The sequence below is a fragment of the Saccopteryx leptura genome, chromosome 1, assembly GCF_036850995.1.
Source record: "Saccopteryx leptura isolate mSacLep1 chromosome 1, mSacLep1_pri_phased_curated, whole genome shotgun sequence".
NCBI lineage: Eukaryota > Metazoa > Chordata > Mammalia > Chiroptera > Emballonuridae > Saccopteryx > Saccopteryx leptura.
The window spans coordinates 129,014,661-129,086,749 of NC_089503.1; the positions used below are offsets into that span (position 1 = coordinate 129,014,661).

Sequence of the window (72,089 nt, forward strand, 5' to 3'; positions counted from 1 at the left end):
TTTGATTTTATTGTGTTCTTGGTGGAGCTTTTACTTGTGGTTTTGTTTTGTTCTTTGTATCTGGTTGGAAAACCCCGTTTAGTAATTCTTGGAGTGGGGATTTTCTGATGATAAATTCACTCATCTTTTCTGTATCTGTGAATGTTTTTATTTCTCCTTCATATTTGAAGGATAGCTTTGATGGGTATAGTATTCGTGGCTGAAAGTTCCTCTGTTTCAGAGCTTTAAATATTGGGGTCCACTCTCTTCTAGCTTGTAGAGTTTCTCTTGAGAAATCTGATGATAATCTAATGGGCCTTCCTTTGTATGTTGTATTCTTCTTTTCCCTGGCTGCCTTGAGAATTTTTTCTTTGTCGTTGGTTTGTGCCAATTTTATTATGATGTGCCTTGGAGTAGGTTTGTTGGGGTTAAGAAAACTCAGAGTTCTGTTTGCTTCTTGAATTTGAGGCTTTAGTTTTTTCCACAGGCTTGGGATTTTCTCATCTATTATTTGTTTGAATATGTTCTCCATTCCATTTTCTCTCTCTTCTTCCCCTGATATACCTATTATTCTTATGTTATTCTTTTTGATGGAATCAGACAGTTCCTGTAGGGCTTTCTCATTTTTTTAATTTTTGAGTCTCTTTCTTCTTCTCTCTGTTGTGCCTCAAGTTGCTTGTCTTCTATTTCACTAATCCTACCTTGTATCTGGCCTATTCTATTAGCTAAGCTTGTTACCTCGTTTTTCAGCTCATGAATTGAGTTTTTCATCTCTGTTTGATTTTGATTTTTTTATATAGTTTCAATTTCCTTGGTATTATATTCTTTGTGTTCATTGAGTTGTTTTCTGAGCTCCCTAAATTGCCTTTCTGTGTTTTCTTGTATATCTCGGAGTATTTTTAGGATTTCTATTTTAAATTCTCTGTCATTTAGTTTTAAGGTTTCCAATATATTAAATTTTTTCTCCATAGATTTTTCCTCACCTATCTGTGCTACCTCTCTGTCTTTTGAATCTATAATATTCGATTTTCTTTTTCTTAATGACATCTGAGAGCGGTTTTTTTGATAGTATTAATGAGAATTAATAAAGAATAAAAATTTAAAAAAATCAAAAATAATAATAATAAAAAAATTATTATTCCCCCCCTTTTTTTCCTCTCCTCTCCTCTCCCCTCCTTCTTGAGAAAATCTTGTGGTGAACTGTGAATTATATTTTGCTAAACAGAACAAAAACTACCTATAATGGAGGGCCTGAGTTGGGGAGAAGTGATAAAGGGGCAAAAAAAGGGGTATGAACCCACAAAATGCAAAAAAGGAATAAAATGATTTGCTTTTAGGTGATGGTTGACTAAGAGATATGATGAGAGGAATAAGAGGGAAACAAGAAAAAGGAGAAAAAAATTAAAAAATTACTATTGTATTTAGTGGAGCAAGAGCTAGATAAAATGGAGAGCCAGGGTTGGGAGCACTGCTAGTGAGTTAAAAAAGTGAAGTAAAAAACCCCCAAAGCGCCAATAAGAAAAATTTGAGTCCCAGATAAAATAATTTGTTCATGATTGAGGATTAAATGAGAGGAAAAGTCAAGGAGAAAAGAAGAAACTAATATAAAGGGAGAGAAAAAAAAAGAAAGAGGAGAACACAAAAAGAAGAAAAAAGAATGAAAGGAGATAGAGAGAGAGAGAATTAAGGGTTTTGGAGTGCAACCTTCATAGAGAGAAAGGAAGAAGAAAAGATAATTGGAGATGTAACACTTATGGGTAATGTTGTTCAAGGAGAGGAGAGAGTAAGACCGGCAGAGAATTAAACGACCGAATTGGAAGAGGAAGAAAATAATCAAGACAAAAAGATAAGAGAAACAAACGAACAAATATAATAAAATGGAATAGTTTATAAAGTCTGTGGATTATTCTTGATTTTGAGAGGTTTTCTTTTTGCTTTTTCTTTTCTATCCCTCTTCCTGGTCAGTGACTCTGTACCCCGGGTTCTGCCCCTGTGGCATGCTTAGGTAGAGGTTTGCAGTTGGTAAGTCTCTATGGCGATGTCATATATTGGGCTTCAGTGTCGTTGGCAGTCAAGGCTCATTAGCATTTGCAGGCTCCACCAATGAGAGAATCTGTGTTCCCGGAGCCTCTCTCTTAGTCTTTCCTTCCTGAATTAGTAGCCTGATGATCCAGCTATGGAGTTGCTGCTGCCTCTGCCTGAAGTTTAAGAGGCTCAAAGAGCTGGCAAATCCCCACTCTATTACCACTCAGCACAGGGCTCTGGGTAAGGCTCAATCAGTCAGAGCTGCTAGTATAATCAGGCGGGGCTTCTGCCCACACACAGACCTCTGACTCTGCCCCTCTGTCTGGGAACATGGGCGCCCACTCCCGGGGGAATCTCTTGCCCACTATCTGCGCTCACCAACCAGGATATCTGGCCAGCCGCCTCTCATTCCTGGTGAGGCGCCCGGCCTGCACGGAAAAGTTTGAGCGTAGGGAATTTCACTCTCGCTCCCTCCCCGCATGCTGCTTTTTGGGATGCGAGGCAACCCCAAGATTCTGGTTTCAGCCCACACAAAGGCCTCTGACTTTGCCCCTCTGTCCGGTAACACGGGCGCCCACTCCCGGGGCTCTAGGAGGAATCTCTCATCCACTATCTGTACACGCCGACCAGGAGATGGGGGCTGATGGCTGTCCCGAGTGCCTTTCTTTGTTTGGATTTGGCACGAGCGTTAGCTTGTGTTGACTGGGTTGCCACAAACACAGTTTTTCCTCGGCTTGGATGTCCATGCCACAGCCTGGTTTGGACGTTTGTGCCGCAGTCTGGTTCTATTCACACCCTATGCCTGCCTTAGTTCCTATATTCTCAGTTCCCAGTGAAAGCAGCCCTTATTCAGGTTAGTAAGGAAGGTGGAGTGTTTCTTCCTCCTTATTTCCTTTGGGGTTGATTATATATTTAGTCAATTTTTCGCTCAATCATACCTTCGCATTTAGTGTGGAACTTCTGGAGGCTCCAAGGATAGATTTTTCTGTCTCTGGTTGAAGATCTTGTTGAATTTTTGGGGAGATTTATCGGTATCACTCCTTATGGTGCCATTTCTCTGACATCACCGTAGGTGCACATTTAATAGTGAAATTGCTTGGTCATATGGTAATTTATAATAAACTTTAAAAATTTTTTAAACAGAAATATCTGTTCAAATCCTTTGCCCATATTTTAATTGGGCTATTTGTCTACTTTATTGTGGAGTTTTTAATGATCTCTATATATTTTAAATGCAAGAGCTATGTATGATACGTGATTTGCAAATATTTTCTCCCATTTAGACAGTCTTTTCACTTCTTTGGTAGTTTCCTTTGAAGCATAAAAGTTTTTAAGTTTGATGAAAACTTTGGTCAACTTTAATCAACAGGCTTAAGTCAGTGTTTCTAAACTTCTTTTCTTCTTTTTTTAAACATTTAAGAAAAGAATTTAATTCATTTTAGAAGAGAGAGAAAGAGAGAGTGAAAGAAAAAGGGAGGAGTAGGAAGCATCAACTCCCATATGTGCCTTGACCAGGCAAGCTGAGAGTTTTGAACCAGTGACTTCAGTGTTCCAAGTTGACACTTTATCCACTGCGCCACCACAGGTCAGGCTCTAAACTTATTTTCAATATCATTCCACAAAGAAGGAATTTCTTATTTAATTTGATAAAGTAAATTAAATATGGAGGAAAGGATTTTTGTCAAGGAGTATTGAAGGGCCACAAACCATTGTAATATATATGATTCACCCGCCCCCAATCAATTTTTTCTTCTGGGGAGCAATACTGCTTCCTTGATTTCACTGAGTAGGCAAACTTCAGATGAAAGTGATTGCTCTTCACCTAAGTGAGACTGAGGCTGTAGAGAGACCCTTGGAGGTCTGACCTGCTTTTGTGCTCAAGACTATCCTTGGGGTTCTTTTCTCAGTTAAACCTTCAGAAACCAAAAAGCAGGACACTGATGGTGTTATTCTTCCCACTCAGTTAGACCCCAGTGTCCTAGCAGTGTCTGTGATCTTTTCTGGCCAATTGTCTAATTTCCACAATTACTGCTTCACCAGATAGACTTACAGCTGGGTCTCTACCTGCAAGTGCTCACTTACTGGTATGTTCACCTAATGTGTGCTGTTTGCACTGCATACACACTTGGAATATTAATGTAAATTTTACTTCTTCCAATTTGACTTTAAGGTTCTATGCTGACAAAATGTCTTAAATACCTTTCGTAGTTGCAAAGTCTGGGCTTGGTGAGCACACAATGTGTGATTAATACTTACTGACTCCCATTGTTTGTGCTTTTCTTCACCAAAAAAAAATGATGCATGTTCTTTGTTAGAACAACTGCCTGGTGGTTCTATTTTGATGAGTATCCCTGGTCACATAGGGGTGACATTTTTGGAGTTTGGGCTACCCGCTGTCTTGAGCTAGGTTGACACAATAGTAACAAAGATGCCGGGTACCTGGGATAGGGGTGTAGGCCACTAGGCCAAATCAGGACAGAAAACATTCTCCCAAAGTGGTGGGGACCACCTTAATGTAGGTGTTATGTGACTTAAGGGAAAAAAGCAAAGGTCAAGACTAACCTGGCTGGATTCAGCATCAGACCCATGGATCCTTTGGATTGTGAGTATAGGAAGTCAGGAGCATGATGCTGAGCCATGGAGACCACCCTAAAGTAAAGAAACAGTATTAAGCATGTGAGAGTGAAATGGCCTTATAGAAAGCGGTGAACAGCCCAGCCCAGAAACTGTTTTCATTGGGAGGTGGCCCAGGGGCATCTGAAGGTGCAGCCCACTGCAGATGACTGACTAGTGCAATATAATGAGATATCAGGGGTTGGTGAGCAGCCCCGGAAGTGTGCTCCAGTCTTGTGCTATAAGCACTGACACCAGATTCACATTGAGATCCTGGAGGAGACAGAACTGGGCTTTAACTGTGTCTTTTTGGTATTCTTAGCAAAAAATTTTATATAGGAGAAAGGCCAATAAATACTTAAAAACTCCAGGCTGCATACTGTCTCTTTGTATGGGAATCCAAAGTGCCTTGTTTCTTTTTGTAAATTATTTTAATATTTTATTTTTTTTCTTCTTTTTCAAGTGAGAGGAGGGAAGATAGAGAGACAGACTCCCACATGTGCCCCAATTGGGATCCACCCAGCAACCCTATCTGGGGCTGATGCTCTGCCCATCTTGGGCCATGCTTGTAACTGAGCTATTTTTAGCACCTGAGACGGAGGCTCCATGGAGCCATCCTCAGAGCTCGGTGCCAATACACTTGAATCAATGAAGCCATGGCTGCAGGAAGGGATGATAGAGAGAGAGGGAGAGAGAAAGAGAGAAAGAGAGTGAAGGGTAAGGGAGAGGGGTGAAGAAGCAGATGGCCACCTCTCCTATGTGCCCTGCCTGGGAATTGGATCCAGACATCCACACGCTGGGCCGATGTTCTAACACTGAGCTAACCAGCCAGGGCCAAAGTACCTTGTTTCTATAATGACAAAACTTTGTGTTTCTTCTGAATTTGTATACGTTGTCTATGACTTTAAATCACATACAATTCTGTATACCTTGCCCTCTGATATTTGTCCTTATGAACTTGATGAAAGAGTTTGTGAGATTGGGGATTGTTTAAGGAACAGAACTTCCCAGATGGTTCTTATCATCTGCATATGCTTTTCTTTTCTCTCTCTCTCTCTCATAATTTCTACAGTCTCCAACACTGAGTGTCTCACTTGCTTTTTTCTGCAGGAAGAGAGTGGTTTAGAGCAGGGGTCAGGAACCTACTTGCGAGCCAGGTGTGGCTCTTTTGATGGCTGCATCTAGCTCGCAGACAAATCTTTAATAAAAAAAATAATGTTAAAAATACAAAACATTCTTATGTATTACAATCCATTTCCTACCGCTCATGTTCATAGTTGTGGGTGGCTGGAGCCAATCACAGCTGTCCTCCGGGACAACACCAAATTTTTATTGGATAATGCGTAATGTACATGGGTCATTGTATGGCTTTCACAGAATTACATTTTAAAATATGTGGCGTTTATGGCTCTCTCAGCCAAAAAGGTTCCCGACCCCTGGTTTAGAGGATTGGTAGGAGCAGAAGGAGTAGTTAGTCGTTCATGTACTTTGTAGCCTAGGATCACCAGGATGCTTTAGCAAAAGGCTAATGTAAAAGGAAACTGGAATAAGAAAGACCCAGAAGCCTCTATGACATGCCCGCCAAGGACAGAGCCTGGGATGGTCTGCATTCAGTGGGATCAGATCTGGTGCATCTCTTATTGCTCAACCAGTCACAGCCAGTCACGTCCAAGACCGGGACCACCAGGCTGCAGGACTATTCTGAGAAACTCCAGCACATCAGTGGGAGGATGTTTGCTTTCTCCCTGGAGACTCAAGAGCAGTGTCCCTGGGTGACTCTGGATTGCTGAAAAATGAGTGAACTTATGCAGCCTTCAGTGTACCTCCTGAGAGAAATCACGAGGAGCCCCTTCTACCACTGTGGGCACCAACTGAGTCAGGACTTTCCAGAAGCTGAAAGCCCATTTTTTACTTAGTGAACAGTGTCAAGTCGGTTTGGGGAAGGGGTGTAGGGTCTCCCTGGTGAAAAAACAGGAAATATGAACTGTCCTAGAAGAATCTTGAGGCATCTTAACTGTCTTCGGGCCTTTGGAGCCTCTGCTCTAGCGCTCAGAGGCCTCAGAAATGGCCGAGGTCCCTTTCCTGGTAGGAGGGTCTGAAGCTCCCACCTAACCCAGATGCATACTGACTTCTGGATATGAAGGTGGGCGCACATGGACCCCTCTTGTGGTAATAATCAAGAGGACATCAGACTTGTGAGAATCCTGATCTATAGCCTTGGTTTGCTCACTGGAAAATGAGTATCTTCTGCTGAACTGATTTGCAGGTCCCACAGTACAAAAATGAGGGTTGGTTTGGTGTTATTAGGTGAGACATGACCAAATCAGAACTAATCGCTGAAATGTGTTCTGGAAAATCTGTGACTTTCTGTTTGTTTATTATCTCCCCACCCTAATTTCTCAGGTAATTAAACACGGCCATCCCCGTAGCCTGCCATTGCAAAGCCTGTTCTGCCACAGGAAGCATTTTGTCTCCAAAGTAGAAAGACGGGAGGTAAAATTTGATGTAAGCTATAGTTAGACCCCACATTTCATGGCTTTTCCCCTTTCTCCTTCACCTGCTTTCTTCTCCTTTTCCTTCTTTTTCTTTTCTTTTTCTTCTTCCTCTGTTACTCTTAGTTGTACAATATTTTATTTCCTAATTTTAAAAGTAGTCATTATCTTCAGCCAAAGAATATTGAAAGATTAATGAACTCAAGAACCATTCTAAATCATACTTTCTTATTAGACTTCTCAGTCATTTCTTTGGCAACACTTATCTCAAATTTTGTCCTCTCTGTCCACATTGGGAGGAAGTTGAGTTTTCTTGAATAATTTTTTAAATTCTTTTTTATTTATTCATTTTTTTTAGACAGGAGAGAGTGAGAGTAAGAGAAAGAGAGAGAGAGAGAGAGAAGGGGGGAGGAGCAGGAAGCATCAACTTCCATAAACGCCTGACCAGAGAAGTGCAGGGATTCAAACCAGTGACCTCAATGTTTCAGGTCGACACTTTATCAACTGCGCCACCACAGGTAGGCTTGAATAATTTCTTGAAACCTTTAATTATCCAGAGGAAGACATATGCTCACCAATGAGGTGTGCATGCACATGTATATTCTCATGATGTGGAAATCCAGCATGAGGATGCTTTAAAACTGACATCCTTAATCATCTGTATGTGTGTCAATGTGATCCTCAAGGAACTAATACCATTTTATTTTTTTGAGAAACAGGTGCAGTTGAATCTTTAGAAAAATTTACCATTCTAGATTATGTGTAAACTTTATTTTTTTGTATCAGATGATAGTTAAAAGCATAGACTTTTCATTAAATAATTATTTATTGTCTATTGTGTGGGAAACACCTTGTTCAGTACCACTAAGACTACAGTGTAACGTGACCTCATGCTTCTGACTAGACAGCTCATTAGCTGGTGCATCAACTTTAAAACATACATAAGAAACTAACCAAATCACCATAAAACCAGCTTTGTAAGGAGAAATCTCATAGAGGAGCATTTCAGATGAGGGTAAACGTTAGCTTGGAGGATTCAAGTGCAGGTTAAATTTAAGTGAGGTTATAAAAAAATAAAAAGAAGTTAAGAAAGTAGAAATGAAGGAGAACACTTGGAGGGAGTATGTGAGAAGAGGTACAGAGGTAGGAAAAGGAAGGGGCAGAAACCAATAATGACTGATGACAATACAGAACCCACATGAGGGGTTAGGCGCAGCCAGACTCCCCACTGTTTCTCTGGGCAATGGCTGCCCTTGATTATTTTTGAATATTAAAATGATATACTCATGGGAGAAAAGGTCTGGTAATGGGTGAACTAGAGGCAAAGAGATGGTCAGGAGCACCTCATGGGAGTCTCGGACTGAGATGGTGAAGGCATGGCATTTCAGAGGATAAGGAGTAAAAACGAAAAGGATAGATAAAAAAATGCAAACTTAACCATACAAAAAACTTTAACCCTTTGAGTAGTATGACGTTCATATATGTCCTCATGCCTCCTGACCATCCAGAGTACAATCGTACAAAACATTTTATTTTAAAAGTGTGTAAGACAACATTAAAAGAAGATAAGTGTATGTTCTTCTTGTTTCTATAAATTGGTTATCAAACAAACATGATTTTAAGTTAATAAAACTGTAACTGTAACTAATTTCATTTTTTGAAAAAAAATTCACTCCCAGGGGTCAGTGAGCATAAAAAAAACTCACTACTCAAAAGGTTAACAGCTTGGTGATAATTGGCTATACAGGGAGTTGGGAAAGGAGAAAAAAAATTAAAAATGAGTTAAGAGTTTTATGTCTGCATGATTAAAAACATGATTGTAATTGAACTTTGGAGGAGGGTGTGGTTTCACAAGGTAGATTTTGCATATATTTACAAATGATGAGTTCTAAGAGCTAAAGATTCAAGAAGCAGACACAGGAAGTTAGTGGTGAGAAGTGGATTTAAGAGTCACCTTTCTTAAAGGTGTGGGTGCAGTGGATCAGATCATAGAGGTAAAGAATACAAAGAATAACAACTTAGGAAACACCTGTTCTCCAAAGGCAATGAGACTCCCATGCATGAACTCTTCCCATTGCAAGGGTTTAGGTCCCACCTGGACATCTTATTGGGCCTCCTACTCAATATGTTCAAGCCAAATCCATCAGTTTCCTCTTGTTCTCCTCTTCTTCATTATCCTCTGGTCCTTGTCTCTAATGTTGGTGTCTAGAACAACCAGCTAAGCCAGCAAGCAGAAAACCTGGAAAATACCTGGACACCTCTTTTCCTCTTTACCATGTCTTGTAATGAAACGTATGATTAGAACAAATTTTTTGTTGTTGTGTTAAGAAAATCTTCTCTACACCCAAATTATGAAGATGTCCTTCTATATAATTGCCTATGTGTTTTACCATTTTTAAAATGTTTATGACATTAATTCACTAGAAAATAAAATTTTGATATATGGTATGTAAACCAGGACTCTGATTTCATATATATTTTTTCATATAGATAACTATCTCAATAGCATTTATCCAAAGGGCACCTCCATTGGTCTTAAGTATCAACCTTGGCTTATGTTAAATACATTTTCTGATATAATCTGGTTTAAGTGCATACTATTGTTTGTGTCTATGAGTTTTTGTTTGTTTTTCTTATATGTTCACTTGTTGCTTTCCTACACATGAATAAAAGCATATGTCTCTTAACTTTTTCTGACTTATTTTCTTATCATGATATTTGCAAGATCCATCCATGTGATTGCAAATGGCATTTATTCACAAAGATATATGCACCTCTATGTTCATTGCAGCATAATTCACAGTGGCCAAGACATGGAAACAAGCAAAGTGTGCCTTAAAAGAAGATTGGATAAAGAAGATGTGGTACATATATGCAATGCAATACTACTCAGCCATAGGAAAGAGGAAATGCAATTTGATTATTTTTATCCTCTTTTAGAATAGTAGAAGAAACTTATAACACTTGAACGCTTTTATCTTCCCCAGCTTTATTTACTATAATTGTTCTTTTTTAAGGTTTTACTTTGCTTTATACCTCAAGAGACATTAAGTTTATATAGTAAATTTTATTTAAATGTATGCATATATTTCCACTTTATCTGCCCGTTTTGTCTTTTTGCATTTCAAACCTTTCATTGGGGATAATTTTCTCTCTACCTGAACTATATCCTAAAGAATTTCCTTTAGTCTGCTGTCTTTAGTGTTCTCACTTTTTATTGTTGTGCAAAGACTTTATTTACCTTTATTCTTGAAAGATGTGTTCAGTGAGTATAGTTTTACTTCTCCCCTACTCATTGAAGATGTCAGTTCCACATTGTCTGGCTTTCACAGTTGTTAGCAGGAAGTCCACTGTTATTCTCATTCTTTTGAAGAACTTTCTGTCTCCTTCTACACACACACACACACACACACACACCTGCATGCCAAACACTGTGTGTATATATATATACAGGGTTAGGCAAAAGTAGGTTTACAGTTGTTCATGTGGAAAATAATTTAAAAATTAATAAATAATATATAAGAATAAACTCTGTTTCTCCTACTCATAACTATAAATCTACTTTTGCCCAATCCTGTATATACATACATCCATATATATGTATATGTATATGTATACATATATGATTTTGTTCTGGTCTCCTTTAGGATTTGATGTTCCTCTGAGTTATTGAAGTTTCATTATGGTCCATCTTAGTGTGGGTTTATTTTTATTTTTCCTGCTTGAAATTAGCTGCATTTTTGAACTTGAATAGTTAAGAAAATGATGACAAAACAGCTTGGGAAACTAGGGAGAGTTATAGTAAATTCTATCAGAGAAGAGGAATAACCAGACTCAGAAGGTGTGGGAGGGAGAGGGAGAAAATGAGACTACTCTCAGGGCCAGATGCTTAGGAAATGAACAATGGTGTGTGAGTGTGTGTGTGTGTGTGTGTGTGTGTGTTTGCACATGCATGCACATGTGTGTGTGCAACATTCAGAGCTGATGATGGTCACACCTGAATGAAACTCAGAGGCTGTATGAAATGTGAGTAAATTACCTTTTTTCTTAACATCTCACTGAATTCTTAGGGCATTGTTTTAGAAAAAGAGAACCTTGCAGTTTGAGATTTCTAATATCACTTCATAAAGTCTGTAGCCATGGTGAGTACTCTGAAGAATATGCCTGACTGTGAGATCACAATTGTCATCTGAATTTTTCCTGAAATTAAAAAAAAAGTGCACATTTTTTGGTTTTATTATATAATTTGAGCACATTTAAAAAATTATTATAAATAATAAGAACATCAAATAAAGGAAATTAGGTTTTCTTATATTATATAAAATATAATGATCTTAAAACTCTACAACTCTGAAATACACTTGAGTCACTGTGTTTTTGTAAGAACACAAGAAATGAAAAGTAGATTTCATTTCGCTCGCTCAATGCCCTGATTAATCAATTATGCTTAAAGGCTTCCCAGTGAGTGAAGAATAGTGCCCATCGATTCTCAGGTTGTATATAAGGCAGTGAAAGCGTACCCATGGGGTGCAATTTTAATACATCAATCCATACAGACCCCTTTGTTGAAGCCAATCCATGTCTGGCTTTCTAGAATGTCAGCACTCTGACCTGTGCTCCATTCATCTGCACTCTGGCAATTGACTCTCTTCATATTTAATACAGAAGGAATGAGAGACTCACAAGCTTTAACAGTCTGTCACTGTGTTTGCATGTATTACATCTGACACAAATTTATGTATGCTGGTTTTTGTGGATGTACACATGTATGTGTACATATGTGTTTGCATGCATGCATGATGCATGTATATACACATGTCTGTATGTATTTGTCTGTCTGTCTGCTTTGCAGTCAGGCAGCTGATCTGCATGCAGTCAGCCTTGAATTTTCACTTGCTACTCTTTTAGATGACCAGAAACACTAGGCAGGGTTAGGTGTTCAATTTCCCACCCTGGAAAATAGAGACAGTGAGGCTCTATCTGGAGATCACAGAAGGCTTGAAGGATTCAGTGCTGCAATAAGGAGGAAAGAGCCTTGGACTACGCTTGGTCCTGGCTTTGCTGCTGACTGGTTGAATGATCCTGGCACAGTTGTTTTACTACATGCAAACTGGGGATAATTCTTGCTTTCAGAGTTGCTATGAGAACTAAATGAGATAATATGTGTCTAAGACTTATTTAGCATATGGTACAATAGACTGAATGTCTGTGTCTCCCCAGTATTTATATGTTGAACTCCTAATTCCATGTGATAATATCAGAAGGTAGGGCCTTTGGGAGTGTTTAGGTCATAGGGTGCAGCCCTCATTAATGGGATTAGTGCCCTTATAAGAAGAGTCCAGAGAACTAGCTTCCCTTTTCTCAGCCATGTGAAGACACAGTGAGAAGTTAGCCATCTCCAATCCAGAAGATATCTCATTAGAACTCAACCATGCTGGGACTCTGATTTCAGACTTCCAGCCCCTAGAATTGTGGGAAATGAATGTCTATTGTTTATAAAGCACCCAGTCTATAATCATGCATTATAGCAGCCCTTTAGAATCCCTAGAAAATAAATTTCTGCTATTTAGAGCAGCTCAGTTTGTGGTGTTTTGTTACTTCAGTACTGGAGATATACTTATCTTGTAGAATGCTTGTTGGCAATAAATAATGACTGTTGAGTGCCATGTTTAGTGCCTGAATATGCAAATGCTCAATTAATGTGAGCTATTCTTTTTTATCATTAATCTTACCATTATAGGTTATTCTTGTGGGTTGTGCTTGGCTTGCTCATGGTCTTTGATTTAGCTGTTGACAAGCCCAGTGGCAGGAGCACACTGGAGGGTTTTCAGTGGACCACTCCTTAACCATCAGTGAGCACAGGAACATCTTGACAGGGCCCTCCCAGCTCCTGACATGCCATGGGGTCAGCCAAGGCCACTGTGGCACTGACATTCTCAGTTTACTTTCTACATAGTCTTGTGTCCCTCACCACCTCACCCCTAAGTGTAGTCCCTCCAAAAGAAACCACTGTACACACACCCCTTTCTCAGAGTCTGTTTCCCTGATGCACCTGACCCTGCATTTAAATTTAAAAAGTTAAGTTAGCACAAGTACAAGGTCAATAGGGAAACAACTAATTCTACAGAAATTGCTATGATTTTACATAATTAATAGGTCATCTAATGGCTCAACATTGTTTGGCAATATAAACAAATTCCTGCATTTTTATCTGCTTGGCCTGACCTCAGAAGCATTATAGTTTCTATTTAAGAAACATTGTGGATTTTCAGGCTATAGTTCTTGACTGATTTAACTTTTATACAGTCTCACATCATTTAATGAAAAGATATAATCCAAGAAATTCATCATTAGGCAATTTGATCATTGTGAAAATATCATAGCGTGCACTTACACAAACCTAGAGGGCATAGCTCACTACACACTTAGGTTGTGTGGTATAGTCTATTATTGCTCCTAAGCTATAAGCTTGCGCAATATGTTGCTATATTGAATATTGTAGGCAACTGTAATGCAAATGATAAGAATTTGTGTATCAAAACATAAGAAAGGTACAATCAAAACAGAGTATAAAAGATAAAAAAATGGTACACCTGTATAGAACACTTACCATGAATGGGGCTTGTAGGACTGGAAGTTGTTCTAGGTGGGTCAGAGAGTGAGTGGTGAATGCATGTGAAAGCCTAGGACATTGCTGTATACTACTGGTGACCACACACAGTATTTGTTATCATTATAAAGTACACATACTATACACAGTTGTCTATGCTATACTTTCATACATCAGTCACACAGTAGGTTTGTTTACACCAGCATTACCACCAACGTGCTACAATATTTTGACAGCTACAATGTCACTAGGTAATCAGAATTTTCCAGCTCCATTATAACCTAATGGTACCATTGTCATTGTACATGTGGTCAGTTGTTGACTGGAATGTTGTTGTGTGGTATATGCTGTTTTCACAATCATAACCCTGTCTGGGGTAGTCTCTGCTAGAATGTATGTATATTCACCAATCTAAGACTTTTCAGTCCAAGAATATTCTGTGGCACAACTGGGCTAAATATTTTTTGCTCAAAATAAAGATGATATTCCATGTGTACATGTAATTCTTCTGTATATAGTAGAGGACAATAGATTCTAAGTGGCAAATAATTAAAATATCTATGACTTTGTTTTTTTGTTTTATTTTAAAGATGTATTTAAAGTAATATGATTTGAATAAAGGATTTCATCTTTAATAGAATGACTGCTTTCTTCTGCTCATCTTTGGGCTCATTGACATGGTAATTCACAGGTGCTATACTATTGGGACCAAGTTAATGCAGCAGTCGCTACCCTTCTGAAGAAATGTATGGTGTTCGCTAATTATCATGCAGCTGGGCTGGTAAACATCTACAAAGACATTCTTATTATTTAAAACTGAGAAAAGGAAGAAATCCTTGAATATTCTTGCTTTTTACCTAATTTTTTCTTGTTTCTTTCAGACTGGGAAGTAAAAGACTAATAAGTTAGGAGCATAGGGAAGACAATGGCCTCTGTTTTCAGTAGAACCCACTTTGTTATCATCCATGAGTTTGGGAGCAATTCATGAGCTAGTTGTTTTTTTAGTAAATACTGATTGAACAAATACATTACTATAAAAGATATTGAAATGATTTTGTAGTTTACTAATCAAAGTAGCATCTTATAGTTAAATATAGTATATGTGTGTATTAAAGAAAGTGTGTGTAAATGTGTGTGTATTTATTCAGCAGAGAAAATGTATAGTTGGTGCAGAAATGCTTACACATCCCAGGGTTCTGAGGCCCAAAGCTGGCAGAGAGGGAAGGAAGGAAGCCCCTGCACTGGGACCCACGCCAGATCTATCCCTACTCATGGGCTTGCCAGGCAACTTCAGAAAATTCTACCTTTCAGTTGTTACTTCTTCTTTCTCTGCATCAAAGTGATGGCTTGAAAAGAATTGTCCATTTTTGTATAAACTCCAGTGCAACTCTCCTAAGTTTTAGGTGTATGGCATTTTTCTAGAAGCTATTGTCCAATGCCAAAGCGCCATGTGACTGAACTGCTGACTGCCCTTGCCTCTGCCCCAGAATAACTAATGAGCACCCCAGCAGGGATCAGGAGCTCCTGTGAACATTCAATTAACAAAGGAAGCTTCTGTCCACGTGGCAGTAATGGCCAGTGCTGAGTCCCTAGGGGGGTCCTTAGCCCCCAATTCCTAGGCTTGGCTGGTGATCACTGATGAGGCTATTAATCATCCTTCAGCACCCGTTCATTTTTGACCTCCTCCAGGAAGACACGGTCTTGTGTCTTTTTCTCTGATTTCCTTTCTGCTTCATGTACACATTTGACTATCAAAATTGCATCTTGTTTGAGCTAGAATATTGGAAAGATTTCCTTGTTGTAGAAGAAGGTCAAGTGTTTCTGCTTTCTTTGATTAGTGGCTTGTGGCAGCAGCAATGGTGGCAAGACGAAGGTTATATTTCTAACCCAAGGTTTTAATTTAGTCTTGGTACTGTCTGGACCTCACATTCGGGATAAAACATTCTTACTGGGTTCATAGTCTTACTGATGAAGTGTTTCCTAGAACTTACCTCCTTAAACCTTGATTAAATCTATATAAAGTATAGTTTATAAATTTTTCCAATTACATATTTTCTTTCAAACAAACTCTATTTTTATTATTTATTTATTTATGTATGTATGTATGTATGTATGTATGTATGTATGTATGTATTTTAGTGAGAGAGAGAGGGGGGCAGACACGAAGGGAGAGAGATGAGAAGCATCAATTCTTCGTTGTGGCAATCTAGTTGTTTATTGATTGGTTTATTATGTGTGCCTTGACTGGGGGGCTTCAGCAGAGTGAGTGACCCCTTGTTCAAGCCAGCAACCTTGGACTCAAGCCAGCGACCTGCGCTCAAGCTGGTTAGCCTATGCTCAAACCGGAAACCTTGGGTTTTGAACCTGGGTTCTCTGCAACCCAGTCTGATGCTTTATCTACTGTGCTATCACCTTGTCAGGCTAAACAAACTATTTTTTTTACTAAAATTCTTTATACTGGTATAATTTTATTCCATGAAAATTTTATAGTGAAAGTTAGGTCCATCAAAACTTACTGTACATATGAATTTTACCCAATTATCCTTCTGTCATCAAAAGTTATTGTTTATGGTCATTATTTTATCAGGTTTAATTTTAAAGGCCTAACTTTTGTAAAAAATAGTTTTGCTATCTTTTCAAGTTATTTACTAATGAATTAGAAGGCATACAGTTCTTAGCCTTTGTCATTTTTTCAAAAATAGTAATAACAATAGCAATAATGATAACCATAATAATTATACATTGGATGAAATAAATTTTCTGGAGTGTCTTTTTTCAATACAAAATACAATTATTAGCAATTCCTCAGAGCTATGCTTGTCTGATCACAATGTTGTATACCTGAAACTAACACAAAATAATATAGAATGTCAACTGTAATCAAAAAATAAAATTAAGTGACTTGTGGTGGATAAAGCATTGACTTGGACCGCTGAGGTTGCTGATTTGAAACCCTGGGTTTGCCTGGTCAAGGCACCTATGGAAATTGATGCTTCCTGCTCCTTCCCCCTTCTCTCTCTCTCTCTTCTCTTCCTAAAATGAATAAAAACAAATCTTAAAAAGAATTAAAAAAGTAATGAGGGGGTATGATCACACAAAAACAAAAATTAAACCAAAACGAGGGGATTTGGGGAACTTATGGGCAGATAAACACATGGAGATTTAGGGAGAAGGTGGTACATCTGGAGAGGCCATGGACACTCTCTATTCCCGCCTCCATACCTTTTCTTATGTGTCTCTTCTATTTGTCTGTTCTTGAGTTAAAGTCTTTTATAATGAAATGGTGATCTAGCAAGTACATTGACCAAGTGTGCGATATTTTGTTATTATTTCAACTCTTTATATTCTTCTACTTACATCTAGGAAATAAAATACACAATACCTTTCAAAATATCATAGAAAGACATAAAATACTTAAGGGTAAGTTTAATAAAATATGTGTAGGAACTATATACAAAAACCTCCAAAACACTTGCTAGAAGTAATTAAAGTTGACCAAAGTCAAAGGAGACGTAAACTTTCTTTATGAAAGAGAAAACGATATATTATTAGGATTTTTTATCTTCAAACTGATCTGTAAATTTATACAATACCAATCAAAATATCAGCAGGATAAATTAATAATGTATATAATTATTTTATTTTAATTGGAATTACATAAAATTCTTAAGATTATTTTTTCAGAGAGTTGACTATATTGTCTTTTATAAAGCAGGTATAGCCTACTATTAAGTTATTTTTTGTTGTTAATTTTTAAATAGTTTTTTATTATTTTTTTATTTATTTATATATTTTTATTTTTGTATTTTTCTGAAGCTAGAAACAGGGAGAGACAGTCAGACAGACTCCCGCATGCGCCAGACCAGGATCCACCGGGCACGCCCACCAGGGGGCGATGCTCTGCCCCTCCAGGGCGTCGCTCTGCCGCGACCAGAGCCACTCCAGCACCTGGGGCAGAGGCCAAGGAGCCATTCCCAGCGCCTAGGCCATCTTTGCTCCAATGGAGCCTCGGCTGCGGGAGGGGAAGAGAGAGACAGAGAGGAAGGAGAGGGGGAGGGGTGGAGAAGCAGATGGGCGCCTCTCCTGTGTGCCCTGGCCGGGAATCGAACCTGGGACTTCTGCACACCAGGCCGACGCTCTACCACTGAGCCAACCAGCCAGGGCTTTAAATAGTTTTTTATGTAAAGGTTTAAGTTTTGATATTTTTGAAACTATTGTAAATAACATATTTTCAATGTTTAATTTTCAGTTATCTGTTTTTGGCATAGTAACCAGCAAACTTACTAAATTTGTTTACTAATTTCAAAACATTTTTTGTCTATTTTTAAAAATTTTGTATTTAAAAAAGCATGTAATCTTTGAATAATAAAAAACATTTTATTTCTTCCCATTCAAACTTAGTTTATTCTTTTATTCTTCATTTAACTAGATAGGACTATAATAAAATATTTAATAAACATAGCTGGTAGGTATCACTATCTTGTTTCTGATCTAAAGGATAAATCTTTAATATTTTACCATAAGGAATGGGTATTTGCTGTATGTAGACTTATTATAGAAAAACCTTATCAGGTTTAGGAAATGTTCATCTATTTTCAGAATGCTAATAGTTTTATCTGGAACATATGTTAAATTTTTAACAGATACTTTCTGCAACCACTGAGGTAATAATATGTTTTTTCCCCATTCTGTTAATTTTGTGAAGTTTGTTGAATACATTTTGTGAGGTTAAATTAACTCAGCATTCCTAGAATAAAACAACTTTGTTGTGATGTATTAAAATTTTAATACATGGGATGTATTTATTTGTTGGTGTTTTACTTAGGGGTTTTGCATTTATGTTCAAGAAGAATTGACCTATAATTTTACTTTTGGCAACAAGATTTAACAGCAATGTCATAACGAACTTCCTAAAAAACTAGCTTTGCTTTCTATTTTTTTCTGAAAAGATTTGTGTAAGATTGCTCACATTTTCTTCTCAAATGTTTAGAAGAATTAACTGATAAAGTTATGTAAATCTAGAGGTTCTTTAATATATATGTAACTATTAAGATTTTTCATCTTTTGATAATATGTTTAAAAATAATTATTTAATTTTATCTAATTTTTTATTTCTTCTTTTAATGACTTTTTTTTTAATTAAGAGGCAGAAAGTCAGACATACAGACTCTAGCATGCTCTGGACCAGGGCCAACTTGCTCGAAGCCATTGCTGTGGGAGGGCAAGATATCTATATCTATATATCTATATCTATATCTATATCTATATATCTATATCTATATCTATATCTATATCTATATAATCTATATCATCTATATCTATTTCTATATCTGTATTATCTATATCTATATCTATAAATATAGAGAGAGAGATGGGAGAGGGGCAGAGAAGCAGATGGTTGCATCTTTTATCTACCCTGACAGGGAATCGAACCTGGGATTTCTGCACGCTGGGTTAATGCTTTACCACTGTGCCAACGAGCCAGGACTAAATTTTTTATTTCAAACCATTTTAAATTTATAAATTTGTTAAAGTAGCTTTATCATTTTAATGTAGTATCTGTATGGCCATCACCTTTATTCTCCCTGATACTAATATTTATATAGTCTCTATATTTTTCTTAATGTTCTCACCAGAAATTTGATTTACTATTTCGCTAAAAAGAATCAACTTTTCTTTTATGCTTATATTATATTAATTTATGCTTTTAACTTTATTATTTTATTTTTTAAAAGTTTAATTTATTGTTTATTTTCTAACATTTTGAGATGAGTAATTAAATTACCAACCTTCAGCTTATTTTGTTTTTCAAAATATGTAATTTCAGCTCATGAATATTCCTCTAAGTACAGCTTTTTATATATCTTTCAAATTTTGATACATGGTATGTTTAAAATCATTTTCTTAAAAATATTTTTAATTTCCATTTGGCTTTTGTTTTTTGGCTTGTGGATTATATCAAAGTGCATAGTCCCAACCACAGACACTAGAAATTTTCTGGTAATACTCTTGTTGTTAGAGTTCAGTTTTATTCCCAAATCATCAGCAAACATGTTCTGGATGTCTCCCTTGAAATTTAGTGGTAATTTCCCTGTGATTAATATATGCTCAATTTTGGTAAATGTTCCAGGTAGGCTTGAAAATTAGCATGCTTATTTTATTTGCATGTGTGTGCATGTGTGTATGTATGTGTGTTTGTGTTGTAATTGCTTGTAGTACTTGAGGAAAAAAGTGTCAAGGGCTGATCTCAGCAAGGCCATCTTCAGGAAGTACAACCACCATGTACTAGATAACATGGTGCTGTAGACTAGACTGGAGAGAGCAGCGACAGACCCATGTGTGGAGAAACTCTTGCTTTCTGGCGAAGGTGATCATGAAATAAAGTGAGGGAATAATTGTTTTTTTTCTTTTTTCCAAATTTTATTTTAAAGGATAATTTATTTTATCTCCTTAGGAAATAATTGTTTTTAATAAATGATGTATCCATTGGATATCTATATGGGAAGAAATGAAACCTGACCCTGTAAGTTAAACTTTATTAAAAAAAATTACACATGGATCCATGGATCAAAGACTTAAATGTGAAAGATAAATAATAAATCTTTAGAAAATAATACAAAGAAAATCTTCATGTCTTTAGGGCAGGCAAAGTTTCTTGAACAGGATTTGACCAGTACTAACACTTACATAAAAGATCAATAAATTGTTAAGATGAAGAAATTTTGTTTACCAAAAGACAGTAATGAGAGGGTAGAAAAAAAAAGCCACAGAGAGGAAGGATATAGTAGTGAGAGTTGTAGCCAGAATATATAAAGGAATCTTATAAATTAATGAACCAAAGTCTTTTTTTAAAATTGATTTATTGTTCAGAGGAGAGAGAAAGAGAGAGAAATATCAATTTGTTGTTCTACTTATTAATGCACTCATTGGTTGATTATTGTATGTGCGCTGACTGGGGACTAAATCCACAACTTGAGCCAATCAGTACGATGTTCTAACCAACTGAATTACCTGATCAGGGCTAATAAGTCAAAGTCTTAAACAGACACTTTATAAGGGGTAGGTGGTGATATCAAAATGAATGTTAACTGACAGAAAGGTCATTAGGAAAATGGAACGTAAATCCACAATATAATATACTACCCCTGAAATGGCTAAAATTAGCAGTAAATCAGTAAGACAATACTTTGTTGACAAGTGTGTGAATGAACTACAGAATTCCTCAGAAACAGGTGGTGGGAGTGGAAATCATTACAAGAACCTTGACACCACCTTTGAAATGCAGGGCATCTTCCAGCACATACCTATGACCCCAAAACATCTGAACCATAGAGATAAATCCACCCAGCAGAAATGAGACTATATGTGCACAAAAGACATAAAGGAATGCTCATAACAGCAATATTTATACTAGCTAAAAACTGGAAACAACTCATAAGTCCGTCAACAGTAGGTTGGATCAATTAGGCTCTATTCACATGATTTAATTTGACACAGCAAAGTGAACAAAAAAAGCACTGCTCCAGGCACAAACATAAAATTGGATGACAAAAATTAGTAGCAACATAAACAAACAAACAAACAAAAACCAGGCAAAGCCAATCTATGAGCTTGAAGACAGGGCAACATTTATATTTAAGGAGGTTAAGGCATGACCTGGTGCTGGCTGTGTTGAAAACCTTAGCTTGGGTGTTGGTCACATGGGGAAGGGCACTGGGTAAAAGTTCATCTAGCTGTACACCTGTGATCTGCTCATTTCTCGCCTTGTACTTCATAGCCCATAAAATCTTTATAAAACAAAAGAATTGGCATATAAATATAATCAAATGGAACATGCCAGGAGCATTCACTTGCTGAAAGACCTCCAGGAGGTATTAACCTGTGTTCCCTCCACAGAGCCTCTCTAACCCCTTTCAGACTTCCCCAGTGCAAGCGGGCGAGCAGTCCCTACATCTGGAATTGTCTTCCCTCTTACTGTTTGCCTTCTTGATGCCTACTAATCTAAACCTCAGCTTAACTATAATATCTTCCAAGAAGAATTTAATGTCTTCTTGCTTTTTCTCTTTTAGATTCAAATGTTTTCATTTCCTACTTGTACTAATTATGTTTTTAGCTTTTTTTATGATGTTTTTTCATGTTTTTCAGCCTTGTTGGCTGGAGAGAGACTGCCCTTGCAGGGTGAGCTAATTCTTAGAAAAGACTCCCCTGTGGGCACACTTTTTAAATGAAAACTACCCAATCCAGATTCCGGACTCCTAACTCTCGTCTTAATTTGGATTTTATACCCTAGGAGGCAATATTCCACGGCTTAATCAGCCCACAGTTTGGTAGCAGACTACTAGGAATAGCCCTATCCCTGGAACCCCTGAAATAATTCAAAGTAAAGGTCCCCTGCACCCCCCATACCTCACCCAGTTTTTCTTGAGAAAGCCAAGATAAAGGTTTTTACATGTGCTTACCTCACTTCCTCCTCCCTACCACTGACTCTGGTGCTTCTCTGTGTGGCCCCGTGGCCCCAGTCTTTCTAGGGACCTGTGAGTACAAAATCTTCTTTTGTGACACTCATTTGTATACTAATGAATCTTACCACACTTGATTATAACAAATCCTGGGGATATTTTAAGATAAGAGTATCAAAGAAAATAAATTAAATGAGCCAAATAGACCTTAGAAGTTTTATGCAGCTGATGCACAGGAGAGGCTCATGAAGCCCAGGAGTCCCTCTGAGTGGGAGCTGGGAGCAGGAAGGTAGGGGGTAAATATACTTACAGTTTGGTCCAGGCAGGGGCTTTCCTCTTACCTGCACTTGGGTATTATTCTGGCTTCCCTGCCTCCTGCTAGGGGTCATCAGCAGATCTCATTCTGATAACTGTCAGAGAACATCTTTGAGAACCACTCCTGCCAGACTGGGGATTTGTCAATCAAAGTTCAGGGCAGGGCAGGGCAGGGCAGGGGGTGGAAAAACGGCAAAGGAGGCAAGAGAGAAGAGGAGGAAAGAAAGGAGGTAGCATTTTAAATGAATTCTAAATATATAAACATAAGTATACACACATACATGTAATACATAATCTACACACAAATGTGTAATATATATAAGGTCTACTGGAAAGTTCTGTCCGTTTCTATCACAAGTTTCGACACGTAAGCACATGTTTATTTGGCGCATGTGTGCCTCTCTATTTTTATCACTTAATGTATACATACTGACGTAGCAAAACAAAGTTGATTCACGTTAGTCTTATGTGTGAAGCCGTAGTGTACCCATAGCTACTGATAAAGTTCATTTACGCCACTGTAATTTTTACGAATTTCAACAAGGAAGAAATGCTACAGAAGCATGTCTGTCTCATCCACCATATTCCCCGGACTTAGCACCCTCCGACTATCGAAATTTTTTGAAGGGCAAAAACTTCAAAAATGAAAAAGATATCAAATAAGCACTGGTTCAGTTTTTTTGCATCAAAAGATAAAACATCTTTCAAAAATGGGATATACAAATTGCCCTCACGCTGGCAAGAAATCATTAATAATAATGGCAATTATATTATTTAATAAAGTTTATTGACGGTAAGAAAAATTTGTATTTTGTTTTATTCCAAAAGCAGACAGAACTTTCTGGTAGAACTTATACATATCACATATATGTACAGTCTATATAGTATATGGCATTTATACATGTATATGAAGAGGAAGAGAGATTGAGTTAAGTCCATTGTAAACAAGTGCAAAACAATCCTATTCTTTATTTTTACATTTTACATTCACATTTGCTCACATGTTAGCAACACCTAGACACACACATACACACACACACCTGTTTTGAATTCAAGTTTCAAACCTCAAAAACGTTATATGAATCCTGACCGAGGGTGCCAGGCCACCCACAGTGTTGCCCTGCCCGCGGAGAGCCCCGGGGTTAGTGTCCCCATTCCAGAGCGATGAGGTCGCATCAGATGTTAGCTGTTCCACATACACTTACCCAATCCTAATGAAAGTGGACTTGCTTTCTCTTCCATCTCTTGGGACACTTCACATACTGGCTATCTTCCAGGTGGGCAAGGTTGCACTTCCCTTTGTTGGATTAACCTTCAAATCATTGTATTAACAAAAGTATTCAGCAGTTCTCACAGGGGTGTCATCTTCTTATACAAAACTGTGCTAGAACATTCTCTTAGCCCCAAGATGCATGAGTTTATTAAGTCTCATTTTATCTTTCTGAAAAGAGGAATACTAGTGTAATTATTGTTCACTTTTCTCTGATTCTGTCATTCAATTGACAGTGTGTTTGTAAATAATGGCAGCTTTCAATCAAAGAATTCTATCCTATACCAAAAATTGCTTTTGTAAAGAGGAACAGCTGATGAAAAACGGGGTCATTTTCTCCAATAGGCATGACGTGGGAGAAAGGTAGCCCTTTGCTCTAAGATTCTCACTCATCAGGTATTGTGGGATTCTGAGCAGTTGCTCATTGAAAAGGGGCTGTTAGGATAATGAAGTCTTGGGTGCTCCATTGTTGTATGAGTTCTCTTAGCTTTTCTGTGAAATGGTATCATGGTCACGCATTTGCTTCACTGAAGGAATTTTGAACAAAGAAGTGATATTGGAGAGAGCTCTGCTAGTTAGATTGACTGGATAATAAATCGGAACTATTTACCAGCTGTGTGAATTTAGGGAAATAACTCTCCCTCTCTGAGTCTCTGGGGTGACGGCAAAGATCCCATTATTTCAGGAACCTGATACTTTATGTATCGATGCCTAGTGCAGGCTTGTTCCTCCCTGTGAGGGCACATAGGAAGCCCTGTTGTTGATACTGGCCACAGTGGAGTTTACTGTAAAAGCTCAGTAAGCTGGTATTTAGATATAAGGAGACCTGTCATCAGAAGGGGTACCCGAAAGACACTAGTCAGAGGAACTTTCAGCTTCCAGAGCTGACAGAAGGTGACTGAGCCAGTGATTCAGAAGAAACCCCCTACGAGAGACACAATTTATTCTTCCGTCTTGGAAAGTGCATCGAGAGGTGAAAGAGAGTAATGGGAGGCAGCGGTGATGAATGAGGGGATTCAGATTTCTCAAGTGAAGGCCTCTTAATAGGTAGAAGAGAAATAGTACCCGCTTATGTTTATTGATCACCCTGGATTTGTCCTGCACGATGTTACTGTAATGAGAACCAGAGGAATGAAAGTGATTTACAGGCAATTATGGGAAGGGGCTCACTAATCTTCTCATCTTTAATTTGAGCTAGTCAGGGCCAGTGGCTACCGCTTGCACATTTTTGATGGGGGGTTGCTCTGCACATTGAGAGAGGTCAGCATTTCAGGGGGAGGTGGGCAGAGCAGGCTGCCTGCCAACATCCATCTATTATTCTAAGCCACCCTTTGCCCAGAAAGTGCTCCTGAGGAGCATAAACCAGCTCACACAGGAAAGGGATTTGAGGGGTGTTGGTCTGCAAAACCCAGTGGTTGGCTGTGAGTCACGTGCGTTCCCCAGAGTGACCATCTGGAATCTCTGCTGGGAAACTGCTGCCTGTATGTGATCTCAGACATCACTTGGCCTCTTAACTCTAGTGACTTTGGCCTTTGAATATAACTACCAGGCACAGAGGTCTCTGTTTATGAGGCAGACTTCAAGTGCAACAAACACAAGGGTTTTGCTCACACCAAGCACATAATTCACATGCAAGCATTTTTCTCATTTGGTGGCAAGTCACATTCTGGTTTCATTTTGGGCAAATATACATGCACACAATATAATGGTAATCACTTTTACATGCAAATTAAGGGCAGGACTATTTGGGTAGAGTGGAATGGGCCCATTGGTAGACAGAAGGCTGGTTCCAGATACCTGTGACCCCTTGCATAACCTTGACTGAGCTACTTGCTCTCTCTCAGTGTCAACGTCTTGCCTTATATAATGAATATGATCATTCTCAAAGCACAGCATGACAAGGGTGTCTAGGTATTTGGTGTTTGGTACAGTGTAGGACTATACAAATAATATTAATTGATGTGTGTGTGTAAGAATATGTACGCAAGTGTGCATGTGAGAGTGAGTGGAAATATTTGTTACTGGTGTGTGTACGTGTGAGTGTGTGTACTGTGTGAATGTTGAGAATATGTGTGTGAGTGACTGTAAATATGTATGGTTATGCATGTATAACCTATGACTGAGTGTAAATATATGAGTTTGTGTATGAATTGTGTATATGAATATATTGTGTGCATCCACAATATATTGTGTGTATATAGTGTTGTTTTCATGCTTAGACATATTTCCTCACTAGTTCTCATAGCTGGAAAACCCACCTAATAGATGCATCCTCCAAATTTTAAAGGTATCTGAGTTTTGTTCGGAAAATAATAAATATTAGATGTAATGTGAGAAGGAAGTTGATGAGGACTTGTCACTGACCTCAAAGAACACATGGCCCTCACCCCTCAGGGCCTTCTCACTGACCACATCCCCCTCAGGACTCACTATTACAGTTTCTTAGACTCTTTTTGTAAAGAGACACACCTCCCACCCAGCCCCCTCCCGCAGTCCATAAATGGTCTTCACTTTCTTAGGAAGAATGCGTGCTGAGGCCCGTTCACCAGCTGTTCCACACCCCAGGCTCCCTTCACATTACCTCCAAAGTCTTCTCCTGACTCCCATCCTTCCATTTAGAACCCTCCATTTTTCTCCAGGTTCCTAATATAATCAGTGCAAGTCCCCAGATGGATTGGAGTTATACTTCTTTCTTCACCAGAGTGGATTAAATCTTTAGGTAGAGCTGAACAGAGTCCACAGGATGGAGCATGTCCTAGAATTATCCTCGGATGTGATATACCTCAACAGCTTAGCCAGCTCACTGTTATTGCCCTCAGGGCCATGGGTGGTGCGTCAGAGGACACCATCACTGAGCACAGCCGAGGACACATTTTGTTCTCTTTCTTTGAGAGCTGGGAAGCAGAATCACAGAACTACACAACAGAAAGTGTTCCAGAAGAGAAAGAGAGGTGAGGGCAGGCCACACTTCTCCCCTCAGGCATGCGGAAGGTCAGGGTTGGGGTTTGAAACTAGAGCCCTGCCCATACCCAATGAAATGTGTATTTTTGAAGAACCAGGTCAAAAAATGCAGATAATCTCTGAGGGAAGAAGTGACTCTCAGTGTGTTTTGTGTGTTGATGAAGCAGTCTGTAAGTAATATTTATTTCAAGTAGGAGTATCTCCAGTTAGCAGAAAAATATTGCTGTATTACTTATATTTAAAATATGTTAAGGCAAGACATAAAGCAAGACCTATGAACAGACTTTGGCTTTAGTTTACAACAGAGTGTCTATTTTTTTGCTTGATTTTGCTTAATGTCATAAACTTAGTGTTAAATGTTCCTTGATAATCTCAAAGGATTTATATAATAGGAAAGCTCTATGTGTGTTTGAGTATGGTTGAAGCCTAAATCTAGACTCCTTTTGTCTTCAGACTGTAGTTCATTTTTATAAAAAAAAAAGATGTGAATTTCCCTTCAGAGCCTAGTATATGTCATCACGTAAGATGGTTGTAAACTAAATATCAGTGTTAACTTTTTCTTGAAAAGAATAGAATTTCAACCAGACCAGTGAAGGATCTAGGCAGGAGCTCTGCTGCATATCCCCTTGAGAATTCAGAGACTTTTCTCCAAATTAAAGCAAATGCACTGAAAACAAAGCACTTTAGGTTGCATTCTATGTTACTCAACTGTCCATCTTACCACAAACATCCCCATGTTTGAGTATCATGGCAGTAACACAATGTTGATCTCTTTATTTTACTCTCTCAAGCATCTTATAAACTGTGTAAGCAATAACAAAAATTATGTAATTTATAAATGCTATACACATTGGTTTCCTTGAATGTAACTTATTGCTTTTGGGTTATTAAAACCTAGATAGTGTGTTAAAGCAAATTTGATGAACTAAATTTCAGAAGAAACAAACTGTCCTATGAGGGCTAAAAGCAGCCTAGATGCAAGTCTCATCTTATTACAGAAAGCAGACTTTTCTTTTCTTTCTGTAAGTTCAGCACCAAACAGTTTAATACTCAGTAGAAGCACAGCATCACATCAGGTTCAGCATGTGGGGAAATTCCATCTTTTATATTTGAAATGAGTAAGTGGTTTTGAGTGCCTTGGAAGAAACCACATACGGTGTGCGTGACGTCAAGTGAAGCTTTATCTCCAGTGCACTCAGAGTGCATCCTGAATGACTCTAGAGCTGTCTCTTCTGTCCTCTGGGTCAGACATGAGGCTCTTAAAGGTGTTTTGAAACCTAAATATGGAAAGCCTCCTGGAAGGCTTGCAGGGAAACCAGTCTGCTCTGAATTTTAAGAGTGAGAACACACCTCCATAAATTAATTTTATCTTTTCATTGCAGGGTATGTTTAGGGTGCTAATGTGCAAAGAAACTCATTTTACAACTTAATGAGTCTGTGAAGAGGCCAGATTCCCTGTGTCTCTAAAGTGTCAGTGTTAATGTACTTGATTCTTCTGCAAATCATAGTCATTCGATTAAAAAAGAATACTTTATTCTTGCTTGTTAAATTTGGGACATTAAAAAGTAACCTCAAGATAATATATTTAAAACCCATTTCATTTCCAGAAGAGCATAACGTAATTACAGCATTGCATTTCTCTCCTGGAAGAGCAGAATAGAGCCTGAGGGGGTTGACCAGTTCTTTCACTTCCTTTAGGTCACAGCAGCATATTTCACTGCTTGTTAGTGCTGGGCAGGGCTCCACTCCACAAAGGCACCCTTTTGGTGTCAGCTGTCTTGAGTCCCTTGGGAAAGAGGTACATTTTTGGGCTGTTGCATTCCTCTTACTTTCTAGATAAGTTTTATCAGGACACCTGATCATAGAATTACTCCCATCCCAACAGCATTCAATTCAGAACAAAGTCCAACATTCTTGAAACTTCCCTATTATCATCTAACAAAAGCTCAAATCCTATCAGTTCTTGTAACCTCCCTCTTTCTGAAAAACAGCATGGTTTCTCAAAGTGCACTTTTTTCTCCCTTGTTGCCACAAGTTAATAAACCCAACTTATTCTTGGTAAATATTGGTGTGAGGGCACTCACAATTATTTTAACAGATATTCACATGGCATCTATTGCATGCCACATGTGTGTTTGTTATATCATTTGATCAGACACAGTCTTGTCATCATGAGCTCACAGGCTACTGCAAGGTATCAACAAAATGGAAAGTGGAGGAATAGAAGAGCCAGCGGCAATGATGGGAAGCAACCTGGGCTGTGAGAGCTCAGAGGAAGTGATATCATTTCTGAGATGTAAATATGGGTAGATGCTGGCTAGAAAAATATGTGGGGCAATGGTTGCTCAACGGGAAGACCTTGAGCATAGACTATACGTGGCTCTTTGAAGGTTGTACAATAAAAATATACCGCTGGAGGTTGAAGGTGAACGTGAAGCTCATCATGCACGTACTGGCACATGTAGCCATTGTCTTCACCAGGCACTTCACCAGCCTTTGTCAGTGATTCAGTGATTCATACCCAAAGATCCAGTTGTTTCTCTGAAGCAGATTCTTCTCAATGTTGAGGTCTTGTGATAATCAGTCATCTGTAATTGATCACTGTCAGTTGTTGATGTGCTAGTTCATTAACATTGCATAAGATTTTCTGAGGAAATTTAGAATAAATCCATACCCCCAGTGGGTATCAGCATTTATTATTTTTGAAAACATACTGTACTTAAAAAAAATAGAAACTTACCCAAATGTCTTGCTATTCTTCCTTCGTTTTTAAGAACAGCAAATATGAATGGCACTCAAGTTCACACAACATTGCAAAGCAGGGACTTGTACTAGCTCCAGAGGTCTTGCTTTTAACACTACTAATGTCATTTGGGTACACACTGAACACATAAAAAAGTTCAAGGATGTTTAGATAACATTTTGGATTATGACTCCATAACTCTGTCACAACTCAAACCTGAGACCTCTGGAAACCTCCATCCTTCCAGTGGGCCTTTAGAGAGCAACTTGACAACCAGTAAAGTAAAGTTTGTTTCATTGTAAACAATACCATGTTGTGCTTGACTGATGAAGCCTTCTTCTTTATCTTCAACTTTAGGGTCAGTATGGAAACAAGACCTTGAGTTCTGCTTTGAGATAGGCTGTTTCTCCCCACCCACCTCCACCTACACATAGAATAAGGGTGGTGAACTAATCTACCTCACCCTCATTTTCCATTATATCAAAAACCTAATAGGGAGAGGTTCTGTTGAGTCAAAATGTTGAAGTACCAACGTTTTCTTTGTAGCAAATTAGAGACAAGTTGTTTTTGAATTTCCCTCCTGATACTGATTATGTTTGGTCTGAAGGATGAACCTTAAATCCATTAGTAAGTCAGCTTTCACTCAAGTCACTCTTATAAAATTTGGTTTTAAAAGTACATGGTATATGATTAAAGATGAAATAAAAGGAATGACTGAAATCATGCATACCTGTTATAAAAATATTTATAAATGTAATAGAAGGAATTGATTAATTTAGGAGAATAAGACACTATGTCACCAAATGGAATCATTGAACCACTGGAGACACCAATCAGCTCTTCATATCATGCCTTGAGAACCAATCCCAGCTCTGAACTTGCTATATTATATTCACAAAGGAAGCTTATCTCATGTTGTGTAGAACTACAGGAAGCTAACTTACAAAGTTTACACAGGGTTAAATGAATTATGTTGGAACTTTATAAATGTAAGGTGTGTGCATAAGTAAGCTTGTGGTGGGTTTGACATTTATTTATTATTTTATTTGACATTATTTTATTATTTCAAAAGAGAATAGGAGATTCCAAGATGGCAGTGGAGTAGGCAGACGCACAGACTGCCAGCTCCCTTGACCAAACTGGATTACAAATTAAGAATAATGATTGTGACAAACAAACTTTGGACTAAAAGAACAGAACTCGAAAACCAAGGAGCACAGAAGAATCTACACCAATCCTGGTAAGGAGTATGGGGGTGCAGTGGGGGCTCCCTCACTCTCAGGAGCATGGGAAGGCTGAGGCTGAGGGTCCAAAAGGACTCCCATTGCAAGGAGAGAAACCCTGAGAATGGTAGTCCTCAATCCTAGGGCTGGAGCCCCAGCCTAGAAACCCAGGGACTGGAGGAGACAGCTTGACAGCATTGAGTGGGGAGAAAAGCAAGAGTTCTATTTGTAAAAAGTGGCTGGTGAAAGACAGTGCAGTCTTAAAGGGCCAGCACAGAAAATATTGCTCACAGCCACTTGCCTGGGGCTCCAGAGGTGAGGAGAGCTGAGAGAACTGGTCTTGTATGAGAAGAGTGGGGAGATCAAGACACAGGGACACAAATGGTGATGGGGAGAGGAGAGCCTGAACTGACCTGAGTATTTCTCCAGTGCTGAGGCAGCCATAGCTGGGGGAGGGGTTGCTCTCTCCACCCTGCACAAGTCAAGCATGGAACCAGTTGACCTACTTCCAAAAAGCTCTCCAGCTCCAATCAGCATGAAAGGTTGTTCAGAAAGAAGGAAATAAAGGGGAGGGGCAGTGACTCAGGTTTCCAGGGAGACCTGAGCTACACTTCTCCCTTCATACTGAGAACACACCCTGCCCCTGGAGAGGGACTGGGCAGAACACACCTGCAGAATCTCAGAGGTCATACCCACTGCATTCTTGAATACGGTTTCAACTAAAAAACAAACAAACAAAACAAGATATGCCCACTTCCCCCTCCTGAATAAAGAAGCCCCCTCCTGAGATCAGCAAACACAGAAGCTCCCTGCTGGGATCAGCAAACAAACAGCAGAGAAATTAAGACCTTTAAGTGGCTCTACTAGTTAAGGAGAATTAAAATCCAAGCAATAAGGAGAGGCTGAAGAATAAAGTCCTGGAGAAGCCACATTTCATAACTCAACCTCAGACCTACAACTCTAACAAACCACACACAGAATGAATGGGAAGACAGAGGAATGTAAACCATATGAATCAACAAAAAAAAATCCCCAGAAAAAAAACTGAATTTTTTGGTTTATTGAGGTTTATTGAAAGCACTTTAGGATAATAAAAAGCATATCAAATTATTGGATACAACATTTGCTATTACCTGTCTTGTTAATAATAGCTCATCTAACAGGTGTGAGGTGGTATCTCATTGCAGTTTTGATTTGCATTTCTCTAATAACTAAAGAAGATGAGCATCTTTTCATATATCTGTTGGCCATTTGTATTTCTTCCTGGGAGAAGTGTCTGTTCATATCCTCTTCCCATTTTTTAATTGGATTGTTTGTTTGTTTATTGTTGAGTTTTAGGAGTTCTTTGTATATTTTGGATATTAGGCCCTTATCTGAGCAGGTGTTTAAAAATATCATTTCCCAATTAGTTGGCTGTCTGTTTATTTTGTTATCAGTTTCTCTTGCTGAGCAAAAACTTCTTAATCTGATGTAGTCCCATTCATTAATTTTTGCCTTCACTTCTCTTGCCTTTGGAGGCAAATTCATAAAATGCTCTTTAAAGCCCAGGTCCATGAGTTTAGTACCTATGTCTTCTTCTATGTATTTTATTGTTTCAGGTCTTATGTTTAGATCTTTGATCCATTTTGAGTTAATTTTAGTACAGGGGGACAAACTGTAGTCCAGTTTCATTCTTTTGCATGTGGCTTTCCAGTTTTCCCAGCACCATTTGTTGAAGAGGCTTTCTTTTCTCCATTGTGTGTTATTGGCCCCTTTATCAAAAATTATTTGACTATATATATGTGGTTTTATTTCTGGGCTTTCTATTCTGTTCCATTGGTCTGAGTGTCTATTTTTCTGTCAATACCATGCTGTTTTGATTGTCGTGGCCCTATAATATAGTTTGAAGTCAGGTATTGTAATGCCCCCAGCTTCATTCTTTTTCTTTAGGATTGCTTTGGCTATTCGGGGTTTTTTATAGTTCCATATAAATCTGATGATTTTTTGCTCCATTTCTTTAAAAAATGTCATTGCAAATGTTGGAGAGGTTGTGGAGAAAAAGGAACCCTCATTCACTGTGGGTGGGAATGTAAAGTAGTACAACCATTATGGAAGAAAGTATGGTGGTTCCTCAAAAAACTGAAAATAGAACTACCTTATGACCCAGCAATCCCTCTACTGGGTATATACCCCCAAAACTCAGAAACATTGATATGTAAAGACACATGCAGCCCCATGTTCATTGCAGCATTGTTCACAGTGGCCAGGACATGGAAACAACCAAAAAGCCTGTCAATAGATGACTGGATAAAGAAGATGTGGCACATATACACTATGGAATACTACTCAGCCATAAGAAATGATGACATCGCATCATTTACAGCAAAATGGTGGGATCTTGATAACATTATATAAAGTGAAATAAGTAAATCAGAAAAAACCAGGAACTGCATTATTCCATACGTAGATGGGACATAAAAGTGAGACCAAGAGACATTGATAAGAGTGTGGTGTATACAGGGGGGGGGGAGGAAATGGGGAGAGGGAGGGTCACAAAGAAAACTAGATAGAAGGTGACGGAGGACAATCTGTTTTTGGGTGATGGGTATGCAACATAATTGAATGACAAGATAACCTGGACATGTTATCTTTGAATATATGTATCCTGATTTACTGATGTTGCCCATTAAAAAATAAATAAATATAATTTAATCAAAAAATTATTAGATACAGAATTTAAAATAATGATTGTTAGGATGCTTAAGGATCTCAAAGATACAATGGATGGACTGAATGAGCACCTAAATAAAAAATTGTAAGCATCAGAAAAGATACTGAAATTATAAAAAAGAATCAATCAGAAATGGCAATTACAATATCAGAAATGAAGACTACACTAGAAAGAATCAAAACAGGCTGGATGTAGCAGAGGATCAAATCAGCAAATTAGAAGACAAGATAAAAACACAGAAACAGAGCAGCAAAAAGAAAAGAGGCTCAAAAATTCTGAGGAAACTATAAGAGAACTCTATGACAATATGAAGAGAAATAACATCCACATCATAGGGCAAAGGTTGGGAACCTATGGTTTGCAAGCCAGATGTGCTTCTTTTGATGGTTGCATCTGGCTCACAGACAAATCTTTAATAAAAAAAATAATAACGTTAAAAATATAAAGCATTCTTATGTATTACAATCCATTTATTTCCTACTGTTCATGTTCATGGTTGTAGGTGGCTGGAGCCAATCACAGCTTTCCTCCAGGACAACACCCAATTTTTTTTTTTTTAATATTTTTTATTTATTGATTTTTTAGAGAGAGAGGAGTGAGAGAGAGAGACAGAGAGAGAGAGAGAAGGGGGAGGAGCTGGAAGCATCAACTCCCATATGTGCCTTGACCAGGCAAGCCCAAGGTTTCGAACCAGCGACCTCAGTGTTCCAGGTCAATGCTTTATCCCACTGCGCCATCACAGGTCAGGCAACACCCAATTTTTATTGGATAATGCTTAACGTACACAGGTTGTTGTATGGCTCTCATGGAATTACATTTTAAAATATGTGGCATTCATGGCTCTCTCAGCCAAAAAGGTTCCTGACCCCTCTCATAGGGGTTCCTGAAGAAGAAGAGAAAGAACAAGGGATAGAGAACTTGTTTGAAGAAATCCTAGCTGAAAACTTTTCTAAATTGATGAAGGAAAAAGTTACACAAGTTCAAAAGGCACAGAGAGTCCCAATAAAGAAACCCAATGAGGCCTACATCAAGACACATCATAATTAAAATACCAAAGTTAAGAGATTAAAAAAAAATACTAAAAGCAGCAAAAGAAAAGAAGTCAGTTACATATAGAGAAGCCTCCATAAGGATAACATCCGACTTTTCAACAGAAACATTTGAGGCCAGGAGGGAATGGCAAGAAAATTTTAAAGTAATGCAAAACAAGAATTACAACCAAGAGTTCTTTATTCAGCAAGATTACCTTTTAAAAATGAAGGAGAAATGAAAAGCTTCCCAGACAAAAACAACAACAACAACAACAAAAAACACAACAAAAAAACTCAAGGAATTCATTATAGCCAAACCAGTACTGCAGGAAATGTTAAGAGGCTTGCTCAAGAAAAAGCAAAGGAAAAAAGAAATTGAGAAAAAGAGTATTGTAGATCTAAAGAATAAAATGGCAATAAACAACTACATATCAATAATAACCTTAAATGTAAATGGATTAAATGCTCCAATCAAAAGACATAGGGTAGCTGCATGGATAAGAACACAGGACCTGTACATATGCTGCCTACAAGAGATACACCTCAGAACAAAAGATACACATAGACTGAGAGTAAAGGGATAGAAAAACATATTTCTCACAAACAAAAAGAAAAAAAAAGCTGGGGTAGCAATACTAATATCTGACAAAATAAACTTTAAAACAAAGACTATAGTAAGAGGTAAAGAGATCACTACATAATGATAAAAGGAGCATTACAACAGGAAGATATAACTATTATAAATATATATGCACCTAATATAGGAGTACCTAAATATATAAAACAAGATGTTGATGGACAAAAGGGGTGAGTTAACAGCAATACTATTTATATAATAGTAGGGGATTTTAATACCCCACTAACATCAATGGATAGATCCTCCAGACAGAAATTAATAAAGAAATAGCAGCCTTAAATGACACACTAGATAAACTGGATTTAATAGATATCTTCAGGACCTTTCACACCAAAGCAGCAAAATATACATTCTTTTCAAGTGCTCATGGTACATTCTCTAGGATAGACCACATGTTAGAACATAAAACAAGTCTTAATAAATTTAAGAAGATTGAAATCATATCAAGCACCTCCTCTGACTACAACGTCATGAAACCAGAAACCAACTACAATAGAAAAACATTCAAACACTTGGAGACTAAATAGGATACTATTAAATAATGAATGGGTTAACAATGAGATCAAGGGAGAAATAAAAAAATTCCTTGAAACAAATCAAAATGAACAGAAACAACTCAAAATATATGGGACACAGCAAAAGCAGTCCTGAGAGGGAAGTTCATCGCATTACAGGCATACCTTAAGAAGCATGAAAAAGCTCAAATAAACAACTTAACCATGTATCTGAAAGAACTAGAGAAAGAACAGCAAGTAAAGCCTAGAGGAAACAGAAAGAAGGAAATAATAAAGATCAGAGCTGAAATAAATGACATAGAGTAAAAAAAAAATACAGAGGATCAATGAAACCAAGAGCTGGTTCTTTGAAAAGGTAAACAAAATAGATGAACCTTTAACCAGACTCACCAAGAAAAAAAGAGAGAGGACTCAAATAAATAAAATTAGAAATGAGAGAGGAGAAGTAAAAACTGACACAGCAGAAATTCAAGGATTGTGAGAAGATACTGTGAAGAACTGTATGCCCAAAAATGGGCAACCTCAATGAAATGGATAAATTCCTTGAAACATATCAATATGGAAGAATCAGAAAGTCTAAACAGACCAATTACACCAAAAGAGATTGAAACAGTTATCAAAAAACTCCCAACAAACAAAAGTCCTGGGCCTGATGGCTTCACAGGCAAATTTTACCAAATATTCAAAGAAGTAACTCTTATTCTTCTCTTCTCAAGCTATTTCAAAAAATTTAAGAGGAGGAAAAATTTCCAAACTCCTTTTATGAGGCAAACATAATCTTCATTCCAAAACCAGGCAAAGACACTACAAAAAAAGAAAACTATAGGCCAATATCCCTGATGAATTTAGATGCTAAAATTCTCAACAAAATATTAGCAAACTGGATCCAGCAATACATGAAAAAAATCATACATCATGATCAAGTGGAAATTATTCTGGGGTGGCAAGGCTGGTACAATATTTGCAAATCAATCAACATGATTAATCACATAAACAACAGAAAGGATAAAAACCAGATAATAATATCAATAGATGCAGAAAAAGCATTTGATAAAATCCAGTTCCCATTTATGATCAAAACTCTCAGCAAAGTGGGAATACAGGGAACATACCTCAACATGATAAAGGCCATCTATGACAAACCCACAGCCAGCATCATACTCAATGGGCAAAAACTAAAAGCAATCCCCTTAAGATCAGGAACAAGGCAGGGGTGCCCCTTTTTACCACTCTTATTCAACATAGTTCTGGAAGGTCTAGCCATAGCAATTAGACAAGAAGAAGAAATAAAAGGCATCCAAATTGGAAAAGAAGAAGTCAAACTTTCATTATTTGCTGATGTCTTGATTCTGTACATAGAAAACCCTAAAGTCTCAGTAAAAAAACTACTGAAACTAAGAAATGAATTCAGTACAGTGGCAGGATATAAAATCAATATTCAGAAATCAGTGGCATTTATATACACCAACAATGAACTATCTGAAAGAGAAATTAAGGAAACAATCTCCTTCACTATTGCAATAAAAAAAATGAAGTACTTAGGAGTAAACTTAACCAAGCAAGTAAATACTTGTACTCAGACAATTATAAAATATTAATAAAAAATATCAAAGAAGATACAAACAAGTGGAAGCATATATCGTTTTCATAGATAGGAAGACTAAACAGCATTAAAATGTCTACACTACCCAAAGCAATCTATAAATTCAATGCAATTTCTATTAAAATACCAACCTCATACTTCAAAGATATAGAAGAAATATTCCACAAATTTATATGGAATTAACAAAGAACATGAATAGCCTCAGCAATCTTCAAAAAGAAAAATAAAGCAGGGGGTATCACACTTCCTGATATCAAATTATACTACAAGGCCATTGTACTCAAAACAGCTTGGTACTGGCATAAGAACAGGCATATAATCAATTGAATTGAATAGAAAATCCAGAAAAAACTCACACCTTTATGGTCAACTGATATTCAACAAAGGAGGTAAGAGCATACAATGGAGTAAAGACAGTCCCTTTTGCAAATGATGCTGGAAAAATTGGACAGTTAACTGCAAAAAATGAAACTAGACCACCAACTTACACCATTCACAAAAATAAATTCAAAATGGATTAAAGACTTGAATGTAAATAGCGAAATCAGGATCATTTTGGAAGAAAACATAGACAGTAAGCTCTCTGACATCTCTCGCAGCAATATATTTGTTGATTTAACTCCACGGGCAAATGAAATAAAGGACAGGATGAACAAATGGGACTATATCAAATTGAAAAGTTTTTTTCACAGAAAAAGACAACATGAACAAAATAAAAAGACAACCCACACAATGGGAGAACATATTTGCCAACATGTCCGATAAGGGGTTAATAACGAAAATCTACAAAGAACTTGTAAAACTCAACATCAGGTAGATAAACAATTCAATAAAATATTGGGCAAAAGAACTGAATAGACACTTCTCCAAAGAGGACATACAGAAGGCCAATGGGCATATGAAAGAATGTTAACATCACTAGTCATTAGAGAAATGCAAATTAAAACCACCATGAGATACCACCTCACACCTGTCAGAATGCCACTTATTAACAAAACAACACATTACAAGTGCTGGCGAGGTTGTGGAGAAAAAGGAACCCTCTTGCACTGCTGGTGGGAATGCAGACTGGTGCTGCCACTGTGAAAAACAATATGGAGATTTCTCAAAAAATTAAAAATAGAACTGCCTTTTGACCCAGCTATCCCACTTCTAGGAATATATCCTAAGAATAACACATCACTGATTCAAAAGAAGAAATGCACCCCCATTTTTATTACAGCATTGTTTACAATAGCCAAGATCTGGAAACAGCCCCAGTGCCCATCAGTAGACGAGTGGATTAAAAAGCAGTGGTATATATACACAATGGAATACTACGTGGCCATGAAAAAGAAGAAAATCTTACCTTTTGCAGCAACATGGATGGACCTGGAGTCTAAGTGAAATAAGCTAGGTAGAGAAAGAAAAATATCATATGATTTCACTCATATGAGGAATCCAATGAACAATGAGAACTGTGGAATGGAAGAGAGGCAGAGAAAAGGTCAAAGAGTCCAGAGGGAAAGGGGGTGAGAGAAGGGGATCAAAGAAAGAAAAAAACATTAGTGAAATATAAACAGTATAAACAGTAACACAGAGAAGTAGAGGGCAGGATAGTAAATTATGGAGGTAAAGGGGGAAGGCGGTGGGGGAGAGGTAAAGGAGGTATCAAGGAGAAAAAAGGGGGAGGGAAGGAGATATATTTGGGGGTACAGTTGTAACTATGTTAATACAACAAATTAAAATCAATAAAAAAAGAGAATAAGCATGTCAGTGTGAATGGTCCATGCTAAGATTTCATATATATATGAAATATATATAGAAATATATATTTTATTCTAACTACCCCCAAGGGTTGATTTTGATATAGCAATCTGATAGCAAAATTTTTGGTTGAACTCTGAGCAGCATTAAGGGGAAAAAAAAAAAAGGAATCTAAGTATACAAGATTTCATTAATTTCAGTGGTTTCCTTAGGGAATACAGGTTTACATCTTGAACCAAGAGTGTGCCGAGTGCAAAATCTGTTTTTGCATGGCAACAAGGTGGGGAGGCCTGTTTCAACAGGCCGCAGAGTGTCAGAATTGTTCCGCTGCTCTCAAACAACATATATCCCTGATTCATCCTGAGCTGGTAGGTAGGTGCCTTGGGTCTCCCAATTTCCTTTTCATTTCTCAAAAATGTTTTTTTTATAAATCATGTTCAACATTATGAAACATGAAACTGAAACCTATTTGTATATTCCTCTCTTTTCCCCAAAATTAAGGTGAGCAGCATGGCCAGCAGTTCCTTATTCTGAACGTAGGTGGGTGGTCTATCATTTCTTCCCTGTTTATAGGCAAGAAGATGACAAGTTTCTGGACTCTTTCTTCCGAGGCCTCTGGTTCATGTGCCTCTTACAGTGAAGTTACATCCAAGATAAAATCCAAACTCCTCCATAAAGCACACAGTATCCTTCCTGATCCGCTTCCACTAGCCTCTGGAACTGTCCCCCCATCCCTTCTCCTGTCTCTTTTAGAAGCTTCATCTCAGGTACGCTCAGCTCAGTGGTGCTCCATGACCAGACCCAGCTCCAGGGTTATTCTGTCCTCTATCAGGAGTGACCTTTTTACAATCTGCTTTGTTCTCTTCTCCTTGTTCTTCAAAACACAACTCGGCTACCACCTCTTCCAAGTGCCGTCCCTGACCCAACCGTCTGGCCTGCTGTCTTGTGTGGGTCCCTCTGGTGTCTGAGCTTGCCTTCGGTAGGGTGCCTTCCCTCTGTGATGTCATTGTTGGATTCTCCTCGGCTGAGCTTCCTAGACCTGGAGGTTTTGAGGAGCACAGTCTGCTTTGTTTCTGCAAGTCTCTCCCTGACCCTGAGCTTACCACCCAGTGGGCTATCAGCCAGCGTAGGAACGTGATAGTGGAATAGATCAGGAAGGGGCTGGTGACAAAAGAGAAAACATGGCTGTGCGTTTATGTGCCTTCAAAGACAGAGGTTGGACTCCTTGCAGAGAAATGCTAGTGGGAGCTGGGAAGAGTGTTACTTGTTACTGCTTTTTGTCAGCCTGCTTTTCACTGCCTGCCCCAGACTGGAGCAGACTCTCCATGTGCACGCACTCCCTCTTCCTGCCCCTGTCTTCACCTTTCTCTTTCATCCCCTGCCCTTTTCTTTCTCTCTTCCTGAGGGTCAAAGTATTGAGGGAGGCTGGCCAGGAATGTGGGGGGGGGGGGAGCTTAGAAAAACCAAGACTGATGAAGGAGGAGGCGTGTGAGCACACCGAGGCACAGGCGGGCGCCGGAAGACCTGTAGGCAGTGGCCGTAGTGTGTGAATGGATCTCATCCAGGTAGAGTCCACCCCAGCTGTCAGTCCTAAAGGGCCAGCAGAGCTGCGGAACTAAGCAGCAAAGCCTCTGGATCAGGGACCTGGCTAGAACGAAGATTTGGAAGAAAGAGATCTCAACTGTCCAGACACATGGAATACTGTGTGTCTATGGTTCCAGGTTTGGAGAGGAACTTAATTTATTGAGGGAATATTTACATGAGTCTTCTATGCTCCGTATTCTAGTGTTTGGGAAACATTAATGAATGAATCAGACAATGGTCGCTGCCTCCTGGAGTCTTGTACTCCAGCAAAGGAACATGCACAATGTAAAAAGACATAATAAATGAAAGAATTAACCAACATTTCAGAGGATGACTAGTTTTACGGGGAAAAAAGTACAATAGAATAAAAGGGAGGCTGATTTTTGGTACATAGGCACTCAATAAATACTCACTGATGAACGAGTGAATGAATGAATGCACACAGGCTCTAAAGTTGCTTGACATTAATTCACTATCTTCACACCCTCCCCTTATCTGCCGCTGCTCTTTGTGTTTCCAATGCTCAGCACAAAAGGGATTCAGTAAATGTCAGATGAATGGACTGACTTTTTGTTATTGGCCCTGAATGAGGATTGTTTCATATGCTCAAGGGGACGATGAAGTCTAGATTCATCAGGAATGTGACGAGTCCCCCAGGGTCTGTCCTGATCAGTCCAGGAGCCCTGCTGCCCCTCAGCAGCTTGATGATAAAATGCATTGCCCAGCCAGCATCGGGTACTTTCACTCACTCTGTTATTAATCAGTCCTTCCTGTGAATATTTATTATCTCCTGTGGGATTTCAGGCTAACTCAGGCCTCAGTCTGCATTTGTTTTGTCCTTGAAAAAGAAAATGAAAAGGGTTTTCCAACTGTCTCTAGTGAGCATGGGGTACAGATGGAGGATGTGGAGATCAACCCACCTGATCCCACCCAGGGGACAATCCCATAACAGGATTAAAAAGAGGACATCATAGATGTCCTTTGAAAATTGAGGTCTAGATAAGTGGGTGATGACTATCTCTGACTCCTTGCCGTACCCCCGGGATGTGTTCCCCCAGGATGTGTCCCCAGAACTGCCCCAGCCTGCTTACCTCTTGGCCATTAGCAGCTGCCTCAGGAGGCGGAGGGCTTGGCGGTACACAGCTTCTGTGTTCAGCTTTGGGATGTAGGGTGGTGGCTCAGAGAGGTCCTCTGGCCTGCCTGAGGCCTCCAGCCACACAGTGAAAAGCCAGGCTTGGACCTCGCATTGCTGAGGGTGAATAGGACACCCAGGAATGTCCCACTGGAAACTGGAGGACAGGCAGAAGGAATGGGCTTGGGGTGCAAGGAGAAGGAAGAAAGGACCGGACCCGGGCCGGCTGTCAGGGACTCAGGGTCCTGCACAAAGGATACAGTTGGGAACCTGCTGTAGGGTACGGGGTCGGGCCCCAGTGAGGCTGACAACCCCTCCCTAAGCCTTTGTCTGGGGACCCAGCTGCTCTGCAGGCAGCTAAACACTGGTGCTGACCATTCCCCGACTTCCCCAAGGTTCCCAGAAACAAGTCTCTTCACCCGTGCGCCCTTTACAGAAGTGAGAGAGGGCTGCCTCCAACATCTCCTCACTGTCACATTAAGACCAATTTAAAAATCTAAATAGAGCTTCCTGGGATTAGGTGCTGCCCCATAACTCACTTCTAGTGGTGCGGCCATGGGAGTGTGCAAAGCTTTTATTCTTTCCTTTAAACAGTGGTGCCACATATGAAATGGTATATAAAATACACATGCAGGTATGTGTTTATATATGTGCCTGCACACACATACATGCATAATTTGCAAATTCTGTCTTCTTATAAAAAAACACACACACACCTAATCCTACAATAAGCTATACAGTTAAAACTCTTCAGACCCAGAGAAAAACCTCCCTAACACCAGTGTGGGTCCTCAGAGATCTTTCTCGGAACAACTTCGGTAATTGACATTTCTCTCAATAGAAACTTAAGTGCCCAATAAATGGTAGATCAGGCCCTGGCCGGTTGGCTCAGTGGTAGAGCGTCGGCCTGGTGTGCGGAAGTCCCGGGTTCGATTCCCGGCCAGGGCACACAGGAGAAGCGCCCATCTGCTTCTCCACCCCTCCCCCTCTCCTTCCTCTCTGTCTCTCTCTTCCCCTCCCACAGCCGAGGCTCCTTTGGAGCAAAGATGGCCCAGGCGCTGGGAATGGCTCCTTGGCCTCTGCCCCAGGCGCTAGAGTGGCTCTGGTCGCAACAGAGCGACACCTCAGAGGGGCAGAGCATCGCCCCCTGGTGGGCAGAGCCTCGCCCCCTGGTGGGCGTGCCAGGGTGGATCCCGGTCAGGCGCATGCGGGAGTCTGTCTGACTGTCTCTCCCCATTTCCAGCTTCAGAAAAATACAAAAAAAAAAAAAAAAAAATGGCAGATCACAACATGCTGTAAGGACACTGGCTGAGTCAGTGATGGGTATGTAGTGGGAAATCTGCAAAGTGTAGTTGTTAACAGCCTGGGCTTGGGAGCCACGGGGCAGACAGGCACGTAGAGGGTCCCTGAAATGGGTCTTCCCAACTAATCACCTTGGGATGACAGATGGGAAAGGAGAACCAGGACTCGGGAGCTTGTCTAAGGCCCCAAAGTGGGTCAGCGACAGAACCAGAGCAGGCCCACCTCTCTTACGCCTGCTGTCCCTGACACCTTTTAGTCACAGGGATAAGCCTTGGAAAGGTGGTTGTACAGAAGTGAGAAGAAGAAATAGTCTAAATCTATCACATTTTCACAAGGTGGAAAAAGTTTGGGGACATTCTGGTGGCTGTAGCTCTCTCTACGCCTACTGCCGATGCTTTGTTCCAGAGGGTTCCTTATACACAGGGGCATGTGCATGGGAATGACTCAGGGGCGTGCTTAATGCCCAGCTGGGAGTGGACCCTGGCCCTGGAAAGGTTTGCTTTGACCTAATGAGATGAGAGACGAACATAAAAGCTCCTCCCTCCTGAAGCAACAGTGCGCTCCTGCTACAACACAGGGAGAATTCAGCAACAACCAGGAAGAATGTCTGACAGTTGCTACCCCTTCAACCTTGAAATTGCTCACAACCAAAGGGCATGAACTGCGGAGATAAAGCTGTCTTGAAACAGACAGGCTTCCATGGATGTCTGCCGATTTAACCTCTTTTCAATTTTTAATTCTTTTCTTTTAGGTATGTGTTTTTTTATAGCTAAGTGATTTGGACGGGCTCCAAACACAGCTTGGGGAGCAGAAAAAGCTGTGAACTAAATGCCAGCTTTTTGCACAGGGCTGCCTGTGATTGGCTGTGATGTGCTGTGTGGCTGCTGGGTGATCATAAAATGAGTCCTGACAATGGGTGAACCAAGCCAGGCCTTGGCAATCAGGTTCTCAAATGGCCCAGCACTGAGCAAGATGTTGGGAAATTTTATGGGTGGGCATCATCTTTACACAATACCAGGGTGGGCAGAACTGCGATGAAACGGTTCTTGCAGAGTTGAATGATGATATGAATCATGCCAGTGACCTGAGTTGCCGCCACACTCTTCAGGTTGATCTTGGAAATTGGCGACCCAGTCCTCATCAGAATGGATATCCTCAAATCTGAGAGGTCTGCCCAACCCCTGAGGTTATGAACCGTCACACACTTCCTCCTTCTGGTCCCTCATGGCTTTGCTTTCTTTTCATTGCCCTCATCCTGATATATTATTTACAGCCTCTCACCCATTAGCCTGCAGACTCCCTGAGGGAGGTGCCATGTTGGTTGTGGGGCAAACAGAGTTTCATTTTACTCCTCTGTGTATTTTGTATTTCCCAAGTGTTTTCTCTGTAGCTGACAGTTGATGCTTCATGCATATGGGGTCTCTTAAGCTGAGAGGTTAAGAGACGGTGTCGTGTCATCTCCCTGGTACCAGGTGGATCTCGTGTTTCTCTTGGTCCACTTGTGGAGCATGACTTCAAGCTCTGCCTAAGGTTGAGCAGGATTGCTCATGGGATGAGAGAATGAAGAGACCCAAAGTCACTTTAGTCAGGGTTTCTCTGTCTTGGCACTATTGCCATTTCGGGCTGGATAGATCTCAGCTGCAGGGACCACTCAGTGCATTGTAGTCTGTTTAGCGGCATCCCTGGCCTCCACTGGTGCATGGTGCTAACAGTCTCCACCAAAGCAAATGACAACCAAAAATGTCTCCAGATATTGCCTAATGTTCTCTGGAGGAGAAACAATGACCAGTTGTAAACCAGCACTTTAATTACATTGCATAGGTTAATGTTAATGATGGGGGTGGCATTGGGAAACACCCCCCTGAGAGCCTCTATATTCATGGGGTCCAGCTGAGGCTTTTCTCTAGAGCCCTCCTGCCAATGGGATGTTAAGAGCAATACTTAGATTCACCTTTGATGATTCTAAAATATATAACATATTATTACGTTTCATATAGCAGAGCATTTTGTGTTTCTAAACTTTTTTCGAAGTTGCCGAAGCAAAATTTCTACCCCAGCTTGTGTCCGAGATGGTTACCATAAAGTTGTCCAAAACATAAATGGTAAACCAGGTTCTGAAAGGGTCAAGAGATGATGCCCAGGCTGAGATGGCCCTGCCACACAGATCTGGAGCCCAAGCTCCATGAAACCAACAGATTACTTTGTTTTCCTTTAACACCTCCCTCACATCTCGGTGATTTTACTGGAATCATCAGCTAATGATATTATTTCTTTGTTGCTTCTACAGATTGGCTACTTAATAGCTTGTGTTTGGGGAATTCTGCTCCTGAAATGGGTGCTTCGAATCCAGTCATACTGCAGGATCTGGGGGTGTGTTTTTATCCCAAAAAACAAATGATTGGTTTTGACGCATCCAAATCTCAGAATCAGCCTTTGTAAAGAAAAGGTACTATTTGAGGGAGGACTGCAGGTGCAAATGAGGACTTGAGCAGGTGAAGGTGAACTGGCTGGGTGATGAAACAGCTAAAGAAAGTCATTATGGAGACAGCGTGAGCTGTCCCAGCTGTGCAGGTTTGCAGACTCACAGCCAGCAATGGGCTGGGATATTTGGGGTCTGTCACGGGGTTCTTCTGGAGGGTGATGACACCCTGTTCAACTTGTGGCTCTACCTGCATCTGTTTGATGGGATGCATGGGGGATGAAGTTGTCAAGAGAAAAAAACAACCACCAGTAATCTGGGCTGAAAACCTAATAAAATGCCTCCCATAAGAGAGGGTGATGGCTTGACAAGGGAGCCATAGGATTAATGAGTTGGGGTGATTGATAGTACATTAACATGCACAGTAAACTCAAATTAAAGTCATTGTTCCTGAGCCTGCAGAGGCATTGTTCTGACTGCCTGATCGTGGTTCTCACAAAAAGCCCCTCCCCTTTCCAACCACAGCTGGTACTTCTGCCTCCAATTGTGCCAATGACCTTGTGGAGTGAAAGGCATCTCAAGACCTTTAATTAACAAATGCAGGAGGGCCTGCTGCAGTGCTTGGTCATTTTTCAGGGATTGCAACTATTATAATGTACAGTAGTCCTCACTTATATGCTGCTTTGCCTTTCATAGTTTCAGTTACCTGCCATAAACCGTGGTCCAAAAATGTTTTAAAATTCCAGATATTTTGAAAGAGAGTGTCGTGCTAAACTATTTAGTTGGTTATAATTAAGTTAAAGCTGGGTCCGTTAGGTAGTTCATGACTTAAAATGAAAGTAATTAGGAGTCAATTGAATAGGCAGACACACATAGCAAGCTAAGTAATATAGACTTTAATTCACTCACAGTTAAGAGGAGTGGCCGGCTAAGTCTGGGTCCTTGCTTCAGTGGGGCCCCGAACAAACTTGCTTGGAGAGGCGGAATGCTTCAGGCACTTGCCAGATGGTCCTGGTGGTGGGTGACGTGAAGTCTGTGTTGGAGTCTCAGGAGACTGCCTTAATCTTTACCCCAGCTACTTATATCTGATTTAGCCACTTGTCATGTCATAGAATTACATTATCACACTTCAAACATAAGTCACATATGGGCTTGATAAAGAGATATCAGAAAAGGGAGTAAACTAATTACACTTTGGTAATTGGGCCTTATATAGTGGGCTTTTATGTAAAATATAGACCACCACATTACTTCACACATGGTATTGGCACGCAGTTAAAACATATGGAGTTATCTCAAAAGGGCATAAATGGTTACATCTAACTCACTCTTAGTTTTCTTTTTACATTTTATATTGATTTGATTTTATATTTACTATAACAGAGAGAGACCACATTCATATAACTTTTATTACAGTATATTGCAATAATTATTTTATTTTATTATTACTTACTGTTGTTGATTTCTTACCTTGCCTAATTTCTAAATTAAACTTTATTATAGGTGTGTACATATAGGAAAAATACATAGTACTTGTAGGGTACGGTACTGACCGTGGTTTCAGCCATCCACTTGGAACGTATGCCCCTGAAGATAACAGGGGACTACTGTATTTCATAAACATATCAGCTCTCACCTGTTTTACATTAGGCTGCAATGTTCTCACACATTTGGGTCCCCAAAATAGGCCCCATGGGAGAGTTGGATTCAGATAATTTCCTCTTGAGCAACGTATTAGTGTCCCAAGGTCATCAGAAAAAATTTATCACCACGTTGGTGACTTAAACCAACAGAAATTTATTTTCTTGGCATTCTGGTGTCTAGAAGTCTGAAAATAAGGTGTCACAGAGCCATGCTCCCTTAGAAAGCTATTGGGGAGACTTCTTTCTGCCTCTTCCAGCTGCTAGCAGCTCTTGAAGTCCTTGGCTTGTGGTCACAAAATCTCAATCTTTGGCTCAGTCTGCATGTGGCCCTCCCTTCTTTGCATCTCTTTTAAGAATGTTTACCATGATATGGGGCATTTTCTTCACCTCAAAACATTTTTCTGTGCTCTTTAGTGATTGGACCCTCTCCCCAAATGCCAAACACCTGGCAAACACTGATATGTTTTCTCTATATTTTTCCCTTTTCTAGAATATCATGTAAGCGAATTATGTAGTATATAGTCCTTTGTGCCTGTGTTTTTTCACTTATAATACTTTGAAGATTTAAACATGCTGTGGTATTTGTCAGTGATTTAGTGGTTTTTTTAAATTACATACATTGCATAGATGGGATGGCCACAATATGTTTATTTTTTCACACTGGTTGGTAAGCACTTGGATTCTTTACAGGTTTTGGTTATAATAAGTAAAACTACTAAAGAAATACACAAACACAGTTTATGTTGACACGTGCTTTTATTTCTCTAGGGAAACTACCTAGGAGTGAAATTTCTATGTCTTATTGATGTTTAGCTTGGTAAGACGTTGCCAAACTGTTGACCCACTTTCAATTCCACCAGAGATCAGGGAGTTCTCATTGCTCCAAAGCCTTGACACCACTTGGTATTATCAGTTTTAAATGTTAACCATTCTTTGGTTTAATTTATGTTTCCCTAATAATTCAAAATGATAAGCATTTTTTTCATGTATGTACCTGTTATTTGTTGTATATTTTTGTCCAATTTAAAAATTATATTTTTTCTAATTATTGAATTAAAACTGTGTGTCTGTGATAGAAATAGAAATACTTTACGGAATGTTTGTTTTTCAAATATTTTCTGCCAGTTTGTAATTTACCTTTTTGTTATCTTTGGTGTTTTTGAAGTCCAAAATTTAAAAATTTTAATAAAATCTAACATATATTATTATTCTTTTACCATTTGTGCTTTCTGTGTCCTATTTACAATGCTTGCCTTATCCAAACATAACATATACATTATGTTTTCTTCTAAGGTTTTATAGTTGTAGCTGTTATAGTTAGATCTATTATCCATTTTGAGTTAATCTTTTATGGCATAGTTAAGAGCCAGATTTATTTATTTTTATATAAAACCAAGTTTTAGCACCATTTATTGCAAAAGTTGTTCTCTTCCCCACTGAATTGCCTTAGTATCTTGTTGTAAATGTATTGGTCCTGTATGTATGGTTTATTTCTCAATGTTATCTTCTGTTCCATTTTTATATATGTTGCTACTGTCTCAACTACTTTAACTTTAAATATGTTTTAAATCAAGTAGTGTAGAAATTCAATTTTGTTCTTTTTAAAAACTGTGGCTCTCCTAGATTATTTGCACTTTTATATAAATTTTAGAATCAGCTTGTTAACTCTACAAAACATCCTGTTTTTGTATTGGAGTCACATTGAGTCTATAGATTAGTTTCTGACTTCTTAACATTTTGAGTATTCAGATCTACAAACATTTATTGAGGTCTTCATTGTTCCTTTAGTGATATTTTATACTTCAGTGTACAGATCTTCTGCATGTTTTGTTAAATTTATCTTTATACATTTAATATTTTCACAACCTATAGATGGTATTATTGTATTACGGTAATTTCTACACCCAAGTTTCTATGACTAGTATAAAAAATTCCATTGATTTTGTTTATATTTTTTATTGTATCCTGCAAACTTAGTTGGTAGATTTATTAAGATTTTATAAAGATCATTTTATATTGCTTGGTGATGATTTTTGTGGGGTTTTTTTCTTTAATAAAAAAGTGGGATGCAAAAATTTGGGATGCAGAACCTCAGTGTTTCTGAGAAGAGAGGAGTGAGCATAGAAAGAATGGGGTTAATAAGCATTCTGTTAACAAGTATCAATAACATTGTTCAGATCAGGGCCCAGTTTCTTGAAAGAGGAGCAAGCCTCTTTTTGTTTTATTCATCTATGTTGGCATGAGTGGAGTAGGACAGGTTGATGATCACACAGCAGTACGAGATACTGAACCCAGTTCAGGTTCTGTAGTCAGCCTTGTTCTCAAAGGTAAGAACTCTCTGGGACTTTCCAATCCACTTTCTGAGGCACTGTATGTATCACAGGCAGAACAGTCCTACCCTCTTTATGCTGTGCTCACCCCTCCAGTCTCATCTCCATACTCCTCCAGGGAGTAAGGGTTTGGAGTTTCACAAAGGTGAAACTGGCAAAAGTTGTTATGGCAATGAGCTAGTCCTGCAGGGAGGAAATGTTAACCAGCTTAACTGGAGCAAAGTCTGTGCAATCTTAAACAATGGGCTGAATATTCTAATATCAACAAAGGAGGGGTTTAAAATGAAGGAATTAAGAAATCAAACTTTGTTGGTTTTCAATGAGGCTAGAGAAAATGGCTATTTGTGACATTATTGAGGGTCTCAGTCACTTGAACATGGGCAGGGCTTGATCTTGGAGCAGCCATATCCTCCAGTCTGGGGCTGTCTTCCAAGTGGGAACACGTAACAATATGGCACATGTGGGGAGAAAGCATAAAAGCTTCTATTGACATTTTTCTTTGTAGACTTTATTTTAGGGTTTATTTTATAGCATATGTACCACATTACTACAAAGTGTACATATAAACACAACACACATATATATATGCAGCCCAAGGTCTCTCTGTGCAGCCAGATAATTGAACTTCCTCTACATATGGCTGCTCATATCTCCCAGGAATACAAAAGCAGAAGCTGCCAAGTCCTCCCAGGTTTGAGCACAGAACTGGCACTGTGTCACTTTCAAAACATTATATTGGATAAAATGAATCATAGGCCAGCTTAGATACATGGTAGGATGTGATTATTAGAAAAGGGGTTTATTTGTGGTAATCTGCAGAGATTAGCTCCCACAAAATTTATCCCTTGGAATTAAGGAAAGCAGTTATGAATCAATACTCTGGGGAAGACAAGGGCACATTTCATGGCAGGTAAAATGACAGATATAGTTGTGCCACATATAAACATCTAATATATGGCTTCTGAGATGCGGCACCATTATTTGTAACTAAATACCAAATTTTTATAATCAAAGTAAAAAATGAGTATGGTGCCTTAGACTATTTGCTCTCATTTCTGGAGCTTTATTTCTTTAGGTCACAAGCCAAAGACAGATTGTCATGCAGGAGCCTGCCTCACTGTCTCTTCTTCTGTTATCTAAAAAATAAAAATTAAAAAAGAAGAAGGAGGAGGAGGATGAGAAGAAGGAGGAGGATGAGAAGAAGGAGGAGGAGGAGAAGGAGAAGGAAAAGAAGAAGAAGAAGAAGAAGAAGAAGAAGAAGAAGAAGAAGAAGAAGAAGAAGAAGAAGAAGAAGAAGAAGAGGAAGAAGAAGAAGAGGAAGAAGAAGAAGATTGTTAATAGTCTTGTTAAGATTCTGTGTCTAGTTAATCTTTTGCTCCTACTGCTTCATGAGTGTTTTGAACTGTGCCCACAGTGATTTACTGTAGTGAAGGATTCCTCGCATCTCTAGCTTGTGTCTGATTGCTACCTATTTGTTTTTAAATGCATGTTTTCTGTGAATTGAAGATAAGGTTGAAACAGATAATCACCAAATCAGTTTTATTAGTGTAAGTTATAATCCTTTCTATACATATGGGCATCTGCACAGTATTCTTCCCAGGGACCAGATCTATTGATACTGTGACTAAGTGTAGAAGCATTGAGGAAAGGTCTAGAAGTCCCAACCATATTCTTCTTCTGTCTACCTAAAAATCCACATTATGTATGCCTACTTGATCAGCCTTGTCATCTGTACAATGTTAGCATTTGAGTGACCGGACTTATTGTTTAAAGAAGAGGTCTTTCAAATTTCTATTGAAATGTGAGCTGAAACTAGATCATTAATAACAGTAATATTACCTCCCAGAAGTTTCACTTGAAAATATGAACTAATTGTCCTAATGTATTACTTTAATTTATCTCTTTTTGCAGCTAAAAGATCATTGCTGTGACCTAGTAGAGGTCAGAAAGACATGTGGTGGATACAGAAAGGGATACAGTCATTGCTTCTAAGGACTTCAAAAATAAAGGTAATGACTCTTTTGATGTGATGGGTTATATGGGGCATTGCCCTGAGCATCTCTAGCCCTGGATCCTCTGCCAGATGAGCCTCTTCCAGCAGATGGCCCTTCCTGTCACATTTGTCCTGGTGGAGCCCTGAGTACATTCTATGCCTGGTGTTCTGGACCATCCCATCTCAGTTTGGAGCTGGTGAATGGTAACCGTTCCTTAAAGGGCATTCCCTAGCCCCTGGTCATTCTCAATGTGGCAGTGTTTCTTGGGTGGCTACCCAGTGACCTTTCCAGTCCCCTTTCTGATCCCCAAATGGTTATTCTTTTTTTTTCCTTCATAGAGAGTTGACCTTGAGCTTCTCCTCTGTTAATTCCTGTTTGTGTCTAAGGATATTTATTTCCCACTAACTCCTTGTGCGGAGTCATCATTGTTCTGCTGGTGTTCTTTCAGTGAACATAGAATTGGTGGCTACACTTTTTCTCTAAAGTTCTGTGCACTGTATTAGAGAGGCCATGAGTAAGCACCTTATCTTAACTGACTTTCTCTATGGAGAATGAAAAGTTCACCTACCAGGGAAGTAAGTATGAACTGTGTGTATGTGCACATGTTTGTGTAAGTGTGCCCATGTGGAGAACAAACAAGGGGAGAGGAGTACAATGGATAAAAGACTATGGAAAAGGAGAGAGATATTTCATTACTCCTCAATAAATGAGATCGAGAGCTAAAAAACATATTGTATTAAAATGTTATTAGTATAAATGTTTATAAATAAAATAACATTATACATTAAAAACAATGATTTTTTTTAACCTCAAGTGATTCTAACAAAAAAGAGCTTTTGGTAGTCTCATGGTGAGGGTAGTTTCCAATATGAGTGGCCCACTGGGTTCACGCACATCTTTGTGAGGAGGCTTCACCTTCCCTAGAGGATCATGAGGGCAAGTATTTTGATTGTTTTGTTTTATTTGCTTGCTATGTTTTTTCACAGGTGACACAGAAAGTCTACGTGTTTTGAGTATGTGATCTATCTAGGCCTTAGCGAGATCCTGTCTCTGTATGAGATGATCTGATCCCCATTCACAAAGCAACCTGCTGCTTAGAAAGGTACATTGCAGACCTCCATGGTGTGTGCTGCCTCATACAGTTGCACACCATCATGTCAACTGCACATGACAATCTTGTGTGATAATAGGATAGAGCAAAAGGCTGGGGCTCCCAGCAAACATACATGAAGTGTGCAGGAAAGGAAGGAAACATTTGCTCGTTGTATACTCTCCAGTGACCTTGCTTGTAGATCAGTCTGTGAGAATAAAGACCAGTGTCCTGCCTTCCAGTTACTTCCAGCCCAGGTGGAGAGAGAAAACAAAAGTTGGCAATACCATGTAAGATATGTTATGGTAAATGTTGGCAAATGATGTCAAAATGATAAAAGTACAGTATGTCTCTGCCAGTCCCTTGGGCTGGGTGGTAGGTATGTGAGATGTGCGAGGAGGCTGGCCGCAGGGACAGCAGACCCTTTACCCAGTTGTCCAGCACAGGGCAGGGACCTACATTCACATGGGGTGAAGAAGCTTCTTCCTTGGCTGTCATTTTCTTCCAAGGAGCACAATGTCCTTCCCTCTTTTTCCATGACATTCGCTGTCTCTCACTAATCTATGTTCAACTACTTCTAACTTTCAGATTGTAAGATGTAGCCGTGTCTCTCAGAATCAAAACAAACAAGGGACTTTGAGGTGTCTAGAGTGAGAAGGAAAATGAGTAGTTTCTACATTCTGCATTTTCTACTTTCTGCTCCCTTCACTTTATGTGAATTGTTGCATTGTGGTTTTTCTATAAGACTGGTATCCATGTATATTTATCAAAAACAAACTCACAGGCAAGCCTCCCACCCAACTCAATGTTCTCAGAATACACTTGGTTCAGATGTGTCTGAAGGTTCTCTGGCTTTCTAGTTTCTTTAAAAGAAGGAAAACAATTTTTCCCTTGTCATATGGATTAAGTGCTCAAGTAATATATTAACATCTACTAACCACCTGGTGTGGGTCCTGTGTTTGGATATAATCGCCATGGCCTTGTGGTGTTCACCTCCTGTCACCTTCTCCAGTGTCAGGCTCACGCTTACCAGAAGTTGAGGTCTTTCTGCCCCTCTGGAGCAGTGGGTAAAGGGAAGGGAGTGCTAATGTTCCCATTGATATGACCAGCTCTGTTTGGGATACATTCCCATGTGATTGCTTGTGGAACTAACTTCATCTTAGAAGGATAGAGATACCAGTTTCTTTGAGGAAAACTGCACAGCATTTTAAATTTTAATATGATTTTCAGAAGGATGCATTTCTCCCCAATTCTTTTGATGACATGCGTTCCTGATCAATTACATCACAATGCTGAAATCTTGAAGAGACCTAGGGAGAATATCAAAAAATGGTCTTCCATAGCATCAGAAAAGTGATCTGTATAGAGAACTTGACAGTTATTTTGTGGCATCTTTTGTTCATTAACAGGATACTGTGCTTCAGAAATCAGTTGTGCCCTGGCTGAGTTTAGACATATATCATAGTAAATCAGTGACACTCATTTGAGAAAATATTTTATTTGAACTGGGAAGCAAGGAAAATATAAACTTTGTAAGACCTAGTGGACAGTGCATGGCTTTCAGGCACCAAATAACGCAAATAATTCCCTGCCTAGAGTCAAAAATCATGTATGCAGAGGTGGGTAATGTAGCTAAGAGAACAGTCTCTCTAGGACAGGGCTGCCTTTTTCCAAGTAGCATGTGTAGCTGAGGGAAGAATTTCTGAAATGAATGCTAACCCACTTACATTTCTAAATTAGCTGCCTGCCTATGCTCTAGAAGCCTTTTAATGGACTGTATACAATAATGCAATTACAGCCGCCTGTCTTAACAAAACAGTCTCATCACCAGCCTGGGGTGAGAGCTTTTAACGGGAGTGGTGCAAGGTGTTGTTTTTACCCTTTTCACAGGGAGTTCTTTATTTTCTGTGAGGGCCCATTTACAAATGTCTATCATGAGATTGCAAGCCATTTACCACGTACACATTTGCTAATTGTTCCACTGTCTTCTGTGTTGTTTAGCTTCAGACGTTCATATACATCTGTTCTAACTAAAATCTCTCTCAGTCAAATTGAAAGCTCCTCTAAATTATTTCCTAATATTTACCCCTAATTGCCACTCTTTAGAAACCTGGATTTTCATTTGAAAATCTTTTTGTCTTGGCTATCTGTAGAAAATATTTTTTTCTGGCATTGTAGAAACTACCAGTTTTACTGCTAATCACTGGGGGGTGCCTAAGCACTGTAGGCTGAAACAAGATCCTCCCTCCCTCCCTCCCTCCCTCCCTCCCTCCCTCCCTCCCTCCCTCCCTCCCTCCCTTCCTTCCTTCCTTCCTTCCTTCCTTCCTTCCTTCCTTCCTTCCTTCCTTCCTTCCTTCCTTCCTTCCTTCCTTCCTTCCTCCCTCCCCATCTCTCAGTCTCCATCATCTATATCCCTATCTCTATCTCTATCTCTATTTCTATCTTTATCTCTATCTATCTCTATCATCTATCGCATTTTTCCTTCTCCTATTCCTTCTTTCTTTTTTTCAAAAAATTGATTGAGGGTCTGTTATATCTCAGAACCTCATCAAGCACTGGGAATATAGCAGTGAATGAAACAAGAGAAGTTTCTTCAGGGAGCAGTTTCCTCAAGGAGCTTACAGTTTAAAGGAGGGAGTAAAACAATAAATTATATATATATATATGTACATATGCATATACATACATATATATGCATATATATATATATATATATATATATATATATATATATATATATATAGTCATATTCCTTGACTTAGCACTTTTAGGAATAGGAGAGCCCACGGGTCGACCATGACCATACCCATACAGAGATCTGTGGTTTCTATTAATCTTTTTTTTTTTTTTTTTTGGCAGAAACAGAGAGAGGGACAGACAGACAGAAAGGGAGAAAGATAAGAAGCATCAATTCTTCATTGCAGCACCTTAGTTGTTCAGTGACTGCTTTCTCATATGTGCCTTGACTGGGAGGCTACAGCAGACCAAGTGACCCCTTGCTCAAGCCAGTGACCTTGGGCTCAAGCTGGTGAGCCTTACTCAAACCAGATGAGCTTGCACTAAAGCTGGCAACCTTGGGGTTTCCAACCTGGGTCCTCTGCCTCCCAGTCTGAAGCTCCATCTATTGTGCCACCACCTGGTCAGGCCTGTTAATCTTGTTAAACACCATCTTTGCCCTTATTCTATGATTTCCCAAGTACTGTATCTTTAATTGCATCCTCATTGACATATTAGAGATCATTTTCATTTCTACTCTAGCTGTAAAAAAAGAAGAAAATCTTACATTTTACAATAGCATGAATGGACTTGGAGATTATTATACTAAGTGAAATAAGCCTCCAACCACCTATTTAAAAATTTCACCCTCATCAATGTTCCCCATCTGCCTGTCTAGCTTTTTTTTTATCCACAGTCTTGCTATCATCTGATATAGCAATTATTTTCAATATTAAAAAAAATTATCAAAATTCACATAGTAAAATTAACTATTTAAAAATGAACATTCAGTGTGACTTAGTGCATTTACAGTGTTGGGTAACCACCACCTCCAACTAGTTCCAAAGCATTTCTATCATCCAAATAAGACCTCCCTCCCCCAACCCACTAAGCAGTTTCTCTCCATTTCCCTCTCTTCCTCCAGCCCCTGGTAATCTCCACTCTGCATTCTGTCTATACAGAGTATTATATTTTAGATGTTTTGTATAAATGGAATTATACAGTGTATAGCTTTTTGGTTCTACCTTTTATCACTTAACAGTGTTTTTGAGGTGTATCCACACTGTAGGATGTTTCAGTTCTTAATTCCATTTTAAGGATAGATCACAATTTAATTATTCATTCCTTCATTGCTGGACATTTGGGTTGTTTATACCTTTTGGTTATTGTGAATAGTGCTTCTATAAAATGTGTGTATATGTGCTAATTTGGATCTTCCATTCTCTAGGGCCTGTTCTTGGGAGTGGAATTGCAGGGTTTCTGCCCATCAATAGTCCCCTTCTCTCAGAATGCCCTTGTTATTTTTCTATAAGAAAACCCCACAAAATGTTGCTCTTCTTGTTCCAAATCTTGACAGCTGAATGATGATTCCTCCTTTTGTTTAATTGCTCTCTTTTATGGCACACTTGACTTTGAGGGAATCCTGGCATGACTTAGGAAGATAGCAGGGATCAGTACACTTGATCGTCTATCAGACTTTCTGGCACTATTTAAGGCAGTTTTTTGATGTGCTGACTCAAAAGCATTAACAGTGAGGTCCTTATAAAGTGAGTGCCTCTATTCTAAGGAGAGGAAAGAATATTCAAAAAAGAAATAAAAAGTTGCAAAATTAAAATAAAGACACAAGCCTTCAAACTGCAATTCAATTTACTTATCCAACTCTATAGTGGCAAAACTAGATAATGGGAGGAAAATTTTTCTTTGTTCAGCTGTCAGAGGAAGCAGAGATTTTGGAAAGAGAATCCACTGGGAATAATAAAGAAAAATCTTACCAATGATTAAGTGTTTTGATAATCAACGTTGACTTTGGGTGTTTATAGTATCCGTACCTACCACATAGGGTTAAAGGTTAAAGGTTGTGGATTACTACTTTGACATTACATTGAAGTCACTTAGGGAGCTCCTACTCAGGTTAAGCCTGTTACCCACTCCCTGATATTTTGCTTTAATTTGCCTAGGATTATAACCAGGGCATTTGTATTTTTTAAAGCCCCCTTCTCTCCTGAGCCCCCAGGTGACTGTAGTGTGCCAGCTAGCACTGAACACCACTGTTCTAAGGTGTCTTAGGTACATTTTCCAAATAATAATAATAATAATAATAATAATAATAATAATAACAGTTGGTTTATTTGATGCTAAGTTTGCAGTATGAAATTTGAATTATATAGAAGCATGTTTGGTATCCCCTAAAACATGTTTTAAGTATTTGTTTCATAAATACATATTTCATTAGCTAAGTTATATATACGTAACACATAGGGAAGTGGGGAAAAGAGGGTGAAATGGGAATGGAAAGAGACTGCATGGGCACAGTAGGCACAATGTGGGGGGTAGAGGGTATTATATTGAGTGGGACACTTGAAACCATAATCAATGCAATAAATTAAAAATTAAAATTAAAAATAAATAAGTGCATATTTTATTTTATTTAGGCTAATTGGAGTACATAGACACTGACTGCTGAAAATGTGGCCCACAACCCAGCAGCATTGCCATTACTTGGGAGCTTGAGAAATGTAGAATCTGGACGGACAGGTGAACACAATGGTTATGATGTGGCCTATGCTCAGATAGCACTGAGAGCTCCATCTGTGGGATTGTTTGAGCACAAGTAGATGGAACATGTTTAGGAGAATGTTGAAGAATCTCTGACCTTGGACTTTGTTTCCATGGTCATTTAAAGAACACTGATGACCATAGAAAACACATGAAGAGTGGTTAGTGTTTTAAAACATGGCTACAAGACTTTGGTCAATCAAAAACAAATGTTTACTGTACATGACCAGGCAGAAACCCAGGACTTGGACTGAGTTCATCCTGATCCACTCATCACAGATTGGGCCACCTTTATCTTGCCTGTGTCTTCAGTTCCTAAAAGAAGGTAGCTTGAAAAATTGACAAAGTTAAAGAAACTTTTTTTTTTAATTCTTCACCTTCAGAAATAAGAATAGGTACCATCCAAAGATGGGCTGTATTTTACAGAATAATTCATTTCCTTCTTTTATTCTTTGCCTACCAATATATGGAGAAGAACTTCAAGGAAGGCCTACTGAATAAGGAAAGAATTTGAAAGTAGTGGATGTTAGGTAAATATGAAAAACTTTCATCATGCTTTTTACAAAATGTGCAATGATGTCACTGAGCCAGGGTTTGAAATATATATCAGGATTTTATGCAGACTTACATAGAGCTTAGACATCTTATGTGATAGCTCCTGTGTCAACTATCTTTGTTGACAGAGCAGAAACAATGGAAGAAGAGGACTCATTGACTTGATATATGTGCACTGGTCAAACATTTAATGGACAATTATTGGCAAAAAGGATATCAATGGAAATTAACATCCCAGGTAATTAACCACAGTACCTCAAAAAGACCTACTTGTACATCAGCACATGGAATTTAGAGGCTACATAGAAAAGATTTCTTGACATATATAGTTATTAAACACCAGAGTGAATTATTAATCAACTTTTCCTGGAAGTCTTTAAAAGGAAGACAAATTTCAATTTGCCTAAAACTTTTTATTGGGATTGTTCCCAAAGGCAACAAAGTGGCTATAATTACATCATTAATCATACTTGGACCCTTTAGATTCTGGAATTTCATTTATGAAGCTGAGCTAGCAGGAAAGTTGTGTATAAAAATATGGGAAATACAAGGCAAAAGCAAGTGGGACATCTCAGTAGCCACGTGGCTTTGGTTGGGAGTGTATGGCTAGGGGAAAGATTTATGAAGGAAAACCAGTTCACTGTAGTATTCCTAGCAGTGTATATCTCAAACCTTTTCCTCTCTGTGGAAGAAAGAAGGGAAAAAAGAGAAAAGGGGGAAGAGAGAGGAAATAAATATAAAAAGAAAGAAGGAAGAAAGAAATAAAGACAGGTGGAAAGATAGAAACTAATATTTACATTTACTCTATACAGCAAACATGTTGGCATTGGTTATCTCTTAACTCATGGGATATGTATTTGGGTTGTTATCCCCATTAACCGGAAAAGCAAATAGAGATTCATGCTCACACATACATAATAGATGGTAGTAGAGTCAGCAATTAAAGGTAGGTGACTCGACCTTAGAGTCTGTTTCCTTTCCATGGTACACATGGCCAGCTTCATTCTGAGACTTGATTCCACTTCCAAGGATGCCTCTACTTTCTATTTCATGAAGAAATGAGAACAATCCCATGGGATCCTATGCAGGGCCCCCTTCACCACATCTTCCTCCCTCTTTTCTTTCCACACTGCCAAGACATTCACTGTGCCTCCATTCTGTCCCTTCATCCTTCCTGGATAGTTCCCAAGTTTCCCGTCTCCCTTTTTACCCCTCCCTCTTTTTACCTCTCTTCAATAGTTTATCTTTATTTACTATGCATGTTTCTCTTTTCTCAAACAAGTTTTTCCATGAAATGCCTTTTCCCACAAAGATCCAGGAGTGCTTTTTCTCCTTGTTTTCATTACTAAATTTATAAAAGTAACAGTTGAACCCAGACTGTGATTTAATCTCTTGCCCACCGCACCCCTCATGCCCTATTGCCCTCCTCACAGGTGGACTGCCACTCTGTCCACCCTGAGCGAAGTCCCCTCAGGGTGTCACAGAAGGGCACTCTCTTGGTTCTCATTCACTGCTCTCCCACTCTTGAGATGGCTGACCAGTTTCTCCTTGAATTGTCACTCTGGGCTCAAATGACATGGTTTGCATAGCTCTGCTCAGTTCTCTTTGGTTAAAGTTGCCTTCCTTTTCTTAAAGATGTGTGTTCCCTAAAGTGCTATCTCGGCAGCTCACGTTCCTTTCCTTTCTACTCTTTTCTGGTGATCTCATGAAGTCTTTTTTCTTTCTCTTTTATTGATTTTTAAAGAGAAAGAAAGAGAGAGAGAGACAAAATCAATTAGTTGTTCCATTTATTTCTGCATTCATTGGTTGATTTTTATATGTGCCCGACCTTGGTATAACAGGACTATGCTCTAAACAACTGAGCTGCCTGGTCTGGGCCTCATGTAGTCTTCTGGCTGTAACAAACATGTCTAGGCAGATAATGGCCAAGTTTGTGACATTCCTTATGACTTCTCTTCTGAAGGTCACTTCGGATTTTCTAACTGCCTGATACATTTCTCAGAGTCAATAGAAATTAACCTAAAATAATCACATAAAAGATACTTCTCTTCCCATTCTCAGTCTTCCAGGTTAAAAGTTTTGGTCACCTTGACACCACCTTCTCTACTGCTTTCTCCTCGTTCTCCAGATCTGAGCCTGGCTTTTTCCTTTCTAGTTTAAATGCAGACTTTTCTAGCTCAGGTTCTTGTTATCTTCTATCTGGAGTTTTGTAATTATCTCCTGTCTGTCATTGTACCCAAACTTTCTGTTCTTATGTTTTCCTGTTTATTTTTTTATTAAATTTATTATTATTGAGGTGACATTGGTTAAAAAATTATACAGGTTTCAGGTGCACAGTTCTACAGCACGTCATCTGTGCACTGTATTGTGTGTTCACCACCCTGCATGAAGTCACTTATCATCATTTATGCCCCCAATCCCTCCTCCACCTCCTCTCACCCTTCCTTCCCCCAGCGATCAACATACTGTTGTCTGTGCCCATGAGTTTTCTTCTCTTTATTTTTCTTTTTTGCTCAATTTCTTTACCTTCCTCAATCAGCTCCTACCTCAACAGCTGTCAGCCTCTTCTCTGTCTATGAGTCTGTCTCTATTTTGCTTGTTAGTTCATATTGTTCATTAGATTCTGCATACGAATGACATCATATGGTATTTATCTTTCTCTGACTGGCTTATTTCACTTAGCATAATGTTCCACACTTTCTGTTCTGCTGGCATCTAGATTAATCACTTCCCATTTAAATGAAAACTGTCAATGACCCTGCTTAACCTATCCAAACATATCACTTACCTGAATGTCACACAAATTGATTCTCCCAGAGTATTGTTCAAGTGATGCTAACAGAGAGGCCATGGGAAAATGGTTTCATGAGCAGATAAATGTGAAAAGTGCTGGGCTAAGAAAAGTTCAGCCCTGGCCAGGTAGCTTAGTTGGTTAGCACGTAGTTCTTATATGCCAAGGTTGTGGGATTGATCATACAAGAATAAACCAATGAATGCATAAACAAGTGAAACAACAAATTGATATTTTTCTCTCTCTCTCTAAAATCAATTAATAAAAAAACTATTCAATAAACTATTTCTTTAGTGTAGGACTTTGCTCAGGTATTTAACATATTAATAAACACTAAATTTTCAGAATTCAAAGATTTCACAAATCATATGATCACATGCTTTCATTTTGTGTTGAGGAGTAAATATATTTATATCCCAGGAAGACATACTCCTCTAACTTAAATATTTTCTTATTTTTGATTATTTTCTTATCCTAATTTCTTTTTTTTCTTACTCTCACTTTTTATGTATGTATTACTGACCCCTAAAACTCTATTTATATGTTCTTTTTTTCTGTGAAATCTTTATTATTTAATAGAACATTTTAGATTGTAAATAGTGGAAAACATAACTCTCTCAAAATAAAAGGAAAATAGGAATTTATTGGTTTATATCAAGGGTCAAAAAACTATAAACCATAGAATAAATTTGGCTCACTGCTTGTTTTTGTGAAGCCCAGGAACTAAGAATGGCTTTTACATTTTTAAGCAGTAAAAAAAAAATCAAAGGAAGAACAATATTTTATGACTCATGAAAATTATTTGCAATTCAAATTTCAATGTTCATAAATAACATCTTATTACAACACAGACACATACATTCTTTTATAAACTTTCTATGGCTATTTTCCTGGAACAATGCCAGAACTGAGTAACTGTAGCAGAAACCAGGTGATATATAAAGCAAAAACTATTTACTATCTGACTTTTCACAGAAAATGTTTACTTAGCCCTGGCTTCAAAAAGGAGCAGATGACCAGTCCAGGAGGCAAAGGGACCCATGCACAATTTCACCCAGGGCTCAACTGATGGACTAGGACTCGGTTTTATTATCTTTGTTTTTATGATCATTTCCTCAGTAAGGCTCTCCCACATCTCCAAGACAACTGCTGACAACCCAAGAGTTACACTTTATTCATTTCCAATGTACAGAAAATAAACAGTTTTGTCCCGTCATTTCCAGAAAATTTCTGAGATTTTTTTAACTTTTTGGCCTGAAGTAGATAACCTCTTATATCCCCCAACAGGCTCACACCTCAATCAACTCCTGTGTCCACTGGGACAGAGACAGGATGACTTAGCCTGAACCCTTGGAGCCCTGGGGATGAAGTCAAGCTCCTCAACAATTGTCAGAGTCTTCTGTGTAAAAGAAAAGAAGAATGTTGGCAGGAAACCATCGATGCCCAATGCACCTTTTTTTTTAATTCTGCCCATAATTTGGTATTACATATCAAACCTACACATCTTCATCATAGAGACTGATCACTTTCTCCTTTGAATTTTATTTTGGTGGATGATTTCACAACTTCTTATTAGGCCACAAACTACTTGAGAGCAATTGTCATATTACATCTAACTTTCTATTTTCCCAATGTTAACTACAACTCTCTATGCATAGCAGGCATTTATCAAATAGAACTTAATGGAATAAAAAGGAAACAAACAATCTTTATAGGCATTGGAATATTCCACAAACTCAGAGAAATCAGGACCTGAGCTAGGACAAGAATTCTCATAAATTGTCCAACATTAGAATCAGATTAAATGCCATTAGTTGTCTCCAAAATGTGATTCAACATAACATTGATGGGTCAGACACTAAGTTTAACCAAATGTTAAAAAGAGAGTCAGGCTGGTAATAAATTTATTTCCTTCCTCTAAAATGCCTCTTGTCTCATGGATATGGACAACAGTGTGGTGATTGCTGGGGGCATGAATGAAGGGCTGGAGGAGAGTATATGGGGGGATAAAGGGTGATGGGTGGGGGCTTGACTTGGGGTGCTGAACACACAATACAGCATACAGAGGACGTGTTGTGGAATCGTGCACCTGAAACCTGTGTAATTTTGTCAACCAGTGTCACCCCAATCAATTCAATGAAAGAACACAAAATACCTCTTTTTTCCCTACCAAAACCCATAGATCTCTACTGAAACTCCAGAATATTCTCCTGGTTTTCTTCTTTTAGGTTCTGAGTTTCATGATAAGGCAGTTAATTTTTCACATGTCAAACTTAAGCCCTCTTTCATTTATCAAGAAGAAAATACATTTATTATTGGGGAGATAATAGAAAACAGAAAATTCAAAATCTGATAATTTTGAACTAATTTAGGTTTATATAAGAAAGTAAAATGCTAAATTATAAAGTAATTTCTAAAGGAATGTGATATTATTACTTTTTTCTCCCTCTTACTTCATTTTACTTAGGAAAAGGTAAAGGACTACCCAAATCCTGATCATCATAATGTCTATAATTTATTTCACTGTGGACTGTGTGGTATTATGCTTGGTTCCTTCATGATTCTGACTTGCAGTGCTTGCATACTGGGCAAAGCCATTGGCCCTTCCACTGTCCCAATTAGCTGCTATAGAAGACTTGTGTCCCTTAGATATAGAAGAGTTGGGCCATGAGGCTTCATTCCTTATCTTGGGGATCCATGTCTTATCTTTTCTTATCCAAATAGTGGGTAGTCTTCAGAGATCACCCCAAGAATCAGCATATCACAAGGTTCCTGATATTGTCTTTTCTTAACAATTCTAATGTCTTTTTTCATTCACATGTTTTATTTGGAGGTTAGCAGCAAGTATTATAAAATGAAGTTATTTGAATTTCAGAACATCTTTTGTTATATATATCAGTATTATGATAAAATATACAGAGAAAATAGTAAAGGTATTGTTGCTATTCTCAGTTTCCACTTTTTTTCTTGAGCAAACATATCTTGTTTTAATTTCCCCAAAGCAGTTTCTGTTTTATTCAGACAGTTGAGAATTACATCTAAGTACTAAATGCCACAAAACATTAGCAGTAAAGGTATCTGTGCAGATATATTTTATTAAAAAATCTACACAAAAATAGCTTTTGTTCATAGATAAATTGTCTAACGCACTATTTTGAATTGATCCTAAAATGAAAGTGATCCAATAGTATTTTATTGCATAAAGTCTTTGTAGGGTTATAATTTATAAAGCAACTGAAATTCTTGTGAACTACACATCTGGAGCAAGAATATTTTGCAATGCAAATTTTTGCACATTTTACACTTATGACTGTGAATTAGTTAAACACACAACTCCCCATGCTATTTGTACATGCAAATCACAGGAAGGAATATTACTGATCTTACATGTGGGGTAGAGTCCTCACTCTCATTATGCATTGTCTATTTGTAAAGCAGTCTGATTTGATCATGTGAGATAAAAATTACCAGGTTAGTTTAAGAACAAAGCTCTCTTTCTTATTCTTTAATCCCTAGCAACTTCTCTCAGTACTTCCATTAGGTCTGATCCATAGCAGATGCTAAACAAAACAGTGTGTCTCATGCACATTCAAAAAGTAAATTCTGAGAATTTATAGCCATGCCTATTGTATGAATTTGTAAGGTTGCCATAACAAAATACTACAGACTGAGTTGCCTAAGCAACAGAAATTCATTGTCTCACAGTTCTTGAGGATAGAAGTTCGAGATCAAGGTATTGGCAGAGTTGGTATCTTCTGAGTCTATGAAGAAGACTCTCATGCTTTTCTCCAGCTTTTGATGATTTTCTGGCAACCTTTGGCTTTTCTTGGCTCGTAGAAGAATCACTCTGATCTCTGTAGTCATCTTCACATAGTGTTCTCCCTGTGAAAAATTTCTCTGCATCTAAATTTTTCCTTCTTATAAGGAATAGAGTAGACCTCTATTCCAATATGACCTCATCTTAACTAATTACATTTGTGACATTTTTCTTTCCAAATAAGGTCACATTCTGATATGCTGGGAGTTAAAATTTCCACATATAAATTTTCAGAAGGACACATTCTTCTCATAACACCTATGAAGAACAACCAATGCCCTAGCACAAATTCACCCCTCTCAATAAAAACCTGGTCTCCACACAAGACAAGGTTAAGCACTGAGGCCTTTAAAGTTGGCTGCATGTTCTATTTACCTGGTAGGCTTGAAAAAGTCCTAAGGCTCAGGTTGCACCTTAAATCTATTAAATTCTGATCATGCAAGGTGGGGTTAGGCACTGATATTTCTGAAGGTTTATCAGAGGCATAGCCAATATTGATGGCCACTCATTTAGGGTGATCCTGTCAATTGGAGGTCCCCCCAGCCTCATCCCTGTATAAAATGTCTGCCATCAAAAAATAATCAAAAGGATCTCTAACCTCCCTAAAACAGCTCTCCCAAAGCTGGATCCCTTACCCAGATCTAATCAAATCTTATTCAATATGTTAGGCTTAATGTACAGAGTGGTCTGGTATCCTGGCTCAGAGCAGACTAGAACACTCAAGCCTGGAAATTGGAAGGTCGTTAGAGAGCATCATGATGACAGGCAGGAAGTGATAACTGACAACCTGGCAAGTGGAAGATAGGAGGCCAAAGAGCCCAGCATTTTTACTACGATAATTTTGAACGTCAGAGGAAGATTAGAGCCAGTTCAACACTTTCTACCATAAGAAGGCAGAAAAATGCACAGTATACTTTTGGAGAAAAATATCAGAAAAGATCAAAAGAAATATTAGTTCAGGAAAGGGTATGCTTCAGTTAACTGAAGAATCGATTCACATGAAATTTCATTACCTGATAATACAGGAGGGGGCAAAAGTAGGTTTACAGTTGTGAGAATGTAAAACACAGAGTCTAGTCTTGTATATTGTTTATTAATTATTGTATTATTTTCCATACTCACAACTGTAAACCTACTTTTCCCCACCCTTGTACTGAATGAATGTACTGTTTATTTATTTATTTATTTATTTTTCTGAAGTTGGAAACGGGGAGGCAGTCAGACAGACTCCCGCATGCACCCGACTGGGATCCACCCGGCATGCCCACCAGGGGTGATGCTCTGCCCATCTTGGGGCGTTGCTCTGCCACAATCAGAGCCATTCTAGCGCCTGAGGCAGAGGCTACAGAGCAATCCTCAGTGCCCGGGCAAACTTTGCTCCAATGGAGCCTCGGCTGTGGGAGGGGAAGAGAGAGACAGAGAGGAAGGAGGGGGGAGGGGTGGAGAAGCAGATGGGCACTTCTTCTGTGTGCCCTGGCTGGGAATCGAACCCGGGACTCCTACACGCCAGGCCGACGCTCTACCACTGAGCCAACCGGCCAGGGCTTACTATTTATTTATTTATTTATTTATATGGAATAAAACTGCCATTTTATTTGAAAAATTGGATAAAACATATTTATCCAGTTGGTAGAACACACTAGTTATCTTCTCCCTGGTCGCTGGTTGGTAAGATTGTCTTCTATAATTTCCTGACCTCAGTAATTGGGTAATTTTTTATGTCCAGCCTTACAATGTAAGACTATGCAGGGGAGCTCTCTCTCGAGCGGACAGCTGTTAGGACTGCTAAGCTAAAGGCGACTGACTAGAACATCATCTACAGTCCCATGGCATGTTTCCCAATGGCAGTAAAGCACATTGGCTCATGTTGTGCATGGATCCTCTCTTCTAAAATTCTCAGGGTCTTCTTGGGAAGATCAGATGGGATTCATGATCAGCTGATATCTGACTTCTTGAAGGTCATTCATTCAGGCAACAGTTGTGAATGGCTACTTATGTAGCCAGGTATGATCAGACTCCCTTAGGTAATTCATATGCAAAAGAGGTATCACGCACTTCAGGTGTACTCACATTATGCATACATGCCATACATATAAGATACATCCTATGTGAATATGTACACATCTTACATATGATGGGTATGTCTTATATATACAATCCTACATATATGTATGTCTTACATATAATGAATAAATTTTACACATATTACCTATAATGTACTTGTTTTATGTGTGTATGTGTTATATGTGTGTACACATGTGTGTGCATGTATCTATATATACATATACCTTACATATATATGTTCCAGTCTGATTCAGTCAGATTGGTTTTGTTTCAAGACATAAGCTAAAGTTGCTTTGATTGTATTATTTGCAACTTCTGCAGAGAAATGCATTAATATGATATAAGGGTATTAAATAATGATTACTAAATATACTCAAGGAACCCATAAGGCAGCCAGAAATAAATGTAGCTTTAAATTTTCAGATATGAGGAGATCTGAACATTTTGACAATAATTGTTAGCATAATAGAGAACTCTAAACTAGTTTAGTGAGAATTTTTCTTCTGCATCTGAGGAACAGCACACCTCCTATGAACAGTGCAGACATGCAATAGAGTAGGGACATTTCCGTCTTTTTCTTTTAAACACCTGACCACAGGAGAAGGGCTTGTTGGCATAACAACAGACACTCTAGAATAACTGGTTAATGCAATTTAACAGGTATGAGCAAATAGATAAGCCAAATCTATACTAGCAGAGTTTGGGAAGAGCTGGCTGGACAATAACACAGAAAAGAGAAAAAGATTGAGTGACTTAATTGACCATAAGCTCCACCAGGATCCAGAGGGAGGTCTATCTCTTTAAAACTAACACCTTCCTGAGCCACTTTCACCTAACTCTGTGACCCAAATCCAGGAGAGAAATAGCTGTTTTCCCTTCTGCATGGATTGTTTCCTATCAGGAAGCTTCAGGGTCTGAGCTGCCAGATACTCTTTGCCAAGTGAATTAAGTAAAAATGACTTTATGAAGCCTCATGCTGTTAGCTCTTGTAAATGTGGCAGAAAATAAAGTATAAGACTTTTAGTAACTAAGGAGAATTTTGTGGTAAAACAATGTTGTAAAGGATCTCTTGGAGGTAAGATGCAAAGTAGAAAATGAAGAAAATACTGATCCGTCTACCCACTTCCACTGCTTCCAGCTTAGGTCCAGGAGGCACAAGAAAAGGCTTATCAGTTATGCTAATAAGGAGGCTAGAGGGAGAGAAAGGGGTGTGAGGTAGGGATGAAGGGAGAGACAGTGTGGAGACATGTACCAGTACCACAGCCGAGGTTCTCAACAGGCAGAAAAGGGGAATACAGCTGCCCATCGCACATGTGTCTCCCCTTGGGAACTCCAGGTTCTATTTGTAAAGGACTTGGTCTCTAGGGAAATCCAGGGACAAGAAGGAGAGCAGGGATTGTGCATGACGGGATTGGGGACAGGAGGCTGAAGAACAGGGTCCCAGATTGTACCTGAGGGAGCCTGGGTGAGCGACCATGATGTGGAGCAAGAGAAGCTAAGGGGAACCGAAGGAATGTGCCCACATAAATGGAAGCATAAGTCATAGAGACAATGAGTGCCTGTTCAAGTGTCCTATCATTCACGTCCATGTTGTATGTGTACTGCACTGTCCAGGGTGATGTCATGCACCTGTGTTCTGTTGACGGCTCTGAAGCCCAATCTGCACTCTGGAACCTGCTAACCTGAGGGGCTGGTGGGTGGAACATCTGTGCCCATGAGTAGGAAGTCAGCAGCACTGCTCAGTGGCCCAGGGTTTTTTGTTCTGTCTACACTGTGTTCCTTCCAATTTGTCCCAATTCTGGTGCTGAGGAAGGACGTCTTTAATGTTCACCTTGGCAGGGCAGTCTGGCTGAGCCCCAGAATGTGACATGAGACAGGCCCATGTCTTTGGAGCAGGCCTGCTGGAGCCGCGGGGTCAGCAGTGCCTCCCCTTCTTAACAATCGGCACAGAGGGCCTGGAACCTCAGAAGAACCACTTCCTCAATCTCCCCCCATAGGGATGGTTCTGTTTCTCAGGGGACTTTGTAAGAGCAGTGGGGTATTTGGAATGGGGACACTGCCCTGGGAAGCATACAGGGCCTCCCATACTGTGTGTGTGCAAGGAACCCACAAACACCCCAGGGAAGCCACATGGCATCTTTGTCACAAAAAAGGAAGCTGGTCTGGAATGCCACTTGTGAACCAGGTAACTCCCCAAACTGCAGAATCATTAGAACCCTTGGACTTGTGTAAGGAGCACGATGCTTCCTTTTGATGTGCTCTGACACTGGTGTGGACATGGCTTTATTTTAACTTCTTCTGTGTTGAAAGGAAGCACAGAGAGGTGTTCCTGACAAGGAGTTGATAAGGTCTGCCCATTCCGAAGAGAATGTGCAATCTCAGAGGCATGAAACAAGAGCAAGAAAGGTTTGTGCAGCAGAACATGGGCTCCCTGAAATCAGTTATTTACAGACTATATGGGAAAAGAAAAGTGTGTCAACCCTTATAAGACCTCCCTGTACACAGACATAGACATACATGCTCATTTTAAGGATTCATTGGCCACTTACTAGACTAAGCATTGTGCATGGTATTCACTTTCCTTATTAAGAAGACACTTCAAAATTGTTCTGTGACACCAGAGTGATTATAGATATAATGTGGTTGTCTCACTGTTATATTATTGTTAGCCATTTGGTTCCAGGCATCTGATTTGTTGATGATTTTAACTGGTTGGTCTAGCTCCTCATTAGGAGAGGTGAACACTGTTCTTCACATTTAAAAGGGGAGGACCTAGAGGATCCAACTCACCTCCTCAGGTCACCAGCATGTTAAAGACTCAAGACCATCACCCCTGCTGCTGTCCTCTGTGGCCTTTCTGGCTGAATTGGAGAGGAAGTCAGAGACACTGAATTCAGCAGCACGTTTCGATAAAATGTGAACAAAATGAGGAGACAGCATGGAAATTCATCTTCAGTCTATTTTTTTCAGGCTGTAAACTTCTGCTGCGATGAAGAGCCACCCAGGTCAGTGGTACAGGTTGTCTAAGATTTGTAGGCAAGGACAGAGTGACAAGGTGGCAAGTCCGGAATCTAAGTTGTGAGCATTAACCTCTGGACTCTCTCCTGGAGCAGAATTCAGTCCATCTATGACGACCCACATTATTCTGGGGAAGTGGAGACACATGATGTGTTGAACAAGTAAGGACATGAAGGGTGTGTGTGTTTGTGTGTGTGTGCGCGCACATGCACATACATGTGAGGATGAGGCTAAAGAGAAGGGTATAGAGAATGAGGAGGGCATCAAGTCATAAAATAAAGTGAAAGAAGAAGGGTTTTTTTATTCTAAGTGTTTATAGCCAGCAGACTGGTTAGTTTGCAACATCATGGTCTCACTTCTTCAGGAAACAAAAATGTTATGATTCTTAAGTTCTTTGTCTTTGTAGTTCAGATAGATACATCACACACTGAAAACATGATAACTTAATGATATGAAGATCTATAAAATTCATACTAAAATATGGAGCTCAAAAGAGCAAAATAAGCAGATGTAGAGACAGGCAAGCCTGCTTCACCTGGGCCCACCTTACCCAAAGAAGTAATTTCCTGCAGTTTTTAAAGACCTGTAAAGGTCCTTCTGAATATGACAGGTCAGTGTTGCCCTGAGGCCTGAGCACCCGGAAGGCCAAGCTGTTTGGCTGGTGGCCTGGGACACTAGAAGTCCTGTCATCAGTGAGAATGGGGGGTAGCATTTCCACTTGTTCCCCAGGCTCCCTCCTGCTTTGCACTCTCCCACTCTGGGCTTCTCCTCCTCCTCTTTCTCGTGCTCTCCTAGGATCCCAGTACCAGTCAGGGTGGTTCGACATCCATTGCACCTGCTCCCTCCACTTTCACTCTGTTCTCCTGGGGTTTCGGTATTCAGTGGCTGGGGCTTCATTTCTGGGTGTGCTAACCTTTAAAGAAAATGCAGTATTATTGCATTGAATAATAAATTCAGATTTTCTTTAAAATTTTATCCTGCATAGTCTCTATCAGACTCTGAATTCACACTCTGCTTGGGAATGGTAAATGTAACGTCCATCTGCATACGATCAAATCAAGGCTCCTAAGAATGCTGTCCCAGCCTCCGGGCTTTCATGGTATGTGTGTCCATTTATGTGACACACCACATCTGCTATCACACCACCCAGATAGTCTTCCAGGGTCGCATCACAACGTGCTCAGCAAATAAACCATTTCAACTCAAACATAAGGGCTTATACAGTAACACAATGACCCACAATCCATTTCCAGACAACACCAACACTGATGATGAAGTGCAGCCACTGAATTTCTAAAGAAGCACAGGAGAGAGGGAGGGCCCCCCAAAACAGATGTTACAAAAATAACCTATGTCATTAAGGGAGCAAAACAGTATTAAAATGGGAGGCACTTGAGACCAGTGCCCATTTCCATAATTTATGGAAATGGCTTTTTCCTATGCTTAATGGTCATCAGGAGTTCCATTAAGAACCTGCCCCCCAAATCCATCTTCCTTTATACCCTCAGATTTGAAATCATTGCATCATTCTGTGGTTTTTGTTTTAATCTCATTTCATTTATTGAAATGCGATCTGTTGTTTTCTTTGGATTTGATTGATATCCCAGGATATAATACATAGCAAGTTCAGCAAAGTCCAGACTGGAATATGCACATCAAACTTGGTGGTGGTGGGCTGTGTTCACAGCAGTTGTACTGCAGGTTGCCTTTATCTGGGGGTCGGTCCCTAAGACTCTCCTTCTCCCCCTGGTGGGGGAACTGAAGGGTGGCATTGGCCAGACCGGAGTCTCCTGTCTGTTCAGTTCCCCAAACTGATTTAGCAGCCCTGACAGTCACCATGATGTTGGTTTTAATTTTTTACTCAGTGAATGTTTTGAAAGAAAGACATTGCTTTGGGTTCCACTTCAATATAAATGGAATGAGTGAAGGGCAAGAGGAGACACTGGTAGAGGCCACCCTGGAAGGTGCGCGCGCAGTACTGGTATTGCACATCAGCAGGGACCACCAAGCCCAGGCAAATCTTGGTCTTCTGCGGGAGTGCGAGGCACTCAGTGGATCCTACATTGAGCCCACACACTTGCTATCTAGCTTTCTCAGTGTGTATTCTTCCAAGCATGTATTCACCAAGGGTCTGCTGAGGCACTAGG

At 39.1% G+C, this 72,089-nt stretch overlaps 1 non-coding gene across 1 annotated transcript; it reads left to right on the forward strand.

The window, feature by feature from the left end:
* Nucleotides 1-42,520: 42,520 nt before the first annotated feature.
* Nucleotides 42,521-42,596, forward strand: TRNAT-GGU (transfer RNA threonine (anticodon GGU)). Its single transcript has one exon. It is a non-coding gene; the product is annotated as a tRNA-Thr (tRNA).
* Nucleotides 42,597-72,089: the final 29,493 nt, after the last annotated feature.